Source organism: Populus nigra, chromosome 9 (assembly GCF_951802175.1).
Source record: "Populus nigra chromosome 9, ddPopNigr1.1, whole genome shotgun sequence".
Taxonomy (NCBI): domain Eukaryota; kingdom Viridiplantae; phylum Streptophyta; class Magnoliopsida; order Malpighiales; family Salicaceae; genus Populus; species Populus nigra.
In genome coordinates this window covers 15,910,167-15,971,114 of record NC_084860.1, presented here as the reverse complement: position 1 = coordinate 15,971,114, position 60,948 = coordinate 15,910,167, and the positions used below count along the sequence as shown (strand labels likewise).

Genomic DNA, 60,948 nt, shown 5'->3' with positions numbered 1-60,948 from the left:
CCTGCGCTGTTTTCTAGTCATGGGGTTTTGGGTTTTTGCAGCAGTATGCGGGGAGAGAGAGAGGAACGGTGTCTACACTATTTTGGGTTTTTTCTTTTTAATAATTTATTTATTTATTTATTTTTGTGGGGACCGAAAAATGGGTAACAACAAATTACATGATCAATTCCAGAACCCATCTTCACTGCTTTGTCTGGATGATAAAATAACCTCTTTTATTTGCCCCCCAGTATGAGGTGTGATCCTAGTCAAGGTTTATTTTAAAAAAAAATGTATTTAGGCTTAAAATGGGACTGCAATGGAGATATTTCAGTCTTGTGAAAAGATTATCAACGATGCCCTTTCCTCATCTCAAACTCATGCATTGAGGAACGATAGGTCTTGCTTTCATGCGCGTATGCAAAGTGATTTATTCATTCAAATAAAACTCAACTTTTGAGTCACCTCATGGGGTTTTTTTTTTTTGTCTTTTTCTTTCAAGTTTTCTAGGTATATGTTTACCTGTCTAAGGAATCACTTGAATTTCCATAATGCATTTGTTTTGGACAAATACCAACACGATTTTTGTTTTTGTACTTACTATGGAGGTCCCAAAAAATATCCTTGAAATAATATGAGATTATGTATGGTTTTGGAAGAAAGAAAAACATCGAAGGATTCTTCGTGTTGTAGTTTTGTGAGCAAAAATTATGCTCAAAATGTTATTTACATGTAATAATAATAAGAAGGAGTGTGATATGAACATAGGAAAGCATATAACTTTATTAACAAGGGCTCATTAGACAAAGAAAGTCTTGTTCAAAAACATTAAACAAAAGGCAATAATAAGGCAGGCTTCATTGGCGAATTTGCTCATACGCTAGCCTTCCTTTCAAAAGTTCTATGTAGAGGACTCAAAGACGATGTAGAACAACACTACGATCAAAATTTGTGTCCTTCAAAATTAATGCTATCATTTCTGCACCCATGCTGGACCATTGATCATGGAAACGAAACATCAATTTATATTCTGAATATTTATCTCTTCTTAACATTGGTTAGTTAACGGATCCGCCGTATAACTAGCCCTAACCATCAAACAACCACAGTGTCCGCACTAGTAATTTAATTCAATGGCAGCCTTAAGAACTAGATAAGTTGATTAATCAAGAAAACATAACTGTCTGCAGTCTATGTTTGATTTGATTGAATGTTCTCCCTAAGATTAATAACGTAGATCCGCCACAATTATTAAACTCAGTTGCTTCACAAGTTCATATACCACAACTCCGGTTTTGATATCAAACTTAACAATAGATTGTCTACAATAATAACTTAGAGTCCCCTCTAGCAATTAAAATAAACAATCATAGGAAAAATAAGCATAGGAGAACAAACATATTCATCATATAAACTGAAAAGAAAAGGTAAAATAAATCTCACAGTTCTTGAAATTCGAAGGTTTCCGTGTCCTTGCAACCAAGAAAAAGTGTTTAGCCTTGCATGTTTGTTGAACAACTAATCAAAAAGAAGAAAGAATGCATAATTTAGGGTTTCTTAGAGGAAGGGGGCATTTTTCTCTCCTTGGCTGGCTGCTCCCCTTCTCTTCTCTCATTCTTTTTATATCCTAGGAAACCCTAGGTCTCTATTTTACAAAATAGTCCTCCATTAAGTAGACTGCTTACATTTAAGTACTTCAATAACTATTTTCCTAAAAAGGAGAAATAGCCTTGCATGAAATATTCAAGCTTTGATTTAGAGGAGGTAAATTGCTGAAATAAAAACTTAGATATCGGTTTAAATGCTTCGGAATGTCATTTGGACTCGTTTCTTCACGAAACATGTTTGCTGGCAAAATTTAGATGTCATCTTTGAAAAATCATATCTCCCTCATATGACATCGTTTTGGGCTTCAATTTTGAGCGTTTATATAACTTTGAGTCATGAATCCAACACAATTGAGTTTGCATCAATTGAACTTCTGTAGCTCCAGATATTCAAGTTGGAATGGCCGAAGGTCAACACTGGTAGATTGCGAGATTTGACTTTGAAGGCTGCGATTTCCATGCTCTTCCTTATTTTATTTTCTTGCCTTAGATGTCCAGAAAGGTATGGATGTTACCTTTTTAATTCCACTGGAATCACTTCATTTCAACCTCTAGAGCTCACGCTCTGCACAAAACATCGACTGAAGGTCAAATCTGCCAATTATCTCCAATTTACTCCTTTTTGCATCTTTCATCCAAAAGTGCCTTCAAAACATAAAACAAAGAATATCAAGGCATTTTATATATAAAACATAGGCAAAACACTAGTTAAATGTGGGTGAAACTATTGAATAATATGGTTGCATCAACCATTGATGCTTTCAAGTTCCCCAAACAGTCCATTGCTAGTGTTTTTCTAATCCACTGCTTCCAGCATGATTCGATCGACGATTCGTATTCATATTAGGAGTGTCTTCAAATTATATCCATCCAGCCTTGATTAATTGTAGAAGCTTTCTCTTGAAGGCGTTGCAGGTATGGATTCTATGCCCAGCAATACCAGCATGGTATTCACAATTGAGTTCTAGCTGGTACCAATTAAGATAAGGTGGCTATACAGGTATCAGAGGTTCAGGAGCTATATGTTTAATGCTTAATAACTTCTGGTACATCTCATTCAGGGGTAGCGGTAATGGAGGTAGTTGTTTTTGTTGGTAATTTCCAATTTGGGTTTTGGCTTGAAAGTTTTAGGGTTCGGGTTTTTTGGTGTTGGCAATTTGGCATAGAGTGTGGTAGTTTTGGGATGAGTTTTTCCTACCCCTGTAGCCATCTTCAACATGGTGGACCTCTTTTCTTTCAGAGCCTTTTTTCTCGGTGGGTGCAGAAATTCTACCACTTTTGACACCTTGCTCTATGCGTTCACACACTACCACAGCATCAATGAACTGTTGGGCTGAACTACCCATCATATGCTCGTAATATGATGCCTTGAGTGTGTTGGCAAACAAAGAGACCATCTCTTTGTCCAGAAGTGGAGGGTGGACTTAAGGAGCTAATTCCTGCCATCTTTGAGCATATTCCCTTCCTTCACATCATTTCTACTCAACCCATTCATTCAACAGATATAGAAGTGTGTAGAAATGGCAGGTTTCTCAGTTCCTAAAATAAAAAATATTTGTGTTTTTGGTGGATCCAGTCCTAAAAAAGAAAAGGAGTTTTTAGAATCAACAAATCATCTTGGTCGGGTACTAGCTAAGAGAAATATTCATTTAGTGTATAGGGGAAGCAGCCTTGGGTTAATGGGGGGTGTTTCAATAGCTGTATTTTTAGGAGGCAATCAAGTTTTGGGGGTCGTCCCCAAAGCTTTAGCCGAAGGGGACATCATTGGAAAAACAGTCAGAGAGGAACTAAAGGTCTCTATAATGTCTGAACGACTGTCTGCAATGTTTAACCATGCTAACGCCTTCATTGCTTTACCAGGTGATCTGGGCACTTTAGAAGAGATATTTCATATTTCCTCTTGGGCTCAACTGAACATTCACCAAAAACCTATAGGTTTGTTAAATGTTAATGGTTTTTATAATACTTTACTATCTTTTCTTGATCATGTTATGGAACAATAATTTCTAACATTTTTAGCGTGACAAATCCTCATCTCTGCTATTACTGCTGACCAATTGATTGATGAATTACAATCTTTCATCCTTGTAGTTGATTCCTCTTGAGTCGACTCAATTGGTCAATCACGGAACGTCGTAAAAAGCTTAGATTGGATTTGAACCTTAGTTTGTGAAAAATTATGTTTTTTGGTTTTATTAATAGCATAATATTTGTGTTTTGTTGTTTCTTATATTTGTTTAAGTGTATTTCAGGTTTGTCAGTAGTCGTTATTTTAGGTGATGTCTTTTATACTCTATCTTTCTGCCTTAGAACATTGAGGACAATATCTCGTTTTGGTTGGGGGGAGAGAGTAGTAGTTGATATTAAAAAAAAAATTATTAACTAACTATGTTTTCTATTATTAAAACCATTTGCAAAACTGTTGTTATTAGGATGACAGAGTAAATAAGGAATTTTAATGACTCTTGAAACACATCTTAGTAAACATTCTTAACAAGGTCTATCAGAATACTTTTTGAAATATTCAGGTTTACAAACTCTCGCATTGTTATCAATTGATTCTGCTCATATACTCATTTAACAAGTATTTCTAAACCTTCATTTTCACACACACACACTTTAACATATGATTGTGGGTTGCACATTGGATTATTACATTATTCATGTTCTTTTGTTAAAGGTAACAACTAAGGGAAAAGGATAGTATATAATATGCAAAATAATAATAATAATAATAATCATAATAAATAAATAAATAAATAAAAAAGTAGATAAATTTGATTTTGTAGCCTCCTTGACTTAAGCCCGAAGGTGTGTTTTAACATCTAGTACCCTAAAGTCAACTGACTTGGAAGCTATTGGCTCAGTGTTTGTTATATAGGTTGAGAAGAAAAGCTTTAGGGAATCAAACATTGCACTATCTACGTATCAGTATCTGCAACCCGAGTTACTAAGCTCGTAAATGTGTCTTAACACCTGATGCCCTTAGACCAACTGGTCTGGGAGTCATTAGCTGAAAGCTCGTTATATGGGTTCAAGATACATTGTGTTATAAATTCTTCCTTTCAAAAAAAAAAAAAATAATCTCAACCCAAGGAAGTTAACCTTAAACATTGGAACAAAATTTTGTTTTCTTCAATGAAAAGCTCCATAGCTATGTTTTGATTTATTGGGCCCAAAACAAAGGTTTATTAATATATTGTTTAAGAAGTATAAAGCAAATATATAAATTTAATGAGAGTTTGTTTATTTGGATAGATTAATGGAAGTTAAATGATGAATACCTTGCTTTGTGGAACTTGCAAATTGTTTTTATATTTTAACGCTTTGAATACTAGGGACTAGTAATAAGCTGGTTAGAGGGTGTGATTAGTACTTAAAAGTGCATTCTCATTAAGGCTTTATATCATCATATTGCACTAAAGTATCATTAAATTCCCTAACTAAAGCATGTTTTATAATAACAAGTCTGATAATATAATATATCTCTAATTTATGGTAAATGCTTGTTTTGAATACAGGTATATCTCACAATTCAAAGGATTAATTGATGTGATTATCTATTGAAATTAAGAAGACAAAGAAAGGACTAATAGAAGAGATGCTGGTTCAAACTGGAACACCATTCGGTTATTGGATCATAACTGGAGTTGTAGACCTTGGATTTAGGTTTGCTTTATATGTATAGAAAGCTAAAACATAGGCTTAAAACTTTCATGGGAGTCCAAGACTCAATTCTGCCATTTTCAAGTTCAAATCTTAGCATCAATGAAGAAGTCGGAATCTGTCCTACAGCTCACACATTGTTCAGTTTTTAGCTCATATCTTGAGTTCTAGAAGTCTAAATGAGCTCTGGTTTTTTTTTTTTTTTAGAAAGCTGAGACAATTGCCCACAACTTTCATGAGTAAGATGGGTTCTAATTCTGATGTTAGCAATGACATTTTGGCCTACCAACAATATCAATAACCAGCAACCAACATTGTCAAAAACTAGCCACCAACTATTTTCTTAGTCAACCAATCAATAATTCTGAATTTTAGCCTATAAAAGGAGGCATTTGCCATGTATTTAGTCATCTTATTTTTCAGATCAAAATCATCTTCTTGCTTTCTCTCTTTGTAATGTTCAAGTTTTCTTTCATGTTATGTTAATCTCTTGTTTATACTTTTTCATTTCCTTTCCTATATTTAGTTAACTTATATCATGTTTATGTTCTTATATTGTTTATTTTTATTTTTCTTCTTCATTATGTTTAGCTCAATTAATTATGTCAAGGTGAAAAGGTTTCACTAGTGGTGTTAGAATAGATATAATATAAACTCAACATGGACTTTAATGTTTATATCAAAGAAAGATTGTTATTAACATGTTTTATCTTTTTATCTTACTAATTCTTAATACCTTACTTGTTGAATGGTTAATCTAGATTTGTGTTGTATAACACTTAGTACATCAAATACTTTATCCTTCATAGTCTTCAGCCGACAACGTTATTATGATAAGAACTTGATTTGTTGTTAACATAAGCTAGCAACATGAATGCCTGATGATATTTATAAGTATGGTGTTACTTAGATAAGATGATTAATATGATCATGTTAATAATTTATAATGAGCTAATAACGATAAATCACTCGATTGGAACCTTCTTTGTGTGTGGTTTCCAGTTGAGTAATAAAAAGAGTTTATATTATATTTATTTAAAATACCATTAGTGAATCCTCTAACCTTGACATCTGTTTTATCATTGTTTAATTCTTACACCAATATCACATCCCAAAACTCTCTTCAACTCCTTTTTTGTTATACTTCTCTTCAAATCTTTCTCTTTATTTGTAATTTATATAGTTGATCTTCTTGTGGTTCGACCCCGGTCTTGTCGAGTTATTTATTACTTTGACACTCCTGCACTTGGGATAAGACATCAATTCTTTGATCGTGTCAGCATGGCAGGGACAAAGCAGGAGAAAAAGAAGGGAAGAAGGGCTCACATGTGGTGGCTGCTGTCGTTCACAGAGCTGTTGGAGGCGACAGGCAACGGCACTGGTGGCAACGGCACTAGTGGTGGCGCTGGCGGTTCACGATAGTGGCAGTGGCTCTGTTTTTTTCTTCTCTCTCTCCTCTATTTTTTGTTCTCTTCTATGCTTTTTTTTCTTTCGGCCTTCCCCCTCTCTTTTCTCTTCTTTCTCTTCTCTTCTCTGTCATCTCTCTTATGTTCTCTCTCTTTCTCCTTTTTTTCTGCTTGTGCTCCCCTGTTTTTATAGGCAAAAAAACAAGGGAGAAATTGGACGGGGCGGCCACTGTGTTGCCGCCCCTCCAACACGTGGAAAGTTGTGCGCAAGTGGGTCCTTGGTCCACGTCTTTTTGATGCTTTTAAGAGGATGAGAAGTCGGTGAAAACAGGGGAACGCAGCTTCCTTCCCCTGTTTCTCTACACATCCAGGGGAAGAAGAAAGACTGCAGTGCCGTTCAAAATGGCACCGTTTTAGGCTTTTCTTTTTTTTTATATAAACAATGGATGAAACGGTGCCGTTTCGGACAAAACACACCATCTCATTTAAAAGGAAAAGGCGGTAAAACGTGTCAGAGTTCACATTGGTCCTCAATTTATGATTTGTTCAATCGAGTCCTCAATTGCAATTTTGATTGTAAAAATCAATTCAATTACATCCCTGCCAAATTCAAACAGTGGCCCTGAAGTTGGCCGCCTTTTCCAAATTGGTCCTTGGTCTCGAATTAGTGCAATTTCACCCTCAAATGAGCAATAAACTTCTAATTTCTTCAATTGGGCCCCTGATTCGGTTTTAATTACAGCCCCTATACTTACACGCCTTTTTCAGTTTGGTCCTTAGTTTTGAATTTCTTCAATTAAGTCCTTAATTGGCCATCAAACTTCAATATTTATGTAATTAAGCCCCTGATTTGACCAAATTAACTTCCAAAAATTATAATTTAACCCCAGAACTTTAATTTCTTCCAATTAAAGCCCAAATTAACTCCAAAATCAATTTTTCTTGCAATCTAAACCTCCATAAATTCAATTAAACCTTCAATAAAATTTAATTGAGTCCATAAACATCTGATTTTGGACTTTTTTTCCTCAAATTGAATTTTCTTTGTCAACAGAGTTATCATCAATCAATAAAATACGGTCATATTTTAATTTTTGTATTTTTAAACCTCCTCGATCAATTTTTGACCATTTTTTTAGCGTTTTGACATCCTTTTTCACTGTCATATTTTTTTGATAATATTTTTTTTATTTTTTTTAAGAGATAAAATATGAAATGGGGAATATCCTAAAAATGGATCATTACACTTATCTTGTCGTAGCATGAAACCTATGCTATAGGATAAATCTCAATCCTTAAAAAATAATGAATAGCACCTAAATTCTGAAGCTTAAACTTGGAGCTCAACAACTATATCAATTGGTGAAGCAAGGCTAAATTGCTTCTAGCAAGTAAAATGTCATCAATGTAAATCAATGGATAAAAAATATTAGCACCTGTAGACAAGATGAATAATGATGTGTCAATCTTAGAAGCACGGAATCCAATAGAGAAAGGATAATCACTCAAACGAGTGTACCATGCCCGATATAAAGACTTATGCAATCAACACATATGAGAGGAAAGATTAGAATCAACAAAACTTGAAGGCTACTGTATGTATACCTCTTCATCAAGGGTCTCATTAAGAAAGGCATTATAGATATCAAATTGATTAATCTTCCAATCACGTGAATTTGCAATAGAGAAAACCAACCGAACAGTGGCTTGCTTAATGACAGGACTAAAAGTTTTAGAATAATCAATGCTTTCTTGTTGGGTTAAGCCTATAGAAACCAATCAAGCCTTATAGTTCTCAACACTTCCATATACACGATGTATGATCTTGTACACCTAATGACTACCAACAACATTCATTGAATGATGAAAAGGAATCAAAGACCAAGTGTCGTTGGAACACAGCGCCTGAATTTCATCTGTCATAACACCATATCAAGCCTCATATACATGTTAGCATCGAAAAACATAATCAATTTATAGACAAGAGGAGAGAGTACCCAGGAGATAGGGCTGGCAGATAAAGCCGAAAAGGATGTCAAATTTGTTGTCATTGGCAGTTGTAGGCAAAGAACCATAGGATGCCGATAAACCATAGAACTAAATGTAGGTAAGGCTGAATTTGTATACTTCTGCAAAGAATAGGACAAGAGCTCAATAACTAAATTCAACCCAACAAGAGATTCAGACCGAGAGACTGGACCGGCAACAACAAACCCGAGTGAACCAACAATAGAACTAGGAGAACCAACAGCGTCAGATTTGGAAAACTGCAACTCTAAAGAAGGAGAACCTATACCTCGAGAATGATCATTGATGCAACCATATTATTTAATAGTTTCACCCATATTTAACTAGTGTTTTGCCTATGTTTTATATATAAAATGCCTTGATATTCTTTGTTTTATGTTTTGAAGGCACTTTTGGATGAAAGATGCAAAAAGGAGTAAATTGGAGATAATTGGCAGATTTGACCTTTAATTTATGTTTTGTGCAGAGCGTGAGCTCTAGAGGTTCAAAATGAAGTGATTCCAGTGGCATTAAAAAGCTAATATCCATACCTTTCTACACATCTAAGGCAAGAAAATAAAATAAGGAAGAGCATGGAAATCTCAGCCTTCAAAGTCAAATCTCGCAATCTGCCAGTGTTGACCTTTGGCCATTCCAACTTGAATATCTGGAGCTACAGAAGTCCAATTGATGCAAAATCAATTTTTTTGGATTCATGACTCAAAGGTCTATAAACACTCCAAAGTTCAGCCAAAAACGATGTCATATGAGGGAGATATGATTTTTCAAAGATGACATCTGAATTCTGCCAACAAACAGGTTTCATGAAGAAACGAGTCCAAATTACGTTCTGAAGCATCTAAACCAAAATCCAAGTTTTTATTTCAGCAATTTAGCTCCTCTAAGTCAAAGCTTGAAGATTTCATGCAAAAGTATTTTTCCCTTTTTAGGAAAATAGTTATTGAAGTACTTAAATGTAAACAGTCTATTTAATGGAGGACTATTTTGTAAAATAGAGACCTAGAGTTTCCTAGGATATAAAAAGAATGAGTGAAGAGAAGGGGGGCAGCCAGCCAAGAAGAGAAAAACGCCCCCTTCCTCTAAGAAACCCTAAATTATACATTCTTCCTTCTTTTTGATTAGTTGTTCAACAAACATGCAAGGCTAAACACTTTTTCTTGGTTGCAAGGACACGGATACCTTCGGATTTCAAGAACTGTGAGATTTATTTTACCTTTTCTTTTCAGTTTATATGATGAATATGTTTGTTCTCATATGCTTATTTTTCCTATGATTATTTATTTTAATTGCTAGAGTGGACTCTAAGTTATTATTATAGACAATCTATTATTAAGTTTGATATCAAAACCGGAGTTGTGGTATATGAACTTGTGAAGCAACTGAGTTTAATAATTGTGGCGGATCTACGTTATTAATCTTAGGGAGAACATTCAATCAAATCAAACATAGACTGCGGACAGTTATGTTTTCTTAATTAATCAACTTATCTAGTTCTTAAGGCTGTCATTGAATTAAATTACTAGTGCGGACACTATGGTTGTTTGATGGTTAGGGTTAGTTATACGGCGGATCCGTTAACTAACCAATGTTAAGAAGAGATAAATATTTAGAATATAAATTGATGTTTCGTTTCCATGATCAGTTCTGATTTCTGTAGGTGGATGTATGCTTGTGACCAAGATTTGTTCTCTTGATAATTTTCTGATTTTATTAAATTTTGTTTGATAGTTTTCTGTTTTCTTTTGCTTTAGCCTAGATAACGTCCAAACCCCCCCCCCCCCAAATTGCATATCATCTAGCATAAAAATCTGACTTGAATCTTCCTCGTGGGATCGACCCCTTGCTTACTCTATACTATCTTGTGTGTTGTGATTGAAGCTAGGGTAATTAATTTGTGCGACCGTGACATTGCAACAATCATTAGATAAATAAGCACACAATGACATAAGGGCAGGGCTGGTGGTTTGTCTTAAGGTGGCAGAAACGGTAGGCAGTGGGTAGTAGGAATATGATGTGAAGAGGTGTTAGGGGATTAGCCATCTATTCATATTTATCAAAAGGAAACACTTGTTCAAGAAAATAAACATGACGAGAGACATAAATATGTTGAGATGTGAGGTCAAGAAAATGATAACCAAGATAAGATGACTACAGCCTAAGAACACACATAGAGAGGAACAAAAATCTAACTTATGAGCATGATATAGACGTAGATACGAAAAGCAAAAACACCTAAATGTACGCATAAAAAATTAATTAAAAGTACGATGAAAAAAAACACTCAAACGGGGACTTGTTTTCGAGGAAAAAAGTAGGCATACGATTGATAAGGTACACCAAGGATTCAAACACATAATTCCAAAATTGTAATGGGGTTTTACACTGTCCGAGGTGAGTAAGACCAATTTCGACAATATATCAATGTCGACGTTCAATAGTGTCATTCATTCATGAGTATGAGGACAAATTAAACAATGATGAATACCGATAGTATAAAAAAAAATATTTAACTTGCGATATTCACCACCCCAATCAGTCTGAACATATTTAATTTTTCTTAAAAATTGAAGCTCAACAAAAGCTTAAAAATGTTGGGAAATAGAAAATACATCAAATTTCACAATAAAAGGATAATACCAGATATATTTTGTATGCGCATCAATAAAAATAACAAAAACCATAAGAAGAAAAAATAGGAGCAGGGCCTTATAAATCACCAAAAATTAAATCAAGTAGAGAAGAAGTTTTATGACTCGTAGGTCCCAGCAATAAACACAATGACTTTCCTTACGGACATGCTTGACGTTAAAAAGTTGAATGTATAGGAGTTACAAGCAAGTTTATTATTTGATACTAAGAAATTAAAACAGGAAGTAAAATGACCCAATCGACCATGCCAAATATCAATAGAAGCAAATACGTAAAGAGACCAGTAAGCCTGAGGAATTGAGGTGAAGGAAAACTCAAACAGAACATATAAACTATCATTACTCTGACCATAAAGGAGTTGAGATCTTTCACATAAAACACAGACTCATGAAATTCAAAATGGACATTATTATCATGATAAAATTTCTGAACAAAAAGCAGTGGCTTGGTAATATAAGGTACATGAAGAACATTAGATAAGGTAAAAGTGTGTTTTGGTGTATGTCATATAGTATACCTAATATTAGATATGGAAAGGCACTTACCATTACCAACATGTAAGTGATCATTACCAAAATAGAGTTCAGACCTAGTTAAAATTACAAGATCAGGAGTAATGTGTTGATTCACACCAGTATCCAGAAACCAATCCACAGAGTTCATCGAGGAGACATTGTTGAGAGGAAGATTGGCATTAGGATGTTATCCATAGCTGTGAAGTTGAGAGCATTGAGGTGTAGAATGACCAAAGGAATGGCAAAGGTAGCACCTGACATTCTGCCCAAAAAGGCGTGTATTGGACCATTGTTGGGTGTTATTATTCCTTTTGTTTTGTTGCCAATTACCTTACCTTCAGTTGTTATTGGAAGAACCATTGAACCCACGGTAATCATACCCTGAGTGATTGCTGTTACGATTATTGTTGTGTCGCCAGCCACCATAATAACGCCCTCTACCATGATTAGAAATGAAGTTATTGTTAAAAGAACCAGAGGGCTAGCATTGTGCAACAAGGGCTAATTGTGGTTGAGCCAGCATGGGCAATAAAGAAGCAGTGACAGCAGCACCCATGGATTGAAAAGAGCTCTTATAAAGAAACTCATAAGTAAGAAGATGATTGTGAAGGTCTACATATGAAAGATCATATGCCCTTATCGAGAGGCTAGTCACTAAGTCCTTGAACTCTTCTCAAAGTCCACAAAACACATACAAATTAAAATCTGCAAACAAAATTGATTAATCAGCTGCTGCTAATTCATCAAATAATGCCTTTACTTGTAGCAGATATATGGTAACCAAATCACCTTGATGAAGATCTTGAAAGGAGTCATGAAGTTGCATAATATGAGAATTGGATGGAGAAGCATATGCTTACTCAAGAGTATGCCAAACATAGTGCGATGTTTGGCAATCAACAACAAGATGCAGTACATCCATTGAAAGAGAAGAAATGTGTGCACTCAAAATAAGTTGATCTTGTTGTTTCCAATGAAGAAATAAAGGATTAAGCTGAAAAGAAGAGCCATCGGTAGTAACCATGTAAGGAGAAGGACACAGAAAAGTGTCATCAACAAATTGAGAAACACCTTGTCCAGGAAGATAGAGCTTCATTTGCATTCACCAATAAAGATAATTGGTGCTTATAAGTTTCAAAAAGATAACGTGTTGAGTTTTAGAAAGAGAAATAATTGTCGCGATAGAAGCCTTCATAGCAGTAGTAGTCACGGCAATAGCAATAGTCACGACAATAGCAGTAGATGAGTCCAAAACAAAGGAAGAAGCAGAGGTCTCCATCGGTGGTGGAGAAGAAGAAGGTTGAGGATGGTTAATGGCAGTAGGAGCAACAATAGTGGAGTCCATTAAAGAGAAGAGAAGAAAAGAAATTTAATATGTTTAAGACTTTGATACCAAGTTGAGAATAATAAGAGGCTTAATCAATTAGTTAACATTTATTATTTATATATGTAGGGCAGTTTATAATAGATAATGTAGAGATTATAACACAAGAGTAAGCCTATCAACCTTTCCTAATTATATACATCTTATATTATGCAATTTCCTATAATAAATCTCAAACACCCCTTAAATGTTACCCAAAAAAAAAAAACCCTCCTGAATAAGGTTAAAAGAGTTAAATGTCAAGGACTGTAACCCAAAACCAATAATATCCATAGTTTTAATATTCCTTTCTTCGGAGTGCTAAATGCTAAATGCTAAGCTTATTCCTAGGTTTAGATAGTGTAGGGCCTTAACTTGCTTGACTGCCCTACATCTGAAATTCTTGAGATTTGTCATTTGAGCTACGAAGCCTGTGCAGATTTTTGGGCCTTTAAAGCTCTTGAGGCTTAGTATATGCCTAATTACATGCTATTATTAACCTAGAATCCAAAGAGTCTATTCTAGCCATCCAACTGTGCTGATGGTAGCCGAAGCCTCGAAGCCTATGCAGATGTTTGGGCCTTTAAAGCTCTTGAAGCTCAGTACTTGCCTAATTACATGCTATTATTATTAACCCAGAATCCAAAGAGTCTATTCTAGCCATCCAACTTTGCTGATGGTAGCCGAAGCCTCTAAGTTTGATCACGAGAATAGAATTGCTTATTTAATGACAGTGAGTCACTCAACAACTCTCTTAACCACGATCATAAGTTAAAGAAGGAAGCATGTATCCAAAAACTTCTGCAATTAGGCCCACCCTTACTAAAGCCATCATATTTATTGTCTTTCAAACGGGATAGCAAGTCACGAGCCTCCCAAATCTTACATGGCAACCTCTTGGATGTATATCTGCAAAGCAATTTTAATGCCCATTTAGATTTTAACTACAAGAGGGTAACAAGAAAGTACAAATGTTTGCATTAGCTGTATCAGAACCTTCGCGCGGAAGTTGTAGGAAAAAATGGAAAGCAATAAAACACTCTGCATGCACGGTAATAAGAATCTTGTCCTTCTAGAACTCAGTTCTGGTTAATGGGTACCGGCATGAGTGAAGCAAGCATCTTCCTGCAAGCAAACAAGCATTTAGGAAATGAATGTGAATTGACTTGTCCTTGTCTGTAGAGCAAGCATATGGATGCACATGGAGACATAAAGGCAGAAAACAGTAGGAGCAAACCATATCAGAGCAAAAAAGAAAATCACAAGAGAAAAGCGACATGTATACTTTAAGCAGAATTTATCTTTCTTTTTTTCCCATTTATATTCAACCCACCCAGTCCTATTGATATCTCCTTCTCATCCTTCTTTCTTGCTTTACGTGTCTCATTCAATTTCTTGATAGTGAAATCACTTTTTCTTCAATTGTTCTTATATAAAAAGAACTGAGATTTTTGGAGGTGAATAATTAAATATTATAATACTAGAATATTTGTAATCTTAAAGAGATGGCTAGTAGTTAAAGGAGGTACGATAATTTCTTTGATTTTCTAGGTTTATATATATATATATATATAGCCGTCTTTAAGATTATTTGGAAAGAAAAAAAGGGGAAATACTTCTTATAATCAAATCCAAAAAAAAAAATCAATAATGTGTGTAAAGATAGAGAGAATCGTGTACCCTACACACCTTTACCAATTGGGTCCACAAATATGCATGATTAATGCATATATCTATACGTCCCTCTCACATTTCTAGCTCCTAACCTAACGGTCAAATTTTTGGCAGAGATACAAAGCTAACGCCTTTTCAAGTATGCCGAAGAGAAGTAAGGTATGTTTCCAATACAAGAAATAATGATGGTCCAACTGACCCTGGCGGGAAACATAACAGTACATAGCCATCACAACCAAACTCTGGCAACTCGAACAAATAAAAAAAAAGAAGACAGAAAAGTTAGTGCTTTTGCTTCTTAATAAACAAAAAAGCTCCCATTCTTCAACTACGTTTCTCTCTTTGAATTATTATATGCATTAATTTACAGAGAGAGAGAGGAGTGAGCTTGACATGTTCAAAGGGTTGGCTTTATTTGTTTGTGTGGGTGATGAATGAGATTCCCAAAAAGCAAAAACAAAGCCATGTAATGTACATGAGTGTGAGAGAGACATTGAGATTCTCATAATGTGTTGAGGGTTAAAAGGGGGGTGGAGATCACATGTAGAATACCCCCCTCAACTTTGAGTTGAATAGAAGAAAAGATGACTCCACGAAGAACAAACCAAGTCAAAATCATGCAATACATTTTGCCTTAAGAAGATGGGAAGCACAAACACACATGATTCCTCTTATATCCTCACCAATTCTTTCTTCTTTTTTTAGTATATTGTATTACTATTGTAGTACTGTCCTAATTTATCATGACAACATGCATCAAGCAATAAAGTAATTATCATCAAAATGTAAAATGGGTTGTGACCCAATATCTAATTAGATCTCCTTTTTTCTCCTAACTTTTGTTTTTTCTCTTTGCTTTTTATGTTTCTTTTTTCAATTTCGGTGGTGATTAAACGAAAGTGCAGTTGATATATGGTTGGCTTGATGCATGCAATAATAGAGCTAGAATAAAAGAGAAAGGTGAATATAGCATTAATCAATATCTATGTATCTACTTTACCTAATCTCCCTGTTGTGTGTTTCCTTTTCTCTATCAATTTTCTTCTCTCCCCTTTGTAATTTACGAAGCTTCAAGATAATTCAACTATTATTGAACTCAAATTTCTTAGTTTATTTTGTGGGATTGTCCTTGAACTTCACTAAAAGCTTAACTTCTAGACTCTACTCAGCAATTATAACATTATGGAAATATGGGAAAGGTATGGTCCAACCTAGAGTCCTTTCCACTCAAAGTTTTATCACCTAACAGTACTCTCTACCATGCCCCAACTGCAATTGCATCAAAAATATTAATTTCTCCTCAATCTTCATAGCTTCACACACACACACACACACACACACATATATATATATATATAAGGTGTCCTTAACTTAAGGCTAATCTTTAAAGCATTAAAGATGATTTTGAAATACCAATACAATGTAGCATGGCCTTGCTGTGTCTGTACGGCCTGCCTTATGCGGCGTATTATCTTATAATCGATCAGGCATTAGTTTCATGATATTGCCCATGTGGATATGATATCAAGACATTATTAGTATCGAATTGTATAGAGACCTGAGTTGGCATGGTTTAATTAACAAATGCCAAGTGATGCTACAGTGATTAAATGACTAATTGTTTGTCGTTTTGTTCCCTGAATTGAAGCTAATCTGCTTATTCTTGCCCCCATAAAAAATTTATATATACACAAATGAGCTAAGATCGACAAGGGAATTGAGTAAATTGGAACTTGATTGATATTTTAATTAATCAATTAAGAGGAGACCTCGTAGAAATTCACATTGTGTTGAATTTTCTACGTACTGCAGTGTGTAAAATTGCCATGTTCCTCCCGTTAATGTGCCTAAAATTAATAATTAAATACAAGCTCGGATCTATATGTATTAAGTAAGGAATGGTCTGATTAAATGTGTCTTTATTTTGATAATATCTAAACAAGAGGGTAGCGCTGTTTAGCCGTTTAGGGCATGGCACGAGTTGTCAAGAGAGATGCCGAACAAGCATTGATTTCTTCTTTTTAATTTTCCGAGTTACTCAACGGCGGGATCTCCACTTGATAGCTCTACTCATCAAAATACTTTCTCGTAATTTTATTCTGGCATTGTTTTTTTTATAACCCAGGTATTTCGTTGTTTTTTAAAATAGAAGAAACATATATAATTAAAACATGAAAATGAATATATATTTTTAAAATAAATATTTCTTCAAATTAACATATCTTCTCGGACACTATATATCCTAGAATTATTCTATGTGTATAGCCGCACGCAGACTTTGGTGTGGTGGTGTAGTCGATCGAGTAATTAATGAGACTTTGGATACTACATGGCGCCTAAACCGAAGGCTGCAGTTAGGCTGCATAAATATGGTCAAATTTGGATAGTACAGCTAGCTAGCTTCATTGAATTCATGGAAATTTCGAGTTGAAAAATGAATGGATTCGATTAAAACATGAATTCATTACTCAAACCGTGTTGTTTTACTAATTTGTTGTTGACTATTGAACGATCGACCGATATTGCCTAGTCCCTTTAATTAAAACCATCGATCCTAAACTCGTAGCTTTTAACAAGGCAGGCAGGTTGTCAAAAATTGTGAACTAAGTAGGTAAGATCACCTCTTCCCGATGAGCATGTAGCTCAACTGGCAAAAATCTCGAATTCAAACCTCTTTTATATAATAATAATAATAATAATAAAGAAAATGTGTTAGATGACCTCTCATCGTGGTCCCTCGTGGCTTGAATTTATGGAAGAAAATATTACACCAACAACAAACCCTAGATGTTATATAATCTTCGAGATGAATTATTCAATCTATACATCGGCTAAAATTCAGGTCGTGATTTTGAAAACTTGGAATCAGTTAGAGAATATTTGATTGTCAAACAACATATTTCGGTCGAGGTGTGGTAATGTCAAATGGGAATGGAATTCAATTCCATGAAAGTGTAGGCCCTGCATGTGGAAATCCGAGATCCTGCCTGAGAAAAAAATGCACGTCAAAAACGAATTTCATCAGGCTGGCTAATGGGTTGAAGAATTGGAAAATTGTTCTGTGGCAAGGTGATTGCTAAGACAGTCAAAAGGGACAGACACCAAATTCTAATTTAGAGCACAGACAATTATCAAGCCATGCATTTTGTCCAAGAGCTTTCGAGGTTATCAGTACTATTAATAATGTCTAAAATTTCCACGAAATTGACTTGCTTCATGCCGGCATACCACGACAGGAAGCAATTGCAAAATCCTATGAAACATGTTTGAAACGTCGTAGATGGACTGTGCCTTCTAGATTTTCTAACTAAGCCATTCAAAACTCTGTATTTGGTCATGTAATAGAGAATACAGATTGATTGCGACTTTGGAACTATGTGTGCATGTGACACTTACATTGGTTAGGAGCTAGCAGATAATTTCTTCCACTTGATCTAATTTATTGATGTCAGATTTCACAATTAAATTGTTTTCGATTAGGATTAATGATATTGTTGTTATAAAAAGTTGTTAAGATTGCCCATTATAGTGTGAAGCCTATGTATATAAGCCATGTAGGATATTCTCGCATGCATCAAGCAAATCATTTTTCATCAAATGACTTCTTTATTAGATTACTGACCAAGTTTGATATATTAGATAGTGTTTAATTATTATTATGAATTTTTTTAAAAAATAAAAGATAATTAGAACAAAAAAGACATATTTTCCTGTATATTCTTTTTGTTTTAAAATTACAAACATTCATTTAAAAATTGTTTCGCTGTCGATTGAGAAATCAACACCAAAAACTAAGTTAGAAATCAGCAGTAAAAACTGCATCGCTGTGAATTCAGAAATCGACAGCTAAACTATGTCGTTACCGATTTAAAAATCGGCAACCAAAAACTGCATCGCTACCGATTCAAAAAATAAAAGCCAAACTATGCTGCTACCGATGCATAAATCGATAGCCAAAAACTTTGCTGATGTCGATTCAAAAATCAGCAGTCAAAAACTTTATTGCTGCCGATTTGATGGTGGAGTCATTTTAGATTTACTTCTCTTTTTTTTTATGTTTACATTCTGTTTTAGTAACATTTATTTTATATGTATGTCTCGATCCTTCTAACCAAATATATTTATATCCTCACAATCTCAATCTCTTCTTCCTTTTCAAGATAGTAACAAAAACCTATCTTAGAGGGGAAAGTCACGGCAGGGGGGAGAGGCAGGGAGAAGAAAAGAAAGAAAAATCAATCCTCTTGTCACATTCTCTCTCTTTAAATACCTTGGTTGGTTGGGTTGGGTTTGGGTTGAATTTCAAGCTTGGTTTGTTAGGCCAAAACATGAGTCTTACAGGTTTATTTTGGATGCGCTGCATTGTGGATCAAATTAAAAAAATTAAGCATAATAAAAAAAATATAGGTCGTAAAGAACTATTTAATATTTTTATTAAACCGGGCCTAGCAAGTTAACCTTGAAACCTCTTGACCCGTCTCATTTTCTATCTTGTGTTTAAAATTAAACCGTAAGATAGTTGTCCCGACGTGACCTAATCGACTTGGATGATTCAAAGGCATCCTAGCCGACCAAGAAAAAAAGTACAAGGGTTTAAAATCAAGTCGCGTAAGAGTTGTCTTGATGTAATCTAATCGAGTTGACATGTTTAAAAGTAATCCAAATGATTGTTAAACAAAATTTGATGATGAAATTGAGAAAAAAATGATAAAAAAAAAGGAGTTTGATTGTTTATATGAAATTGATTCCTTAAGAAGTAATAATTTGATAGTATAATAGATTGTATGGTATAGTTTATGAGTGATTAAAAATATATTTTTTTTATGTTGTACTAAGGCAATGCTCTTTGATTAACTTCTTACAAATTAAATTGGATTTCTATCTATTGAGCTATAAAAAAAATTACTTAGAATTCGTATAGTTTATATTTCTCATCACCTATTTCAAGGTATTGACAAAGAATACGATTTGTAAATATCATGCACATCAAAAATAATATATTTTGATAAAATATTATAATAATGCTAAATTTATCCAATAAATCACCTCTAAATCACTCTTTTTTTAATCAATTTATGGGATTGATATGTGTCAAAATATTATTGGCTCACTCATCCGGTACGGGATTTTCATGAAAATCGGTTCTTAGATGAAACCAAATCAAATGGTGATCAACGTTGTTATCATGATCATATATCATCAAGATTTATTAAATCTTGATCAACAAACTTGAACGTTACCATAGTAAAACCAGCTGGGAAACAAAACAAAACGACAACTCCATTGATCTATCCCAGCATCATCATGGCAGACTCTGCCAAATCTTGGCCAACGTTTCCCATGCGACCCTCCTCGATTTAATTAACAGCGTAGCTTATCTTAAAAATTAGTTAAATTTAAATACGTCAAGCTAGCTGGCCAAATTTAAATGGTATTTAGTAGAAAGGAAATTGAATTTTTTTATTTTAAATTAATTTTTTATATTTTTAAATTATTTCATTGTATTAATATCAAAAATAAATTTTAAAAATTAAAAAATATTATTTTAATATATTTTCAAAAACCACTTCACAAAAATCTTCCATTATTTTCCAAACATCCGCTTGATTACCATGCAGCCAAGACAACATTCATCTCTCTCTCTCTCTCTCTCTCTCTCTCTCTCTCTCTCTATATATATATATATATATATATATATATATATATATATATATATCTGGGTAAATACCGTACCCCTAACTTTAACCCCCACACAACGGCCGCTCGTTAAAGTTCTTCCTTTTTTAACAAAAAAAAATCCAATCTCCATTGGGCCCCACTACTGCCATGCTGGCAATCATGCATGGTCCCATCTTTTTTCTCTGTGCAAATGTGGTGGAACATGGACCTCCTTCAACTCTGCCCCCACTCGTCTATTTGTGGACCCTACTTAATGCTTGCGTGGCTGTCCATGGCAGCCTCATTCGGCTGGGGGTTTCGTGGATGCGCAGATTAAGTAATTTAAATATTTATATAATTTAAGAGATTTAAATTTAAAAATATATATATCTTAAAATAATATTATTTTAAATTAACTCGAGTTAATCTATTATTTAATTTTAAGATTGAATTTAATAACTTTAATTTATCATGAATGTATAAATTTAAATCTCTACCAGAAGCTCTTTTTTTTTTATTATTATTATTAATTTAGAGTAAACCTTAAAGTAATCTTCAATAATCTCTATCAAGTCCACAAAACATAACAAATAAAGACAAGTTCATTGTGAATTGCATAGATATTATTTAACTATTTTATCACTACAGTGTAATTATTATTTTGCTTTTTCTAAAAAAATTAAATGTCTTAGTCCTCGAGATAGTTTAGTTTTTTATATAACACATTAATCATTGAAGGATTAACCAAGAGTATAAGTATTCTTTCAAATTGCAAGCACAATAAAATTACTTAATCACCCTCCAAGTTAAAAAAAATAATTAAACTACACATAGAAGTATTTCTATCTTTTCATTTTTTTTAATACAATAAAATAAAAAATTTACCCTTGAGAACAATTTGATCTCTTAATAAAAATTAATTATTATTTAAATAAGAAAGGTTGTTAGGTGTGTGCGGTGCCCATGCACTTCAGGCGGTGTGGACAACATTTTCTAATGGCAAAAAATTCTCTTCCACTGTGTTGTTTGAAGCATTATTATGTTATTTTCTTGTTGGTGCAACGCATGTAAACAATATTGGTGTGGTTTATCGCTTGTGAGGCTTTTTTTTTTTCTTCTTTTCTCACTCCTCCGTGAAAGTTATAGTTTGTTTTTTTTTATTATTGATACTTCAACTTCAATTCTTATTCTTTTGATTTTTGATTTTTTTTCTTGGTTTTTTTGTAAAAGTTTTATTTATTTTCAATTTCATTCTTCAATCCTAGTTTGTCATTTTTTTTTCAATTTGGTCCTCATTTGTTTTATTTTTTTGGCTTTTTGTTAAAGTTAATTTTATTTTTAATTTCACTATCCGATGAAAGAAAATTGTAAGTGCCCTTTAATTTATTTTTTATTGTAATTTTTATCCTTATTTTTTATTGTGGTGTTTGACATTGTGGTGCATGATACTTTTCAAAAGTTTTTTTCCACATCAAAATAATTTTTTAATATATATTTTTTTATATCAGCACATCAAAATCATAAAAAAAACATTAAAAAAATATCAATTTGTTGTTTTTTTAAAGACAAATACACTTTTAAAAACACACATGAAAGCACAAACTACCGCATTTCCAAACAATCTTAGATTTTCATTTTAAAAAAATTAACTATTATTTAAATAAGAAAGGTTGTTGGGTGTGTGCGGTGCCCATGCACTTTAGGCGGTGTGGACGACATTTCCTAGCGGCAAAAAATTACATTCCATCGTGTTGGTTGAAGCATTATTATGTCATCTTTTTATTGGTGCAGCGCATGTAAACAACATTGGTATAGTTTATCACTTGTGAGGCTTTCTTTTTTTTCTTCTTTTCTCACTTCTCCATGAAAGTTATAGTTTGATTCTCTTTATTATTGATACTTCAACTTCAACTCTTATTCTTTTGATTTTTGATTTTTTTTCTTGGTTCTTTTATAAAAGTTTTATTTATTTTCAATTCCATCCTTTAATCCTAGTTTGTCTTTTTTTTTTCAATTTGGTCCTCATTTGTTTGATTTTTTTTGCCTTTTGTTAAAGTTAATTTTATTGTCAATTTCACTATCCGATGAGAGAAAATTGTAGGTGCCCTTTAATTTATTTTTTATTGTAATTTTTATCCTTATTTTGACATTGTGGTGCTTGACATTGTGGTGCATGATACTTTTCAAAAGTTTTTTCGCTTGAACATATATCAAAATAATTTTTTAATATATATTTTTCAAGACAAATACATTTTTAAAAAGCACATAAAAGCATAAACTAACACATTTCCAAACAAACTTAGAATTTCATTTAAAAAAAAAAGAAGAAAAATACACTTCCAATACCTCAACATAGTTTTTATGAAAAAAATAATAATAAAGGCCCACGGCATAGAAGTGCAATGTCTAGTTTATTTCTAGACGTGAAAAGAGGGCTCCGCGGAAACCTTTTTAAAGAACTCAATTTAAATTAAAAAAAAATCTCGGAAACTAAATAAATAATTCATGTATAGTCAGGTAGTTAATTCGAGATTAACCCTTTTTTAAGACAAAAGGTGGAGGAAGGATAAATAGTAAAAGAAGAACACCACCATTATCTCCGGTTACTGTGAATAGCGGCTAATTTCCGGAATTAATCCTGGTAATTCGCTGTAAATATGGATTGACGGCGTTTGTTTTTTTCTTTTTTTGGTTAAGGATTGACCGCGTTTGTTGGTGGTGGAATTGAAGTAAAGTAGAAGGCGGAAAGGGTCATTACCTCTTTCATGGTAAACGAATCCTAAAACAGAACATTATGAGAGTATTTGGTAGCGTGATTTTTTTAAAAATAATTTTTTGTATTAAAATATATATTAATAATATTTTTTATTTTTTAAAAATAATTTTTTGACATTAACACGTTAAAACAATTTAAAATATATTAAATTTTAACAAAAAAAAAATTTTAAATTTTTAAAAAATACAATTTATTACGTGTTTTCAAACGTATTCTACAGTCTACACCTCTAGAGATGAAAATATACTAGTGAGTGTGGGTAGATTTTATTCTTTTCTTTTTTATCTCTCTGTTTTTTTGTAAATAAAATTAATTTCTCTCACCAAACCAAACCCTAAATAAACCCCACCACACAGCCTTTCCACCTCTATTGCATGCCCATTTTGTAAATTTCTTTCTCTCTTATTGTTCTCTTCTCCTCCTCTCTAAAAACCAACCCTCCAGCCAGAAAGAACAAGAAAGAAAGAGCCTGCCTTTCTTATAACGAGCAGAGACAGCAAGAACGCATAGATCGTTCTTCTTATTCATCTTCTTATGGCTGTTGAAGCAAGGCACCTCAATCTCTTCCCTCCTCAACTCATAAGCAGCAGGTTGGTTTTGGTACCCTTTTGGCCTATCTACACACACATGTTTCAAAGACTTTGCTCTTACGAGTGTTTGTATCATCTAATGCTGCTTTGTATGATGAATTTGCAGGGAAATAACGAACCCCATTGAAGCAAATACAAATATGTACAACACCCAAATGGGATATGGTGTGCCATTATCAGGAGGAACTACAACGACAACAGCTGATACACTTCTTCCTATGTACAGTTCTGTGATCACTGATTCAATCTCCCATAAAACACCAATCAAATCAGACAGTGGTCTCACTTACAACGTCCCTGTACAAAGAAAGCGCCCAAGAGACTCTATCAATCCTCTCCTCTCATATCCAACTCTAGTACAATCCAATAAGACTTGCGCTCCCTTCTCCTTTCTTGGCCAAGACCTCTCTTTTCAGATCCAACAACAGCAATTAGACATCGATTGCCTTGTTTCTCAACATGTAAGTTCATCACTTCATTAAAATCACAATTCTATTCACCTTCTTTTCTCTTTCTTTTTCTTTTTATGATTAGCATATTGCATTGCCCTATTGCCAATCTCATATTGTATATATTTACTTTAGCATAAGTTGTATTGATGTTTTTTTTTTTTTTGTTATTTTGTTTTAGATGGAGAAAGTAAGGATGGAGATAGAAGAGAAGAGGAGGAGGCAAGCAAGGAGGATAATAGAGGCAATAGAGACAGGGATGATGAAGAGATTAAGAGCAAAGGAAGAAGAAATTGAAAAGATAGGCAAATTGAATTGGGCCCTCGAAGAGAAAGTCAAGTCTTTGTGCGTAGAGAACCAAATATGGAGAGACTTAGCACAATCCAATGAAGCAACAGCCAATACTCTACGTTCCAATCTTGAACAAGTCCTTGCAGCACAGGTTAAGGAAGACCGCACCCTTGGTGCAGGATTAGATGATCAGACAGCAGCATTATTGGACGATGCCCAATCATGTTGTGGTAGCAATGGTGGTGATGGTGATGATGGATGGGAAGAAAAAGTGTCGGAGAGGTGCACGTTAGCAAATGGGGCGCAGGACAATAATGGTGCAGGTCCAAGGGGTACAGGGACAAGTAGTTGGTTGTGCAGGAACTGTAACAAGGCAGAGTCTTGTGTGTTGCTGTTGCCTTGTAGGCATCTGTGCTTGTGTACTGTTTGTGGGTCAAGTCTCCATACTTGCCCCATCTGTAAAGCCACCAAGAATGCTAGTGTCCATGTTAACTTGTCATGAACAAAACCAAAATACCCTAAAAAAGAAGAAGATAAATTTCAAGAAAACAAAAATTTGTCTAACCTTTTCCTTTTCTTGCTTTCATTATTACCAGTAACTATTCTTCTGTTGGATTTTATAATCTTTTCCCACCGCATTCCTTGCCTTGTTTGTCAATTTTTCCCGCAAGGTGGACAAATTACTTAGTGCCTAACTTTCCAATCGGAAATCATTACAAAATGATAGTAAGATAGCACCCAAAAATTCTTACAAGGAAAGATAAGAACCCTACTTTTGTCCGATTTCTTTTCATCTTGGATGCTTCCTACCAAGTTAATGCTTGTATCATTGTAGAAATTGGTGTTCAATGGTTAAGTTCCTTGCAATTTATGTGGTTATCATTTTTGCAACGTCTCTAAAAAAAACAACATGCATGCGTAGCAAGCAAGAGTGTTTGCATTAATTTGACCAATTACTTAATTTTGTCGACCTTTCAATTAAATTAGACTATAAATCAAATGCACTTAATTATAATTGTTCCTCAAAACCTTCACTCAAGTTCGGAGCCATTAAATTTCTTGGGTTAATCAAATATTAAAAAAATATAAAAATCTCTATCTTAAATTATTATCTAAAAGTAAAAATCAGATACCTCATGACTGTAAAATTAAACCTTACTGTATCTCCACCATGTAATTATGAAAGTCTCCTGTATATTTGGAAAAAAATAATTATTTTTAAGTTGAAAATGGACAAAGTGGCGTATTTTAGCAAAGATGGCGAGATAGAGGCGCAAGTTAATGAGGTAGTTTCGGAGTTGAAGCAAAAAAGGAGGGAGGGAGAGGTGGGGACATGGGTATCGTCAAGTGGGTCCCAGACTCGTAGGCTACGCATCTACTACTAGTACAAGAGAGACCAGACAGGGAACTCATCCAGGGTTAACTGCGTTGAGCGTGGGTAACACGCGTGGAAAGTAAAGCGTGAGGTCAACGAGAAAGTGAAAGAGACAGGTGCGAGGCAAAAGCTGACACGTATGACGCGCGCAAATGTCGCTGTTAATGTGCAGGGGACTGTGACTGGCAGCAACGGTGGTGGCACTATTATAATATATGCTCTCCTCCCTCTTTTCTTTTCCAATCTCTCTCGTGCACACACTTTTCATTAAAAATATATATATATATATATATATTATATTTTCTCTCTTGTTGATATTTTGAAAGATTTGTCCCACTTGAAATATTTTCTTCTCTAGATATTTTGAAAGAATATATTTAAAACAATATTATTTAAATTTTTTTATAAAAATCTTAAATTTTTTTTATTTTAAATTGATTTAAATTAAGTTTGATTAATAAATAACTCAGGTTTTAAAATAGATCATAAGCTGGATTAAATTTAATAATTTTAACTTGAATTCTAAAATATTAATTGTGGGTATTGAATATATTTTCACCTACTTAATAACGCAATTATCATGCATTTGTTGGTCCATATTTATAACCAATGGTGGTGCCTTATTGAAAACTCTATGTCTTATATTGTGTTAATCACATAAAATAATCAAGGTTACAATGTATTTGTTAATAATTTTAGTAGACACAATTAAATTATCAAATACACTTCTAGAAACATAATAAATTTATCATAAGTAAATTCGAATTATAATTATTCACTCATGAGGATAAAAAGAATTTCAATTATAAAAAGGTATGTCTACAACACAATATAAAGTTTTTATTTATTTTTTGGTTCTCTTATGACAACAAATACTTAATTTGGGGCTATCAAGATTATTTGAACAAAATTTATTCATAAAATACAAGTAATTTCATCTTATTTAAAGATCATAGATTTTATAGAAATTATCACAAGCAATTAAATTTTTGAAATTAAAATAGAAAAATGAAAACCACATTGAATGGTTGAAAAAGCTTAAGGCCTGTTTGAAAATATAATAAAAATTACTTTTCAAAGTATTTTTTCTTGAAATATATAAAAATAATATTTTTAAAAAATTTATTTTTGACATTAGTATATCAAAATAATTTAAAATATCAAAAATTAATTAATTTTTTTTAAAAATAAAATACAATTACACCAAAACACCAACCAAACAATCAAATAAGACTGTTATTTTTTTATTTTTTAAAATTATTTTTAATATTATCATATCAAAAAATATCAAAAAAAATAAGAATTAATTTACGTCCATCCGAAAACGGCCAAATGAGAAAGCAAATAGATGACAAGAAAAAAGAAATGACAGTACAAATAATCTGCCACAACCGTATGATAATAATATTTTTTAAAAAAATTTACGTCCTTTGATTAAAAAAATGAGAAATTAGATGACGAGGACGACGGTAGTTTGAATTGAATTGAATGGGTGGCAGGCAAGGAACAGGCAGAGGCAGAGGGGTTAACGTGTAAGATTTGTTTGAAAGTTGTGAGGTAAGCAAGGTGGTGGTGGCAACTGGTGACCGTTGATTGATGATGACGATGAGTTGCTGAATTCAATGAGGCATGGTTGATGACAATAAATCCGGGAGATTACCTAAGAAATGGGTTGGATTGTTGAATTATTACATCAATGTGTGAAAATTGATCAATTTTGAATAATCTATTTTTATTAAAATAATATTTTTATTTTTTTATTTTTTTATTGCTGATTTGATTGGATATAAAATAAGTTTAGTGATTTATTAAAAACTTATATTGCTTATTTATTATCTTCTTACTACATTGTTGATATTATTTTTGCCACCAATTTATTTTAAATCATAATCTTCATGTGCGGTGTTAAAAAACAAAGAAAAAATAATACATGATTTCATGTATCTATTATATTATTCTTTTGGACTAATTATTCATTATATATTAACAAAACTTCAAAATACATATAAATAAATAAAAACTCATTACTACAAAGAAATTACATTTTCGCTCTTTAAAGGAAAAAATAGGATTTCTTGATTTAAGAGGGAATTGGTCTTTTTCAATTGCCTATTTATCATTAAATGATTGTCAAAGGGCATATACATCTTTTACATCTTTTTAAAACAATAAAATAACTAATTTACTTCCTAAGATTAATAAAAATAAAATAAAAACTGTTGTTTAGAGGTATTTATATCTTTTTATTTTTTAAAAAACAGTAAAGAGATTTTTTTTCCATTGAAATAAAAAATAAGACATACATCTAAGAGCATTTTTATCCTTTTACAAAGGTTTTTTTTTATTTCCTTATTCCTAGAGGGTATTTTGGTCTTTTATGTTAAGTAATTAATTTTTATATTCAAAAAGTTTTTTTAGTATTTTTAAATCATTTTGATACACTGATGTCAAAAGTGAGTTTTAAAAAATAATAATAAAATATTATTTTGATGTTTATCCAAGTAAAAAATATTTTAGAAACAACATGTAATATACTTTCAAATACCTTTTTTTTTCCATCAAGAAACATAAAAAGAAGAAAAGAAATAATGGGATTTTGAAGGGACGGATTAATACCAAAGGAAATATATTAAAATCACATTGGAAAGAACTCCAATAATGGTCTCCCTCACTTGGGAATAATACATGGCAGCAAGCAATAATAGTCCTCTCTCTGCCTCCATAAGAGGAGGTCCCTATTCTCCAAGTTGTTTACAAGTCGTCTTCAATAGCATTCAGGCATTTCTGCTCCATACCAAACCTTCAAGATTTTCCAACTAATCAATGGACCAATTCTATTAAAATTTTGTTCGATTTCAGAGACAAGAGCTTTTCAAGGGGCCCACCTAACACCTTCAAAAAATCCAAACCTAGCATTTAATAGGGAGAAAGTAACAAGGACATCACAAAAATAATAGGAGATGGATTTTGATTTTGATTTTGTTTGTAGGATCTTTGAGGCCTTGTTAGTGGGTCCCTCCACAAGACTAGGACCATCTGTCCCTTTATGACCGGCATGCATGCCCTCCCCTAAAACACATGAATCTGATTCCCACTACTCTCCTCTTAATTACCCTTGTTAATTAACTTGTGTTAATTAATACTTGTTTTCCTTATTAATTAAAAGCTGTGGTTTGGACTCTGGACAGTCCATCCATCCCTAGACAGACATTTTTTATTGCCTGGTTTCTGATCAGGATCCCTGTGCAAATTAGATTAACATTGCTCATCCATTTTCTAGGGCTAAATGAACTTGCCAATTTTAAAAGGTATAATCTTAGCCTAGGAATCCAATCAAATGTTGGACACCATTTTTTTTTTATATTAGGAAACGAAATAATTCCTCTGTTATGTTTGCTTCCCCAAAAAAAAATCAATTTCCTTGTCTAGGGTTTGTTTACGGGCGCAATTGAAACATCATAATAGTCACGGGTGGACATGACATACGGATTCAAATCCGGTCAAAAATTTCTGGTTTTTAATCGGGTCATATTAAATTAACTCTTTTTTATTTATTATAAAACCTAGCTCAGGCTAAATCTTGAATTATCTAGGTCTTAAATTAGATCGAATCAGATATATTACCCCGTAACAAACATAATATTAATATCAATTAATATGCTTTGGAAAAACTTCTCCCAAATATCTTCTTGTTTTTTCCCCCTCGATAAGAATATAATTGTTGTTTTATGCTGAAAAAAATGACATCAATCCATTCTTTATCATAAATCATGGTAAGCACTGTTAATGAGCTCCATCGTATCTTTTGTCATTTTCCATTCACTCATTCACATAGGTATACTCACCTGTCCTGATTGTATGACAAATGATATCAAAATACAATAATGTTTGTCCAAATTATTCAATGAATTATCCACACTAAGCCCATGAAACTGACCAATTTGTTTGATACCACGACTCTATATTGTCTCTTCCTTGAATCTGTAATCAAATCCATCTGCCGTATACATTTTTGATTTCTCAAAAGAATATCATATAAAAAGATAGGTACAATTTATAGTCCACTTCAATGAAATGTCAATATAATGAATGGCACTCCCTCCAATTGTCATCAATAAGAACATTTGGTTGCCATCACACTTTGTCATGCACACCATCTTTTTTTTAAGCGTGGAGGTTGGCTAGAAAATTAATATTCTCATCATTGTTGTGATTCTTGTGGCGTATTCGTCACGGGTAGAATAAGGTAGTTTTGATTACTGTTTCGAGATAAAAACAATAAAAATTATATATAAGATGGATTAAAAAATATATTTATTTTTATTTTTTCAGCTAAATATGTTTATGTCTCTTCGTATCCATCATTATTATCGTAAGAAACCAACCAACTAAACAAAACCTAATTGTTTTTCTTTATATACATGTCCTTCCTTGTGTAAGCATCGAGAATTATTGTGAAAGCTAGCATAGACCATGTTTTGAGCTTAATTTGCGGTTAATCAAAGCTAAAAAAACTCAAACACATTGCGTAAAACAACAGCTATTTGGGGATTGTTTAAGAACATTTCTAAGGTTTTTGTTTTTTTTTTCAATTGCTTGAGTATACATATATCTGATTATTCTTAATTTGTTTTCTAACCACACGTTAGAAAACTAGTTAAACCTAGAAATTTGGACATCATGGACCCTTAACATGTCGGCTTCCGATGATCCCATTTTCAAAGTATTAGTTTGGCTGTTCATCACAGGAATGATTTATTATCATTGTTGTTATATGTAGGATTTGTTGACATGAGCATGACAATTAAAAACATATGGCTTAGAATTAATTAATCGTAGGGATTTTTTTCATTTAACTTTCAGCCAAACCACAAACCAACACGGTTTTTATTATAGAAATGAATTCTTAATTAAAAGAAATCTTGCTAATTGAGAAAGTCAAACTGTGGATCACACCAATTAAGCACAAAATGGGAGGGTATTAGGGCATAATTAGGATAATGGGCCCCCCATATACTGTACCCTGAGAAATATATTCGATAGTGACAGTGTAACACTTGATGGTTTTTTAAACTAGATTGCATCCTAGTAATATTATACAATAAAGGTGTTAAAAATTGGTATCTTTAAAGATAATTGGGATTGTCAAAGGGGGAATTAAATATTAATTAATTAATTGATTAATTGTTGTCAAATGGCAAGCATCATGGTGTTTAATTTGCTTGAGTTGTTGTGCATTGCACATTGGAATATCCCTTAACCCAAAGTTTTCAATGCTAATCTTTACCGAAATCAACAACCGAAATATATATATATATATATATATATATATATATATATATATAGAGAGAGAGAGAGAGAGAGAGAGAGAGAGAGAGAGAGAGAGAGAGAGAGAGAGAGAGAGAGAGAGAGAGAGAGAGAGAGAGAGACACCGCGACATCACCCAATGAAAAAGATAAGTGAATAAATAAACAGCTGCTAGCTAGCCCATCTTCAATGCTTAATTTTGGTCCCCTTGATTTACTTTAGAATCGCACGTCCATTTCATGTGGGTCGTCATATTCCTCCCTTTAACCCCTCCTATTTCACCACCATTTCATGTCACAAGAATAAATAAATAAATACCATATGCTAAACTTGTGAAGGTGAGTTTCTTTATATATGTAACAGTAAGCTCGAATTCATCGTCACGGCTCACGAACACACAACGCATACAGCCAACCAAATGCCGACGATGAGGACAGTGACACTTGAGCCGATGGCTTTTCTAAATGTTTTTTGGGTTTTTCTGAGGACAGAAAAAAGAGAAGCCAGCCCTAGTAAGTATCTAGGGGTCCATGCGTTCTGTTGTGCCTTTATATATATATATATATATATCCTTTTGTTTTAAAGGGTTAATTTGAGACTTCATGTAAAAGAAGAGATGGGAAATTTGTGTCGTATAAGCCGTCCACTTTGGTGATATAAACCATATAGTAATATTCCACATGTATTATTTTCAGTCGAGGTGGGGTTGCCAGAGTAATATATACACAGTACAAAGCATAGAATAAGGATCCCAATCAAGAGAAGGCAGGAATGGGGGCCATGATGGGAACCCTAACTTTCTTACCTTGTGAAAGGGGGCAGTACTCATGCGTCTGTCCATCATCTTGGAATTGATTTTGTTGCTTGCCTTTTCTTCTCACTTGCTAGTGATACATTTTTATCTTTGTACCTGAGGGCCCATGCATATATAGCACAACAAGCCATCGGAGAAGGCAAGGTCAAACTAGAATGAGATGGCTCAAAAGTACCATCTCTTAACAACCGTGCATCATTGTCCCAGCCCAACAAGATTACATGGTGAAAACTGTTACAAATAAAAGAATTTCTTAGGGTTCCATGTCGACAAAGTGCTTAATAGTTAAGATTAGTATAATGCTTACAGCCCATTTTGTTGACACCAATGGCCATATGCTGGCTAAAAATAAATGTAGACGAACCGCTATATATTTCGGAGTTTACAACACAAACTAACCTAAATTGACCAACAAGCTAGGGTTTTGCCAATGCATCTTTAACTCCAATTATGCACCTCCTCATCCTAGCTAGCTATAAGACCGGTGAAGGGTAATACTAATGGGAAATACGCTCATTTTCTTTTTGAAAAGGCATGGTGGGGTCAAGTTAAGAATCCACAACACCCCAAAAGAAAGAAGGCATGAGGCATTATTCACTCAGAAATCACATCTCACACGATGAATGAGTGAAAGGATTTTTTTCCCTTTGTGGGAATTCCAATGACCTGCCATGAGTCTACTTTACGTGGATGGATTTGGTGTGATGGGTGGTGGAGTAGGGCAAAAGATAAAGACATTATTTATTTCAATTTTGATATGGATGAAACATTGAAAAGAGATTAAAGAAACATGATCGAATTCACATATATGTATAAAGTAAAGGAACAATTATAACTGTTGCAACTATTTTTTTTTCTTTCTTTCTTTCTAGGTTCTCGATAGATTTGCTGTGGAAGTGAAAACATGAGCTCCCCCCACTAGCGAAATATATCCATGTGCCATGACCATCGAATCTCTCTCATCCCATTAATGGGGTCTTGGAGATTGTGGTTGCAGACCCAACACCCCCATCTTTGGTAAAATCATTGTGCTCGCTTCCCTTCCCTGATATCCATAGGGCACTTTATCTAAAGTGCTGCAAATAGTTCTTTCTTGTCTACATTAGGCACCACCACTGAAAAGCTAACCACTAAAACCATCCATGTTAGCTGGCTTGATGAGGAGGTAAGTGGGCAAACACGATAACTAGCATAGAATTGATTTTCCATGTGGATGGATATGAGTGAACAGACATGGGATTGGACCAACCGACCAAGTACAGAGACCTAAAATAATAAAAAAAAGTGATTCCCAATGCTATATACCAAGGACTGATCAGAGAGATGACTTGTACTATGTTTTATATCTTTTTTCTCCTATTTCTCTACCCCCATTTCAAAGTTTCACCTTCTCAAAGCTGAAAGTGAAATGCTCGATAGCTGTTGAATGGGAGGTGACATGACAAAGAATCAGCTCACACATTGGACCGAATAAATGGATGACATATCTGGTAATATTACCAACACGGGGAGTGCATGATATGGTGCCATCACCAGTTCATTGCACAAAATATGGGGATATATATTGGGCCTACCAGCAATGGATCTGCCATTAGAGCTTGTCGTCTAAGAAAATTGGATCCCATTTGCATGATCAAGGTCCTAAAATAGTCCGTGTTAATATAGGCATATATATCAAGTACCATTATTCTATTAGTTGAAGTGCGCCAAACAAGTTCCAAAAAGGACCGACCTCAATTGATCTGATCAACACAAGCACTCCTAAAATTGACTAACTAGTTCTTAATCTAATACTATAGCGCTATTGCCCCGTCTAATCAGTCTATAACTCAAAATTAATGGAGGATCAATGCAAATCAAAAGGATTACATCAAGCACTAATACCTTCAAATATTCAATAATATCGTATTGGACGGATCATATTACTTTGGAAATGGGATTTCTTCCACTTTTGTGACTTTATTTTTTTGATAAGAATATGATATTTGGATGCTTTATATTTCATTGTAGCAGCAGGTGCCACATGTTCTCAATTGACATATATAGCGAGGAGAGAAAACCATTAATTGAAGGAGATTAGTTAGATGTCATTTCAGATGTGCTCATCTGCCCCCATTTCCCTATCAACCATAAAAATAAGGTTATCATGTATTTTTACAAGACAGGAAATCCAGCTTATAAACCATTAGCATATGTTTTTATGCTCTTCTTAATTTTAGATGAATGTATATGATGTTATTGTGCACATGTATCATGAGTTGAGCACTTACAGTTTAATATCATACAAAATCTTTGTCCCGTGCTATGTAATGGAACATGTTAAAAAAATATCTAAGCATTGCTAATATTTTTCTAATAACAAAAAAAACTTTTTAATAGTGCAGAGGCTGATCAAATTTGACCTCATTGATTTTATGGGTGCAAAACAACTCAGATAATTGGTAAAAATATAGTTTAACTCATAAAAATTCAAGCTAACATCCTTTTAAAAAAATATTAAAATTGCAACATATTGAATTTACCTGAGTCAACCCGTCAAATCTACAACCTGGATCATGAGATCATGATAATCCCATATAAAATAAATCAAAACAAACTATAAAACTCAATTATCAATAAACTCGTTGTTGAAGAATGAAATTAAAAGCAATTTTAAAAAAATAGAAAAAACAACCTGATTTAACTTGCCAAACCCGCGATTCAAATAATAAGACCATGATAACTTTATAGAAAGTAAACAAATTATAAAGCTCAATTTTTAATAAACTCATTGTTGAAGGATGAAATAAAAAAAATCAATATAAAAACATGACACAACAAAATGACCTGAGTTTTAACCCGCAAAACAAGTGACCCAAGTCTTAAGACCGATATAACCTCATGGAAAGCAAACGTTCTGAAAAAAATCATGAGGTTTGATTCCTATTCAATTTAATATTGAAGGATGAAGTTGAAAAAAAATACCAATTAAACAAAGATAAAAAAACTCAAGTCAACTGGGTTAACTCGTGAAACTCACGACCTGAGTCGTGAGACAGAGATAACTCATAGAAAGCAAAATAAAATAAATTATGAAGTCTAATTCTTGATCAACCCAATATTGATAGATAAAATTGAAAAACAATGCCAATTAAAAAAAGATAAAAAAAACTCGAGTAAACCAAATTAACTTGTCAAACCCGTGATACTGGTCATAAGACTACGCTAACCACAAAGAAATCAATTCATAATAAATTATAAAGTCCAATATCCAATAAATTAAATGTTGAAGAATGGGATTAGAAAAAGAAACATAGGTTTAGAAAAAAAAACTATTGAATTGAATAATGTTTTATGAGCTTGTGCACAATGAAAGTACCACCTCTTTTAGTTTTTTCTTAACTAGACATGGTCCGTGCTATGCTCCGGGGTCGAATTATTATTCTTTTGTTAAAAATATGTTGAGGTGCCATAAGCGTATATCAAAGAAGGGAAGAAAAATTGCAACTCAAGCTATACATAATTAAATATGAAAGGATAAAATTGGGTAAAAAACAAAAAAAAAATCGATTCGAGTCAATCAAAGTTAGTATGACAAACTTGCAACCTGTATAATAAGAGGAGAGCAAAACCAGGTTAACCCTTGACTCAAGTTATGAGATTGAGATAATTAGATAAAAAAAAATAAAGGAAACCACAACAGTTACTTATATAAAAAAAAACTCAATGTCAAATGATAAAATTAGAAGGAATGTTTTTTTTTTAAATGTCAACCCATGTCAATTTTTCAAACTTGTGACCCGGGTTACTAGATCAAAAGCAACATATTTGAAAAATCCAACCAATCAAATATTGAAGGATGGAATCGAAAAAAAAAATCAATTATACAAAAGGATTTAAAACCAAAATTAACAATTAAAAGATTGAGGATCAAAACTTAAATAAAAAAATAAATTAGAGGTAACTATAAATTTTTGATTGAAAGGTGAGATGGAAAAGAAAAATCAATCTAACAAAAAGATAAAAATAATAATAATTTAACAAGCGAGGATCAAATTGAGAAAAATAATAAATAATAAATAATAAATTGAAATTGGAGGATGAAATTAAAATAAAATAAAAATTTTACAATAGAGAAAAGAAAAGAAATAGTAATTAAAAGAATAATGACCAAATTTAAAAAACCAATATATCACAAATTGGGATTGAATAATGAAATTGAAAGAAAATATTTTTTTTATCAAAAGGTCAAGAAAAGAAAATTGAAATCAAAAGAATAAAGACCAAATTAAAAAAATTAAATTATAACAAATTGAGATTGAAGGATGAATTTGCAAACAAATAAATTTTTTTTAAAAGGGTCAAGAATAAAAATTAAAAATCAAAAGAATAAGGACTAAAGTTGAAATATCAATAACTAAGAGTAAAAGTCTAAAATTTTAAATGGTGAGCACAAATTTTAAGGGGTGGAGAAATGAAAAAGGAAAAAAAAAATTTCACAGCTGACAAACTGTGTCACCTCCGCTACTCCAACATGAAGAGGATGTCGTGAAGATTCTAACAACATGAAGAAAAATGATTTTTGGTCGTAGGAAGGCACCACACACGTCATTAGTTTTTCTATTAAAATATTATTTTATATTTATTAAGGACTAATTTGCCCTTAATCAAGTTCCTAATAATAGAAAACCATGATGAAAAGATGGGAAAAAAAAATCCTTGAACAAAAACTTTAAAAATTTTGACTTTAAGGGTAATTGAGTCATTTTATTGTACATAAAAAAGGGCAAAGACTGAAAAGCCCATAAATGGTAGTTTTAGAATTTCTACTTTTAAGGATAAATAAGTCATTTTATTATACATAAAAATGCAAAACTAAAAAGCCCCAAGATGGTAATTTTTTTAAAAATTACTTTTAAAGATAAATGAGTCATTTTACTATGCTTTAAAAAATTAAAAAATTAATTTCACCCTGGTTAACCTAATAATAATCATTGGGTCTCATGAAAAGACCAAAATACCTTCAACATAAAGTTTATTGATTTTTTAAAAAGGTAAAATGACAATTACATTCTCACAGTAATAATAATCTAAGTCATTGTATACAATGATTTCACCTTCCCCAATAGTTTTTTTTTTATTTGTTGAATCCACAATTTCCGGCAAAAAAGAAAAAGCCCAAAATAAAAATTCCTACTATATATTATTTTATATATGCATCATGGCAGCAACGTAATGAAATATAATATATGAGTTTTTACTAGTTGAGATGAAAAACTACCAAATGTCATATAAGTGATTTGGAATCTTATATTGTTTATGCAACTAATAATGAAAGAAAAGCACAATGTACTGTAATTTCTATTTGGTTATTATGGGATTATTTGAGAATGTGATTGCGATTGTTTTTTAAAAGTATTTTTTATACTGAAATACAATAAAATAAAATTTTTTTTATTTTTTATTTTTTTTTGAGATTAGCAATCGAAACGATCCAAAATATATATAAAAAATAAATTTAAATTTATTGAAAACGTGGGTTGGCCTGTGTTTCCAAACATAGCCTATTTCAAGATAAAATAGTAAAGATAAAAGAAATATGTTTTTTTGTACATTATGTTTTGGAAGAAAAAAGAATTTCATTAAAAAATTATTTTAAAAATAAATTTATTTTATATATCTTTCCTTATCCCTTCAATTAAATTAATGTTTATCCCTTTTATATATTTCCATTTCCATGATAGGGCATTCACTATCTAATGAGCCTTCATGATAATAATAAAAAGCAACCTAATGGTAGCCATCTCAAATGCACGTTTTTTTAGTCTTGAAAAGCCTCCTTTTATGGAAAATCCAAGCAACAAAATGGGCCACTTGATACAAACATGATAGGACTTGATAAAATCACTGGGCTGATAAAGGGTTCCACCACGAATTAATGATGGATCTTCCTCACCAATCAACCGAAGGGTCTCTTATAATCGATTAATATACTGACTTTCTGCAGTTCATAATGCAATGATGTACACTATAGCATTTATCAGGGAAGAAAAAAACGAAAAGATGATGATGATGATGATGATTCATATCGCACAGGCAGCTGGGACTGCCTCATAGGTATAAGAACCCTTTCGTAGACAATTCTCTTGTGTATATTTAGATTTATGTGCTAATAATCTTAGTGCGGAGATTTGAAAAAGATTTGTTTGTTTCTTTATTTGCTCATGAAGATTCTTACCTTTGCTTCTTACAACTCTGTTTTATTTTAATGAATTAACGTAAACCAGGTATCGATTGGTCTAGTTGATAAAGTGATTTGATGTCTTCTCAAGGGATTTTGGATCCAATTACCCTCATAATTAAGACTTGATTTTAAAAAGAAAGTGGTAGCTAGTATTAACCACCATCATGTAACATAAGCTCAAGAATAAGAAAGAAGAACAATGGAACACCAAATTTCAATTTGATGAAATGTTGATATGTTTGTGCCTGACGATTTGTTCTTTGTTAAAGGGTAAGCTGACATCAAACAACAGGCTTGTTAACTGGGAGCAGTTAGGGTAGGGAAGTGGTTTTCAGTCTAGGCACAAGAAAGTGCAGGCACAGGCTAGCAGGATTGTCAGGATAGATAAGAGTGTGAGAGACTCAGAGAGAGGCTTGGAGCGAGGTATATTTCTGATTTTAACCTGGAAAATGCACATTTCCTGATCATTTAGAGAGCGAGGCGAGACTGTTCGAGTGATTAAACATACATTTTAGGATGCATACAGGCTAGGCAGCCAATCATAGAAGATAAACAAGCAACATAAATAGAAGGTGATTAGGTGAACATAGGAACCAGGAGGATCTTCCATTCATTGAACCTCAATTCATTTGTTCTAGTTACATTAACTTCTGCTGAAGATGAATGTTTGGACAGTTTAGATGCTATTTCATGCATGTACGAAATGATCCTGTTAGTCAATTGTCCATGAGCTTCGTCATTATGGAGAGACCATGTCACCTTCTTTGCGAGTGGATGAGGAGATCGTGCGAAACATTGGTCTCTGCTAAAGAAAGATGTCATTGCCGGATTGCTTGTTCTATATGCAATGGCTCATAACATCAAGCTGCTCCGATTTTCTGTCATTATGATAATCATGATCTGCCATAATATGGATTCATCATCCTCACAATAGGTAGCAAAACTTCAAGTCACCAGAAAATTCTTGGCATGCAAACCAACCAGTACATGCTAGTGAGATCAAATATTTCCACAGAAGCAATCCAAATCAAGTAGATGTGCAGGGTAGACCCCAGTACCAACTCTTAGTAAAGATTCCTCCGGTCACAAAGCCAAATGGACTTTGAACGTGATAGTAACAGAACGGTAAAGAATCTATTCTCCAGGTTTGCATCACTATCATTTTCAATCGGTCACAGAAGCAAGAACCTGAATACAAACTTTCCAGCTTATGGAAAGACAAGGAACCAGTAGCTTTACAGCTTCTGCTGCCAAATAATCTTTCGATACAGATAACATCAGCATCAAATAGGACAGACAAGTAAACTAACACCACAAACTTGCCGTTTTCTTGAATCATTTCATCATGACAACAACAGGTACTGGCCCAGTGCTACAGTTGGATGTTATTTAAGGATTAAATAGACAATTTTTGTTCTTTGTTTTCATCATAATGTCTTGGTGGCTTGTTATCCCCTCTTTTTGTACAATGATATTCCTTTTGTGCTCTCTCGTTGTCATAACAAGAAAGAACAATGTAGCTCTATTTTCTGCTTAAATAACAAAAACAGCTACATCAATCAATTGGTCTGCAATGGAATAACAAGACATCCAAGGTAAACTGTAACAAAAGAACGAAACTAAAGTGAGAGAATATTTAGGAAGACCACCAAGATCATTTTCTTAAATACACCAAGCATGGAGTCTCTGCCTCCTTACATAAAGGCTTTTCTGAAAACAAGTACTTCAATTCTTCCAAGCAAACAATTTCTAATTATGCAATAGCTCCTAATCGATATTCTTCCGGCAATTCAACTCTTCCATGGGATAAACTAACAATAAGAGCATAATCTTCACAAGTCTCAAATGCTATTGCATTTGTCGTAGAAATAGGCAAAACACAGTTCAGGTAAAGAGTTTTTAAGATGCGCGCACTACATGAATCAATCGGTGCACGGCCACTAAGAGCTACAAACTTATCATGAAACAAATGTAATGGACATTTTTCGATCAAGTTAGAACCATCATAAGCATCCTCAAGGAACACGTACAATAATCTAGATGGCCACATAAACTCAGAATGAAAAGCATCCAATTGAGCAGATGTCATCCTCTTCTCCATAGTCAAACGAAGGAGTTCTGTTACGAGAGGAAGGTAGCAAGGAGGCCTGGCAATCAAGGAAGAGGAGATAAATAACAGTATGTGACAATTAAGAAGAAATTATGCAGAATTAGCTAAAGATGAAGTATTGATTAGTAGCTGTTATAACTGTGAATATGATGAAAGTTAGCTGGTTAGAGTTGTTAATTGTTAGTTAGATAGTCAGTTTAGATAGCCAGGAGGCTAGAGTTCATTGTATATAAATCATGGTATCAAGAATTTGTGAGGAGACAAATAAGAAATAACAGATTGCAGAAGCAATTCATCATCTCCCTTTTCTACTTCTCTAATTCTCTCTAATTCTTCCTATTCTCTTGAGTTAGCCAGCTTGTCAAGTCAAGTTCATAACAAGTTCATGAGGCACTGCCACCACACACTTTGACGCTTTTGGATCAGCAACTTCAAATCTCCTAGCATTCAAATATGGAGAAGGGAATTCCATTCTTTGCCACCTCTCAAAGTTCCTCAATATAAACCATGTTTGGCCTAAAACCAGCAGCAAAACCCATGTCAAAAGCAAACGGACCAAGAAAGTTACCATCTTTCGATAATCTAGCCTTCTTTTTCGTTGGATTGATAGCAGGAACACCTTCAAGCCTCAGTCTTTCCTCACGAGAAGCAACCGCTAATGAAGAATCCCATTGAAATCTTTCACTGAAAAAAATCTGGGTACTTTGGAATCAATGAGTTTTTGAAATCTTGAGGCAAACCCAATTCATTTTCAATGGATTCAATCATTTCTAAGGGCACCCTACAATCAACTGACAACATCAACATCTTCCTCAAGTTCTTAACCAAAATGGGCTCCATTAACTCTTTTGCTTCAGCCTCTTCTCTTGCAATCTTTTCAGCTTTCTCAGTGAAAGTAACAAAAGGAGGTGTGCTGCTATTACCACCACCAACACGAAAAATTGAAGGGTACTTTTCAATGACAGACATAAAGTTCCATTTTTGAAGAAACCCAACTTCCTCTTCAAGGTCTCTTAGAAAGACAGACTGATGTTTTTGTGATTGGATGATGGACTTGAGCTTTAGTATTAAAAATGGCTTCTTTTGTAAGTCCATTGCTCAGTCAAGGTTTTGCACTCTGATATATTTTCTTCTTGGGTCTTCTTCCTCCACTTGATTTTTGCCTCAATGGAATCCATATTGATCCTGGTTTTCGAAATACGGCAGGAGGTGATCGTGTATAGTAGTCCGTTTTGTGACAGACAGGATTTTGAATATTTGTGTAGCCATAAAAGAATGGATCTTCCATGCATTTTTGAGTTCTTTGGAGAAACAAAATCAACCGGTTGGAATGCAGAATGTGGTTTAATGCTGCTTTGTTGCGCGGGGAGAAAAGTCCTCATATGGGCCTGGATCATTTGGTTATTGTGGACTTTCTTTGTCTCAGGAGTTGGCCCTTGTAAAATTAGTGAACTCTTGATGAGGCTTGTGGCTATATGGTGCTCAAGAAAGAAACGTACACAGAGGGAAGACTTTGGATTTGCTCATCAAGTGCTTGCAAACACTACTTCCTACCTAGGCTACCCTGTGCTCCATGCTTTTTGTAGCTGTCTTGCAAAATGCAGTAAAGAAAACAAGTGAATTACAAAAGCATCACGAATTTCATTAACTTATAAAACTACCTGCATTTTCAAACAAAAATAAATTGCTCATATTGCTCAAGCTGTAACACTGTTGTGTGCCTGGTATACCGTCTCGAATGAAGTTACGGTTCTATGGAACTATGGCCAGACCTCATATTACTAAAACTCTAAAACTGCTGTGTGCCTGTGTGAGAAAAACCAAAAGGGGTGAAACAGTTCTTAGTGATAATGTTGCTATAAAGTTTTATCTAAACAAGAAACAGAATTCAAGATGATGTGTAAAACAAGTTAAGAGTAAATTTGTAGATGTGAACCAGCTGTCTATGAATTCTTCCCCTCTTGAGGTTTTGGTACTGATAAACTCGGATGTTCCAAATATAACTGCACGGACAGAGGTTCGCTACTCATGGATTTTATTGGGGTTATTAATGGAGGTTGCTGCCACTGCTTTGTGTCTGTCGGGAATCTCGGGATCCATAACTCTGCATCCTAGCAGTTATCTCCCACCTGCAATCTGGTAAAAGAGAAGTTCAATCCTCACCTCTAAAGTGCCTTGAGAGTTTAAAAAGCTAAATCATACAGCAAACAGCAAGAGCGTTTGCTTGGATTTTAAGGATCAAGCAACTTTGACCAATCAAGAGCAGACAATTCATACCAAATTACTGCCAAATTGTTAGGATACTGGCATGCAAACCCGACAAGATAAAAGACAAAGAATAGGATAAAATGAGAAATTAGACACACAAGAATTTACGTGGTTCACCCAATTTGGCTACGTCCACGGGCAAGTATAGAAGGATTTTACTAAGTAATGTGGGAATTACAACCTCTCTCTACTAATAGGAGAACAACTGAAATCTCTCTATTAATAGGAGAAAACACCTCACTTACTCTCTCGCAAATACCTCACAATTTTGTGGGATTACTTTCCCTCTCTCACTCTTCTCTTCCTCTCTTGTTTCTCTCTTGTGGTGTGTTTACAATGCTTGGATGCATTGCCTATTTATAGGCAAGCATCCATGTAAATACAAGGGGCAAGGCAAGTGGCACAAGTTTGGTGCCTACAATTTATGACTAAGGAAGGATGGCTTCACCACCATTGTTGACTCCCACCATTGTTGACTCCTTAGGTGGCTGGTTTCACATTCTCTAATTCAATCTTGGTGGCTGGTGGTGGCTGGCTTCACATTCTCCCACTTGAAGACTTTGATGATTTAATCAAGTCTTCACACATGATCTTCTGTGATTCTTCTATCCTTTCTATACTTGCCATCTTCATGCTGCTTACGTTTCTGTTAGGCCATAAGAGGATCTGCACCATATATACTTATCAGTGTTGACTGGTTTGGTCAAAGCATCTGCTGGGTTTTCCTTTGTGTGAACCTTTTGAAAATCTACACTTCCATCTTCCACCACTTCGCGAACAAAGTGATACTGAACATCTATGTGTTTTGTTCTTGAATGAAACACTGGATTCCTTGCAATATGCAAGGCACTCTGACTATCACAATACAAAAGAATGTTCTCTTGTTTGTGCCCGAGCTCCTCCATAAGTTTCTTTATCCATATTGCTTCTTTACAAGCTTGTGTAGCTGCCATGTACTCAGCTTCTGTTGTGGATAACGCTACAACAGTCTGAAGTTTAGAGACCCAGCTCACAGCTCCTCCTGCAATTATGAACACATAACCTGTCGTGGATTTTCTTTTCTCAAGGTCGCCAGCAAAATCTGAATCAACATAACCCTTGACAGTAAATTCTGATCCTCCATAACATAAGGCAGCATCTGAGGTACCCTTGATGTATCTCAAGATCCTCTTAATAGTATTCCAATGCTCTCTACCAGGATTTGCCATGTATCGACTAACTGCTCCCACTGCTTGTGCAATGTCTGGTCTTGTACATATCATGGCAAACATTAAACTTCCCACTGTTGATGCATACGGTACTCGAGACATCTCCATCCTCTCTGCTTCATTGCTAGGAGACATACTTGAGGATAATTTGAAGTTAACAGGAAGTGGGGTGGAAATTGGCTTACAATCTTGCATGTTGAAGCGTCGCAAGATCTTCTTCAAATAATTCTTCTGAGAAAGCCAAATCTTCCTCTTACTTCTATCTCGGTGAATTTGCATCCCTAGAATCTTGTTTGCTGGTCCCAAGTCCTTCATATCAAACTCCCTAGCCAACTGTGCCTTCAATTCTTGGACTCGATCTTTGTTGGGGCCTATTACCAACATGTCATCCACGTACAACAACAAAATGATGAAAACATCATCTTCTTCAAACCTCTTGTAATACGTACAATGGTCTGAACTGAGTCTGTTGTACCCAAGGCTAATTATGAAGGAATCAAATCTCTTGTACCAACACCTCGGCGCCTGTTTGAGACCGTATAGAGATTTGTTCAACCTGCAAACCAAGTTCTCTTTGCCTGTTTCAGCAAAACCCTCTGGTTGGAGCATATAAATTTCTTCTTCAAGTTCTCCATGAAGAAATGCAGTTTTCACATCTAACTGCTCTAAGTGAAGATCAAATATAGCACACATCGCCAAGACTACTCTGATTGTAGTAAGTCGTACCACCGGAGAAAATATCTCATTGAAGTCTATCCCTTCTTTCTGAGCATACCCTTTCACCACCAATCTTGCACGATACCGCTCCACTTGATCATTGCCATCACGCTTTATCTTGTAAACCCATTTGTTGCCAATGGCATTTCTTCCTTGTGGTAGCGGAACAAGATCCCAAGTGTTATTCTTGTGCAAAGCTTCAATCTCCTCTTGCATTGCTGTCATCCACATAGATACATCTGTGCTTTTGATAGCCTCATGGAAAGTTGATGGCTCTCCATCCTCTGTTAGAAGACAGTATGCAATATTGCTCTCAGTAACATATTCTGAGTGCCAAGCCGGTGGTCTTCTTTCACGAGTCGACCGCCGAACTTCAGGAGTTTCAGACTCTATTTGTTCTTGCTCTTCATGCTCTGGTGCAGCTTCAGAAGAAGTACGATTCTGAGTATTTTCCATCTGGACTTCTGTAGTCTCCTTTAAAATGCTATTATTTTCTTCCATTTGCATTTTATCTTCTGCAAATATAACATCTCTGCTGATGACTACCTTGTGGGCAGTGGGATCCCACAAGCGATACCCCTTCACTCCATCAGCATATCCCAAGAATATACATTTTCTGGATTTTGAATCCAGCTTGCTGACTTCTTGAGTATTGTACATCACGTACACAGGACTTCCAAATATATGCAATCGAGAATAATCAGTTGGCTTTCCAGTCCACATCTCCATCGGTGTCTTCAGCTCAATTGCAGTTGATGGAGATCGATTTATCACATAACAGGCGGTATTGACTGCTTCTGCCCAGAATGACTTTCCTAGACCTGCAGTCTTCAACATTGCTCTTGTTCTTTCTAATAGGGTTCTGTTCATCCGCTCTGCCACTCCATTTTGTTGTGGAGTGTATGCCGTTGTGAACTGCCTTTTGATACCTTCATGTTGACAGAAGTTATCAAATTCATCACTGGTATATTCTCCTCCATTATCAGTCCTCAAACACTTGATCTTCTTTTCAGATTCAAGTTCCACCCGCGCTTTGAAAATTTTAAAGACTGCGAACACATCTGCCTTCCTTCTAATTGGATACACCCAACATCTCCTGGAGAAGTCATCTATGAATGATACAAAGTATCTTGCTCCTCCCAAGGATACAACCGGTGCTTGCCAAACATCAGAGTGAATCAGGTCTAAGATGCATTTGCTCTTAGTTGTTGATGTGCCAAACTTCAACCTGTGCTGTTTGCTTGTAACACAATGCTCACAAAAGGGTAAAGTAACCTTTGTAAGCCCAGGGAGTAACTTCTGATCAGAGAGAACTTTCAAACCTTTCTCTGACATGTGGCCTAGTTTTTGATGCCACATCATCGTCTTCTCTTCTGCAGGACTGGCTGATGCAATTGACGCTTCTGCCCCATGATGTGTTTCTCCCATTAATACAAACATGTTTGCAACTGTCTTTCTCGCCTTTAAAACCACCAGCGCTCCCTTGACAATTTTCATTATTCCATTGTCTGTTCGGATCTTACAGCCAAGACTATCAAATTGTCCCACGGACAAAAGATTCTTCTTTAAGTCTTTCACATGTCGCACTCCTGAAATAGTACGAATTAAGCCATCATACATCTTCAATTTGATGGTGCCAATGCCAGCAATCTCTACAGCATGATTATCACCCATGAACACTTTGCCTCCAGAGATGGGTTCATATGTTTGGAACCAATCTCGATTAGGAGTCATATGCCATGTTGCTCCTGAATCCATTAGCCAGACCTCAGTAAGCTCTTCTCTATCTGTAGAGATTGTCGCTGCTTCACTATATAAAACCTCCCCATCTTCTGAGGTGCTCGCAACACATCCTTGAGGTTTTGATGACTCTACAGTGTTCTCTATACCCTTTTTAAACCAACAATCCCTTTTGAAGTGCCCTTTTCTGCCACAGTTGTAGCATTTCACAGTCTTCTTACTTCTTGATTTGGACCTCCCCTGCCTTTGACTCCCACTGGAGCCACGCTCCGTTGATCTCCCTCTTGACACCAACAATGCCTCTGCTTGGTTTGAACTATTTCTGTCTCCTTTATTTTTGCGCCTATTTTCTTCTTCCAAGATGGCGGCTGCAACATCATCAAAGACTAAATAGTTTGTGAGGATATTATTGGTCAAGTTGATAATGAGCTGATCATACGAATCTGGAAGACTTTGAAGTAGAAGCTCTGCTCGTTCACTTTCCTCTATTTGTTGACCCAACGTAGTGAGTTGTGAAAATAGAGTTCTTATTGTGTTGATGTGGTCAGTCACCGCCGTGGTTTCTGCCATTCGAAGGGTATAAAGTCTCCGCTTTAAGAAAATCTTATTGTGCAAAGACTTGGACTCATATAGCTTTGTTAGAGTCTCCCATATCTCCTTAGCTGTTTTCTTCTCCGCCACACTTGATAACACTTCATCGGCTAATGCTAAATGTATGTTAGCAATAGCATTGCCATCCATTTCATTCCATTTTGCATTATCAGTGATCTCCGCGGGCCGATCCCCAATTGCTGCCAAGCAATTGTCTTTCCTTAAGATTGCCTTGATTCTCATTTTCCACAGTGAGAAATTGCTCCCCTTGAACCTCTCTATCTCGTACTTTGCTGCCATTGTATTCACCGCGATCTATTCAGCTATCACCGTTTCACAGATCTGTAACGTATATAGAAATAGTATCGTGTGAATAATACTTCACTAAGTAAGTTCCCAGGAAAGATTGGAGGGGTCACAAACGGTCCCGCTTAAAACCCAATCTCCTTAGACAGAACTTCCTAGACTGTATTTAATCACCGCACTGACTTTCTATATACGCCAACAGTAGCGTATGTGAACAGTACCGTATGGATGAATAGTGCCGTATAGGTGAATAGTGTCGTAGACGTGAATAGTACCGTATACACGAATAACTTTTGTGTATTAACAACACCAACCAGAAGGCTCTGATACCACTGTTAGGATACTGGCATGCAAACCCGACAAGATAAAAGACAAAGAATAGGATAAAATGAGAAATTAGACACACAAGAATTTACGTGGTTCACCCAATTTGGCTACGTCCACGGGCAAGTATAGAAGGATTTTACTAAGTAATGTGGGAATTACAACCTCTCTCTACTAATAGGAGAACAACTGAAATCTCTCTATTAATAGGAGAAAACACCTCACTTACTCTCTCGCAAATACCTCACAATTTTGTGGGATTACTTTCCCTCTCTCACTCTTCTCTTCCTCTCTTGTTTCTCTCTTGTGGTGTGTTTACAATGCTTGGATGCATTGCCTATTTATAGGCAAGCATCCATGTAAATACAAGGGGCAAGGCAAGTGGCACAAGTTTGGTGCCTACAATTTATGACTAAGGAAGGATGGCTTCACCACCATTGTTGACTCCCACCATTGTTGACTCCTTAGGTGGCTGGTTTCACATTCTCTAATTCAATCTTGGTGGCTGGTGGTGGCTGGCTTCACACAAATTAACCAAGTACCTCGTGGAAGAACTTTGGTAAGACCTTTCGAGACAGACAGTTTAACTAAGAATTGATGCACGCGAAGCTAAAGACAGCAACAAACAAATAAAAAAACATAAGAATTTTAATTAGCAAAAGGAGCGGTAGATATAAATTTAACTTTGGAGGTTTTATTTTCACTAAAATAACAGTCATCAAGTTCATTTTTCTAGGAGTTTTACAAAGCTTTAAATAGACTGAAAACTTTATCTTAATAAAAAATCATGAAAAAAAATCATGAAATTTAAAAAAAATAAAAAAAATCATAAAAATTACTAAAATCAGACCACAAGGTGAAATTTTCAGAATATACAGATCTGACGTTCGGAATAACGAGCATAATTACTCTAAGAAAAATAGCATTCGGAAACTCTTGTAAATATTTAAGGGCGATCCAACAATCAAATTAAAAGTTTTAAGCTGTTATTTAGATCTAGTGCTACCAGATCTCTTTTTGAATCTAGATTTGTCTCGCTGGTCCATAAATGTATCTATTAACTCATTTATATAATTTATATGGAGCAAATTCTTATTTAGTTGTGATAGATCTATACCTAACTCTTCAAAACCACCCCTTATAGCAAATACAACTTCATCAAGAATGATCTTAGAGAAAACTCTCCTTCCACTTTCGAGCCACAAGACTGGTTCACTGTGAGCTTGAAAATGAACCTCTCCTCTCTAGCGGGATGTTATAAAGAAAATTACAGCTACTTTCTACACCAGTCCCTATTTTGAAGCATAGAATAGATGGTTACACATACAAAAAGTTTTCTCAATGGCATTAAAAAAGCAGGGTAAACTCAGCTGAAAAGGGAATCTATTCACCATTGTAAATGGACCAGCTTTTAGGGCTGTACAGCAAAATAAACACTCCAATTCGGCCTATCTTATAGAGGATAGAATCCACAACACCACGTGTAAAACTTAGCAACAGAGCAAGGAAAGCAGTCAACAGATCAGAACGAATTCATTAAGAAAACATTTGAAAAAGTTCACCCAGTAAATATGAACATTTTAAATTCTATTTTTGCCAAAGAATTTGAGGAAAGAAAACCAAAGAGTACTGTAGAGCAGGAACATTGCAAACCAACTTGGTGGCACACACACACGACGGAGACAGGAATGACCAAGTTCAATCAAGTATCAACAAAACCAAGATTTCTACTAGCATTTCAAACTATGTATTAAAAATCAATCAGCAAAAAGTTTTTCGTTTCTATACCTGTAAGCACATTGAGATACCAGATCTCTACAAAGTATTAGAAAGGAGTTTTTCTAACAGTATCAACACTACTGCATTAAAAAACAACCAACAAAAAGTTCTCTTTTCCATTCATTGACATACAGTAAGCTAAGGAGAGGAATATCAAGAACCAACCTTTTGTATAAAAGGAAGAAGCCCAGAAACAGTAGAGTGAATGTAATCTCTAAGCGGGGGATGCCTAGCTCTTTGCACTACCACATTCATATACCTCCTCCTCTCAAATGCATCTTCACCAATCAATACCAAACTCAATAAATGAACATGCTAATCATTATAAAGGACAAAACTTTACATTAAAAAGTGTGACTTTTAGTTTTAGTTTTAGTTTTAGTTTATTTTTATCATTGCAATATTAATTTTTTTTTTTGTTATTATTGAGTTTGGTTAGGGATAATTTAATAAATAAAAATATTAAAAAAATAGATGATACATTCATTACAATCATCAGCATGTTAGCCGTCTTCAAATGGCGCATGGAACTGACTCCAGCGGCTAAAAACTGGTTCCAGGGCGGCTTCTGATTAATCAAGCTATTCCCTTTCTTTCCCCTTCATCAACATTCTGCGTTGGCGATGCTTCCACAACAAAGTGCAAGAAAACTGATTGCAGCCAATTTAACCCTTGAACTGAATTGACCAACAGACGTGGATGCACCGGTCTGCCTAGGCTGGGCTTGACCAGAATGAATATATCCTCTGTTGTTTCATTAGCCTCCAGCCTCCGCCTAATAAAACGGACAAAATTTTATTACCAATCAAGAATTTCAGTTACATCTCCCGTCAAATCTCCTCGTAAATAATTTCATCTTGCAGAGGCAACGACAAGTCCTCCTGCTGCACTTAAAGGCGACTTAGCAGCAGAAGTCAAATGGTAACAGCAGTAACTCACAACAGGTGTTTGCCAGATTGATCTTTTGTACTCGCAGAGTCGCAGCCCGTTATGAAGGATAGAAATTAGAGGGGAATACATTATAGCCATGTTTTTGAATCAAAAGAAATCATGTAAACCATTCATTCAAGCAAAGAACTAGGGCTGGATCAGTTCATCACCAGGGTTTTGTCTATGAAGTCTTACAGCTCCACTAGATGGTCCATTGAATGTGCTGTACCATCCACTAGATGGTCCATTGAATGTGCTGTACCATCTCAATGAAAACATGTCTTAAGAATTCATAAGATTCCTCTTTCAGGTGACGAGGTTTAGTTGAAGAGCAACAAGTATATCTTACACTAGTTATTATTAATCCACGGAAATTGTTACAAGGTACAGGCGAATTCATCAAAAGGGAAAGTAATACACAGAGATTAGGATAGGATATGATGACAGAACTCTACTGTACTAAGGCACTTGTATTGTAAACAAGAAGTGCTCCCCCTGCAAGAAGGCCAGCTAGGGTAACAGCCCAGATCAACAAACCAGTAGTGCCTGCAAGGATTACATTGTTCATGTTGTAAATCAAATAAACTGAGCTCTTAAACTGGGAATTACATGAGATATTTATCTTTGAAAGAAATATTCTCTTGCATCATGAAATCAATTGTCAAAATGCAGCATCGCTTACCTCCAACATAAACTTCACCACTTGGAGACCAATCCTTGGGGTCGTAGATAGGGCTGTGTATTAAACACCACCAAATAACAATCTCTGGTCATATACTTTATGCCTCCATTTACCAGAAAAATATTCAGAAATATACAGTGGATAGCTCACCTGTATCCATCGACATTAGCACCATATTTGTCAACAAATTGGTACACTCCCTTTCCCTGCATCCAGCCCAGAAATTGGATTACTAATCACTGACTCTCTGTTAGTACAAAATAATTCATTAAGAAGGGTAATTTAATGGCCATTTACATCCTGTTTTGCATTTTGCATTATGATTCAACTATATTTAATTTTTTTTTATCATTTTAGATAATTTTAATATGTTTATATCAAAAATAAATTTTAAAAAATAATAATAAAATATTATTTTATTATATTTTCGAATAAAAAATATTTTAAAAAATACATGCGTATGTATGTATATATTTATTAACATACTCCAAAAGAAAAAGGCAATGGATTTAGAAATAATTACCTTGCCCTTTCTCCCAGAAGCATCAAGCCCACCCCTTAAATCCATGCCGCCATTGATTCCTGTACAACAATCCATGTTTTTTCTTCAAGTATTCAAGTAAAGGGAACAAAACATACTCATAAAAATACAGGCCACGCAGATGCTCATGCATGCGTTTTTGAAAAAAAAATGATTTGATGAAAAAAAATTATATTGAACAATAAAAAAAAGATTAATAGCACGTAAATCTTCGATGTGAAAGAGAAAAGTATTAGCCAGTAAAGATCTTATTCGTATATCTGGTGCCTTTAATGTACAGGAAAATTAAGGAAAAACTGTCTGCAAAGGTTCATGCAAGAAGAGATTCCTAATTCCTTAGTTGGATATTTAAGATAATTAATTTCCTAACAAGCTCTTAATTAAATTGCTTAGTAGAAGCAGACATGTGACTGAGAAAGTAATATTCATTGATTACATGGTAAATTAATACAAGATCGAAGGTTAAATATTTCAAGAAGATAGATGTCCGAAGCATTTTTGTTTATAAATAAAGATGTCTAATTCATGGCCTTAAAGGTCCCATCAAATTGCACAGGAATCAATCAATTAATTACTTTATTAATCAATTAATTACACTTATTAATCATAGTGGGTATGGTAAACAAAAAAAAAAAAAAACGAACCAGTATAAAATTAAGCTTACACTAACATTAATTAGCTCTTCAACAATTATATATAGCAATACCAAAATAATAATAACAAGAATTATAAGTGTATGATTAATGAAAAGGGTAATTAATTAATTAACATAATATTCTATGGACATGTATCAATCAAGAAACAGACCATAAGGCTGATCAGTCTTGGACTTCCTCGAACGACTAGCCTCAACTTTGAAAGATGATCTCCTTGAAAGACTTGGGAGAGAAGGTTTCTTGACTGTAAAAGGAGCTGGTTTCAGGCTCATTGATGAAGCCATAACTGAGCTGGTTGCCATGATTAATTAGTGTTTAAGCTTTGCTTGATCTGCTCTCTGCTTGTTTTGCCCTCCTCCTCCTGGTCTTGAGCTCCAATAAAATACTATCATCCTAGATAATGAAAGCGATAGCATGATGATAATTAGTGACAGATGTTGCCACATGGCATTGCTTGTGTGGCTGAAATCTGGATATGATATTGCAAACATTATCAGGATGGCCAGGTGTTTCAAACTAGGTGGTTCTGGAGTATGCCCCACCTGATTACATGACAGCTGGAGTGACACCATTGGCTTAGAATGGATCATCAAGAGATTAGCTACGGTATTTAATATTGTTTTCCTTGCAATATTTTTTTTTCTGTGTATGGCGTAGCATCCCAAGATGGGAATATACTCTTTGGATATTGTGTTGCCGGACCTGTGGCACAGGAACATCTCTCACCCTCCATTTTAAAGGGAAAAATTCTGAAAGTAAGCTAACAACTTCATCAACTAATTCCAGAGACCACCACCACTATCTATCATGACACCACCACCACCACCAGCAACCTAGGACTAGGTGGAATGTGATCAAAGAATAGAGCAATATGAATATGATCTCAAAAGAACAACAGCAGCAGCAATAGAATTAATAATGAGGGAATTTCGCATGAAAAATCAGACTACATGTACTCCATTGCAATCCAAGTCCAAGGGAGAATAAAATTACACATAGGGATTCACAAGGAGGAGGAAGTATTTATGTTTCTGGACAATCACTGGGACAGGCTATATGATACATTACTGTAAATTAGAGTAGCAGAAGTCTACTGTGCTAAAGCACTTGTGGTGTAAACAAGAAGTGCACCTCCTGCAAGGATTCCAGCTAGGGTAACAGCCCAGATTAGCAAGCCAGTCTTGCCTGTAAATATTACATTATCCATGTCATCAACAGATAAATTGACCTCATAAACAGGGAAATCAATAACTTAATGTTCTTTCTCCGCATCATGGGTGTATAGTTCTCGAAACGCATTGAGTTACTTACCCCCAGCATAGACATCACCGGATGGGGACCATTCATCAGTGTTGTAGATAGGGCTGTATTTCAATCAGCAGAAAAGATATGTGTTATCAAGGACTTAATCACAGATGCATATCTAACTTGAACTATCTAATTACAAGATGCATTGCTAATTATCAGACCAATTAATACTGGTATAAATGTTCATGTAAACCTCAAGCAGGAGCCACAAATACAAATGTAAATGAAGAATCACAGAAGCCAAAATTAGCTGATGTTTTAGTTACCTGTAACCATCCACATTAGCACCATATTTGTCGACATATTGGTACACCCCCTTTCCCTGCAGGATCAAGTTTTAATCACCTGTAAACTTTCAGTAAAAACACTCAAACTTAGGCTGCTATATATTCCATGAATTTTTGACTAATAACTACATCGAGGGCAAGGAGCTTCTTATACTCATGCTTAGCAAGAGAGGCGAGGATTGATTTCGAGTACAATATTTTTTGATCTATAACTTTTAGCTAACTTAAGCGGTTAGAAGAGACGGTAAAATATGATTTATATAATTTTTTCATACAGTTCTTCGAATAAAAGTGTTTTGGACTTAAAATTTTCATAAACTTCCAGAGAACTTAGAGTGTTAAGATTTAAAATCGTTACCAAAAAAATAAGTAAAACAAGACAATATAAACTTGAAAGCAAATTAAAGCACTACACACTAACCCTGGGCTTCCTTCCAGATGCATCTACCCCGTTCCTCAGGTTCATGCCACCACCAGTTCCTGGACACCAAAAATTAAGACTCTAAGCTAATCCATCTTATGTTATTTAAGTAATTTCTTTTGCTTCTAAAAATCAACAAGAAAACACAAGATGAATGTATATGAATTGTTAAATGCTACAATAAGTACAGTCCAGGCAAGATCCAACTCCCTTCTAGACTAAGGAAAGAAGGATTTAAATGAGGAAATGAAAATCAAGAAAAGAAAAGAACATGAGGAGAAAAAATCAATTAATAATTACTATTTTTTCTTAATTAATTATATTTGAGTGGGGTGAGAGAGATCAGAGGAGAAAGAAAAGGACTCGTACTTGCCTGTAAACAGGAAAAAGTGCAAGGAAACAGAGTTATTGAGATCAAATCACTATCATAATCTTTTATAATATTCATCAATGATTAATTAATTTGTTGTTTTGTTACTTTGCATTTCACTTTCTGTTCAAGCACTTATCATAAACTTTCTTCCAGAAATGGAGAGGAAGATCATTATGGGCCCTTCAAAGAAACCTTCCATTTATGTTTCTATCACAGATCAGCTTCTCTCATGCTCCCAAATCATACAAAATGCATTAGATTTGTGTTTTCCTCTTCTACATGTATGTTTATGCATGCATGCATGCATCATATGAAAAGGGTATGAGTAATATATATGTATGTTATACGAGGAGGAAGAAGCAGACCATAAGGCGTATCGGTCTTGATCTTCTTGACACCACTGGCTTCAATCTTGAAAGATCTCCTTGAAAGAGTTGGGAGGCCTCTCACTGAAGACTTCTCAACCGTGAATGGCGATGGTTTCAGGTTCAATGAAGCCATAACTGAGGCTGCCATTGCTGAACTTGCTTCTGCCTTTCTTTTTTCACAATCTCCTGTTTATCCTCAACTATGTGGTCTGCACGCCTGCTAAAACCCTAGATAATAAGAATAATGGCTGCATAGGTGGCATTGATTATGTGGCTGAGCTATAGATAGGGTATGGAAACATTATCAGGAAGGCAAGAAAGTTTTAAAGAGGTGGAAATGAAGCATGCAAATGCTCAGTACCGCATCTTCTTACAGGAGACGTGGAGGAAATATGCCCATGCATAGCCATTATGGTGAATTCTTTATATCAGGTAAAACAAAATGCATAAATAAATAATATATAAGAAAAATAAAAAGGTTTATTTTCATCTCAGTTTCACTACACTTTTTTTTATATATATTTTATTAATTCAATTTTGCAAAAATAATGATTAAAAGGTTTGAGGAGTTTTTGTTCTAAAGATAACATTAATGTCTGCTACAATTTCAGGCTTTTTCTAAACTCCTCTCTTTCTTATATTTATTTTTAGTTATAATTATTTTATTTTTATTGATTTTATTGTCCATTTAAGAAAAGAAATCTTGGTTGCATCTATTTTTCTAATTCTTTCCATTTAATTTCTTAATAAGGATAAAAGTAAATTCAAATAATAAATAAAATCAAATTTTATAAAAAAATTAAATAATATTATACTTGTGGTTTAAAATAGAAAGTGTAAAATAAAAATAAAATAATTAATATTAAATTTAAAAAACAGAAAAAAGACACGAAAATAAAAAAAAATTAGAATATATTTATCTACTGGGCGCACCTTGCAGTGGACAAAGTAATTAAGCAAACACACTTTGACTCCTCCTTTTAACCTTTTAACCCATTTTTGGATATTCATCAAATTCATTTTTCTCTTTCAAAAATTCAAAAAAATATATTAGGACAAAAAACAAAAAAATTCAAAAAATAATAACAGTGACAAGAGGATGTCGGAGCGCCTAAAAAATAGCTAAAAATTGATTGAGAAGACTAAAAAGTTCAAAGATTAAAATTTGACAGTATATTTTTTACAAATGAAAAGTCATGTTGACAAGGAAAATTCAATTTGAAGAAAAAAGATCAAAAAAACAAATATTTATAGACTCAATTAAATTTTATTGGAGGTTTAATTAAATTTATGGAGGGTTTGATTGTAAGTAAATTTGTTTTTAAGTCAATTTGAGCTTTACTTAGAAGAAATTAAAGTTCTGGGGTCAAATAAAAATTTTTGAGAGTTAATTTGGTCAAATTAGGAGCTTAATTGCATAAATATTGAAGTTTGATGCCCAATTAGGGACTTAATTGAATAAATTCAAAACTAGAGACCAAAGGGAAAGGGCATTAAAATCTGGGGTTTGAGTTGAAGTTCTTCAGGGATGTAATTAGAGATAAATCACAAATTAAAAGGCTAAAGCATAATTGGCAGAAGAAACACTACTCATCTTCTTCTTCAGAGGGCCTACTCGAGGGGCCTCCTTTCCAAGGCGTTTGACGCCTCGTTTCTTCCTCAAATTAGATGAAACTTGCATGAAAACGATCCCTTGACACTTGACTACACGCTAGTATAAATCGTTCGGGCTGATAGAGGCTTCAGAGGCGGTGGCACTATCCCAAAGTGGCCAACTCAACTAGCCATTTTCTTGCACAAAACTGACAGTTCATCATTGCTATTTTGAACCAATGGTTGGGAAGCTTTCGGGTTAAACCAAGGGCCAATATTTTGCACCATGAGAGATAAAGTGTCCCTCTTCCACCGCCTATAAATAGATTTGATTTTCATGTTCCAGGGGTGGTGATGTTCGGGTCCAAAATCAGCAAAACAATCAGCCTCCAACACCTGATTTCTGCCATCGTCTCTCTCTCTCTCTCTCTCTCTCGTTCGAGCCACGACACCGCCACCCATACTCTTCCTAGCCGCCACCACAAGCCACAACCAACTCAGCTACCAGAGCCCCATTGTTTCAGGTAACACTCTCCTTCTCCTTTTCGACTTCCTGGTGTTTACTTGCATGCAGAAATGTGTGTTGTTTATGTTTTTGCAGCAGAAATATAATTAGTCGGTTACTGTGCATAGTAACCAGTTCATAGTTGCTCCGAGCTAGACCATCAGCATATTCTTTTTTATCAATTTTGCTTAATATTGATTTGTATTTTTATATCGTAAAGATATCAATCCGGTATTAAAATATCAGGTTTTTGTTAAAACATTGCAAAAAAAATTTTAAAATAAAAAATATATATTTTGTTTTTATGCATACAGCCAAGTCTCTCAATGAAAAAAAATCATATCATTTTTTCATACAGAAAACACAAAAAAATTAAAAAAATATGTTTAACATGCATCTTGGCTTTAATAACAAGTTTATTAGAGCCATGAGAACTAGACCAATATTTCAAAAATTCCAAAAATTTTTTTGTTTTCTTTTAGTATTTGGGATTATGAATTTATATGTAAAATGTATTCCTGATATTAAAAATATAGTTTCTTTTATATAGATATTAGAATGGATAGACTTTTACCTGATAAGATATATAAGGATTTTTTTTTTATGAAAAATGACTTTTCTTAAACCTTAGATAGACCAACAATTAGAAAACACGATAAAATCTTAGGTTTTTTATTAGACAATTAAACAATGCAGCTTACCTTAGGTAAGACGTATTTGGGGTGCTAATACCTTTCCTTTACGCAATCAGTCCCCGTACCCGATCTCTGAGATTAATTAGGGTTTCTAGTGACCAAAATACTAGGTGACGACTCCTATTCCCGCTTTTCACAAATAATAAATAGCTTTCATGGAGCTACTTGGACCATCGGATCTTTGGATATAAAAATCTAACCTTAGAGACCCGGTTTGGGCCAATTTTGTTAATTTTTTTTTGAATTTCATGCATTGTTTTGAATTTCATGATTATTTCCTTTGTATTTTTAGTTTTTTTTATTTTGTTTTCTAGTTTAAGTAGGTTTCTAATCTAATTAAGGTTTTGTATACCTAATTACAAGGAGACCGGAGACTTAATCAACATTATTTTTTAGAGACAATAAAATTATGAGACTTAATCAACATTATTTCTTAGAGAGAATAAAATTATGAATTTATAATTCATATCTGCGACCCCTCGCTTATCAAAATTTCCAAGTTTTGTATTTATTTCCTGTTTTAAACTTTTGCCTTCATCACTTCTCTTATGTTGCTCTCAGCTTGATAAGTCCTGCAAATTGTACTATAATTAACCATATATTGAAGAATTCACTCAACTGTCATTAATTATTGACGACATTCATATATAATGATTCAGTCAAATATTAACAATCAAAATTATAAAAGAAAATGGGTTAAGATTGTAAAAAAATACAAATACTGCTTTGTTGTTCGGTAAAGAGAGCTGAGAGTATAGGTTGAAAAGAATACAATTTCCTGCTGTAATTCGTATTGAGTCCTGCTGATCTAAAGAAAATGGATTTTTAGCAAATAATCACAGCTTCTACAAGAAGTAGTAGACACGATTAACATTCATAAAATGGGGGAGCAAACTACATGAAAGAAAAAAGAAAAGAAAGTAACAATGGGGGAAAAGAAACATTATAAGCAACTAATGAAGCATTTCTGTGAGCTTTGAAGCAGCAGCTAGGCCACTGAGAATCGCACCTTCGACATTTGGACTGACAAAGAAATCACCACAGATGACCGATCTCTTCTTCCTATCCCAGAGGAACTTCTCCTCCCTTGCAGTGCTCACAGTTGGAAAAGCACTTCCCTTGGAAACATACCAAGCGATGGAAAACAATGAGAGGCTAGATGGAAAATAGCTGCCAGACAGCAGGAGCAATAATTAAAGTTCAACCAATAATTATCAACAAGTTTTAGAGCAAGTCCTGATAGTCAATCTCGTCATGGTTGATAGTTTTGTTTTTTGTTTTTTTTTCAAACAGAGGAGAGTGGAGAGCAGACCAAGACTCGTGCAGACATTATTTGACTTGATTATTTGGAAATTTTACTTCTTACAACGTGGTTTAGCGATTTCTATTTCCTATTTTAAAAATATATAGTTTTTAATATATTATTTTCTTACAACGTGGTTTAATATATTAGTTGAAATATATAGTTTTCAGCAGAAAGTCATTCCATTTCCTATTCTGTTAAGGAATTCTTATCTCTATTTTAAGATTGGGTTTGGTATCTTGATATTTCTTATCTAAGAACTCCTGTTATATGTTTTTTTTTTTTTACAGCACCTGTTATATGTTTAAGGATAATTGTTCTACGAGATAAAAATATAAATTATAATTTGAAATTTTATATAATAATTTAAGTTTTTAGATTGAATTGGTTCTGAATAACCAAATGATCATGAGTTTAAATTTTATTATTTTTATTTATTTGATAAAATTTAAATACAAAATAAAATGAATCGGTGTAAATTTTAAATTCAAAAAATTTTTATTTAAGAGAATATGTTAGATAATAATATAAATTATATCTTAAAAATTTATTTAATTTTAAATTGAATTGATTCTTTTACATGTTGTTTATAATTAACAATCGTTTATCGAGTAAAAAATAAATTGATTCTCTTTACTATTTTTCTTCTACAATTCCTACCATTTCCCCTCATTTCTCCACTGTCCTCCATGAATTTTGTCTGCTAAGAAAGCGACAACCAACAGATCAGAATTCCCTGTTTATTTCATAGTTCCAACGAAGTTATACTCAATGCCTTCAACGAAGCTGAGAGATATGGTGGCATGGCCCATTTCAAAGGCCTTTACTGTTCTGCACATCAAATCCCCAGTTTTCTTTCTAATTCCATGGAAGTAACATCTTCCCTAAGGCAAACTGGAAGAATGGGACGACGTTGATTTTCAAAGCCGCGTGGCAATAGTACAACGCCGAGATCTTAGAGCTGGTTCCATCAAGAAATTCAACAAGTAGCAGTAATAATGATGATAATTTAGGGCTTTAATCTAAAAGCCAGCCATCTATGAGCTTTCATGAAAAGTGGCTGGGGGGTACTGCGCCTGATGCTTTGGAATTCTTGAAACAATTCTTCAGCCACTTACGTTAATGGTGTGCTTGAATTAGGCTTCCCTGAAGACCACTACACGGTAACAAAATCATCCATACCAAATGAAATCCTTGAAAAGGATTACTTTGACAAGCAGAATGTTTCTTGCACGATCAAATTTAGATTTTGAAGCCTCTTAAACTTAATCTTCACATGAATTCAATATTTCTTATCGTGCAAGATCCCTGTTTTATTTAGTTTGACAAGAAAAGTACTTTGATTTCGTTGGACATCAATTCTTCCTTGAAAGTTCTACGTATTAATTTGTATTTGAACTTGTTCTTAATCTTTTATTTTTCTTTGTTCTATGATTTTGATACCTTCTTTGACTATTCTATAGTTATGAAATTCAACAATATTGTGCCAACCTTACAAATAAGTCGGTCCAATACAAGTAAAAAACAAAACAATACTATATTACTTTTTTTATTTAACATGACGTTAAATTTAAATAAGATTAACATTGTTCACAAGTTAACTTGTCAAGTTGCTCACTTTTTTTTATCAACTACATGAATAGTTTACATTACAGAAAAACTTAACTTGAGTTAGAATCTAATGTCACCACCTTGAGCCAACCAACACATTTGACTCACCAAAAGTTTAAAAGTCAACTTTTCTTGATGTTATAATTAAATTTATCTCATTAAACTCTTAATTTTTGATAATTTTAGAGATATATATTATCATCAAAGTTCCATGTGTTCTCTCTTGAGATAAAACAGCTATTTTTGGATTGATGAGTAGAAC

At 34.1% G+C, this 60,948-nt stretch overlaps 3 protein-coding genes, 1 long non-coding RNA gene and 1 pseudogene across 4 annotated transcripts; 2 read left to right on the top strand and 3 right to left on the bottom strand.

Annotated features, from left to right (window-relative positions):
• Positions 1-23,676: 23,676 nt before the first annotated feature.
• LOC133702599 (probable BOI-related E3 ubiquitin-protein ligase 3) lies at positions 23,677-25,215 on the top strand. Its single transcript, XM_062126906.1, has 3 exons — positions 23,677-23,911; positions 24,018-24,372; positions 24,542-25,215. The coding sequence occupies exons 1-3, from the start codon at positions 23,856-23,858 to the stop codon at positions 25,151-25,153; spliced, it is 1,023 nt and encodes a 340-aa protein (XP_061982890.1). The 5' UTR covers positions 23,677-23,855; the 3' UTR covers positions 25,154-25,215.
• A 12,736-nt stretch (positions 25,216-37,951) lies between these two features.
• LOC133703959 (uncharacterized) lies at positions 37,952-39,856 on the top strand. Its single transcript, XR_009843960.1, has 2 exons — positions 37,952-38,243; positions 38,640-39,856. It is a non-coding gene; the product is annotated as an uncharacterized LOC133703959 (long non-coding RNA).
• An 820-nt stretch (positions 39,857-40,676) lies between these two features.
• On the bottom strand, positions 40,677-50,536 carry LOC133703956 (protein WHAT'S THIS FACTOR 1 homolog, chloroplastic-like; annotated as a pseudogene).
• A 126-nt stretch (positions 50,537-50,662) lies between these two features.
• LOC133703958 (photosystem II 10 kDa polypeptide, chloroplastic-like) lies at positions 50,663-52,985 on the bottom strand. Its single transcript, XM_062128708.1, has 5 exons — positions 52,374-52,985; positions 51,549-51,607; positions 51,176-51,231; positions 51,026-51,078; positions 50,663-50,889 (listed from the first exon to the last, which is right to left on the bottom strand). The coding sequence occupies exons 1-5, from the start codon at positions 52,522-52,524 to the stop codon at positions 50,795-50,797; spliced, it is 414 nt and encodes a 137-aa protein (XP_061984692.1). The 5' UTR covers positions 52,525-52,985; the 3' UTR covers positions 50,663-50,794.
• A 144-nt stretch (positions 52,986-53,129) lies between these two features.
• Positions 53,130-55,263, bottom strand: LOC133703957 (photosystem II 10 kDa polypeptide, chloroplastic-like). The gene is made up of 5 exons (XM_062128707.1): positions 54,977-55,263; positions 54,239-54,297; positions 53,797-53,852; positions 53,534-53,586; positions 53,130-53,407 (listed from the first exon to the last, which is right to left on the bottom strand). Exons 1-5 carry the CDS (start codon positions 55,125-55,127, stop codon positions 53,313-53,315), a joined length of 414 nt encoding a protein of 137 aa, XP_061984691.1. The 5' UTR covers positions 55,128-55,263; the 3' UTR covers positions 53,130-53,312.
• Between the last annotated feature and the right edge of the window lie 5,685 nt (positions 55,264-60,948).

Bases quoted from the DNA above. Each gene is read 5' to 3' on its own strand.
- LOC133702599 (XM_062126906.1), top strand. From the start codon at position 23,856: ATGGCTGTTGAAGCAAGGCACCTCAATCTCTTCCCTCCTCAACTCATA. The intron at 23,912-24,017 runs GTTGGTTTTGGT...ATGAATTTGCAG, and splicing joins CCTCAACTCATAAGCAGCAG to GGAAATAACGAACCCCATTG. The intron at 24,373-24,541 runs GTAAGTTCATCA...ATTTTGTTTTAG, and splicing joins ATTGCCTTGTTTCTCAACAT to ATGGAGAAAGTAAGGATGGA.
- LOC133703958 (XM_062128708.1), bottom strand. From the start codon at position 52,524: ATGGCAACCAGCTCAGTTATGGCTTCATCAATGAGCCTGAAACCAGCT. The intron at 51,608-52,373 runs GTCTGTTTCTTG...ATTGTTGTACAG, and splicing joins CAAGACTGATCAGCCTTATG to GAATCAATGGCGGCATGGAT. The intron at 51,079-51,175 runs GTGAGCTATCCA...TTTAATACACAG, and splicing joins GCTAATGTCGATGGATACAG to CCCTATCTACGACCCCAAGG.
- LOC133703957 (XM_062128707.1), bottom strand. From the start codon at position 55,127: ATGGCAGCCTCAGTTATGGCTTCATTGAACCTGAAACCATCGCCATTC. The intron at 53,853-54,238 runs GTTAGTGTGTAG...TTGATCCTGCAG, and splicing joins CATCTGGAAGGAAGCCCAGG to GGAAAGGGGGTGTACCAATA. The intron at 53,587-53,796 runs GTAACTAAAACA...ATTGAAATACAG, and splicing joins GCTAATGTGGATGGTTACAG to CCCTATCTACAACACTGATG.